Source organism: Hydra vulgaris, chromosome 07, assembly GCF_038396675.1.
Source record: "Hydra vulgaris chromosome 07, alternate assembly HydraT2T_AEP".
In the NCBI taxonomy this organism is placed as follows: Eukaryota; Metazoa; Cnidaria; class Hydrozoa; order Anthoathecata; family Hydridae; genus Hydra; species Hydra vulgaris.
In genome coordinates, this window is record NC_088926.1 from 10,747,075 (window position 1) to 10,819,163 (window position 72,089).

The 72,089-nt window shown below is 26.9% G+C and overlaps 1 protein-coding gene and 1 long non-coding RNA gene across 2 annotated transcripts; one reads left to right on the forward strand and one right to left on the reverse strand.

Moving 5' to 3' along the window:
* Positions 1-9,641: 9,641 nt before the first annotated feature.
* Positions 9,642-47,871, reverse strand: LOC100206972 (transportin-1). Its single transcript, XM_065801012.1, has 23 exons — positions 47,637-47,871; positions 47,282-47,363; positions 45,377-45,630; positions 34,219-34,352; positions 32,452-32,533; positions 31,865-31,987; positions 25,552-25,670; positions 24,281-24,341; positions 24,075-24,167; positions 23,068-23,125; positions 22,478-22,630; positions 22,317-22,390; positions 21,530-21,681; positions 21,259-21,355; positions 20,896-21,165; positions 15,649-15,807; positions 13,426-13,612; positions 13,252-13,347; positions 11,497-11,572; positions 10,994-11,093; positions 10,799-10,873; positions 10,593-10,710; positions 9,642-10,147 (listed from the first exon to the last, which is right to left on the reverse strand). The coding sequence occupies exons 1-22, from the start codon at positions 47,742-47,744 to the stop codon at positions 10,603-10,605; spliced, it is 2,661 nt and encodes an 886-aa protein (XP_065657084.1). The 5' UTR covers positions 47,745-47,871; the 3' UTR covers positions 9,642-10,147; positions 10,593-10,602.
* A 17,510-nt stretch (positions 47,872-65,381) lies between these two features.
* Positions 65,382-65,821, forward strand: LOC136082104 (uncharacterized). Its single transcript, XR_010639392.1, has 2 exons — positions 65,382-65,589; positions 65,661-65,821. It is a non-coding gene; the product is annotated as an uncharacterized LOC136082104 (long non-coding RNA).
* Positions 65,822-72,089: the final 6,268 nt, after the last annotated feature.

Sequence of the window (72,089 nt, forward strand, 5' to 3'; positions counted from 1 at the left end):
TGCAGGTTTTAAACTTCAAGTAGTGCTTTTTTAGAGTTCAACATGTTCACTCATAAGGGCAAATGAAATAAAAAGCATGAGCAAATTATTTCGGTGTTTTTATTTCCAGACTTTTTTGGTGCCACTTCACAAAACATTCTCATTTGAAATAAGCATAAACATAAACTTAAGTTTAGAATTGCAAATAGCTGAAGATATCATGTAAAACATTAAAAAAATTTTTTTGTGGGTGTTCATGGACAAATCTAATTCAAAACTCTAATTTTTACCTAATTTGCTTGTACGGTTGTACTTTTTAGTACGGTAAAAAGTACTTTTTCAAAGCAATAATGCATATATATATATATATATATATATATATATATATATATATATATATATATATATATATATATATACATATATATATATATATATATATATATATATATATATATATATATTATTAAAAAAAATTCCTCCTCTCCTCCTGAGAGCACCTGAGAGTAAATAACAAACATTATATATATAAACTACTTTCAACATTAGCAGATGGTATTGGTAAATATTTGAAAACTATTTGAAATTTACGTTAGATAAATAGATAATCCACGTAGCACTTAGATGTTCTTTAAAATATCGATTTTATATACAAACTACTTTCAACATCTGCAGACGGTTTTAAGACATAGTTGAAAGCTGTTTAAAATTTACGTTGGATCAATAGATAAACCACATAGCACAGAAATATTCTTTATTATATGGAATACATAGTTGTTTTTAATATTTCGTTTTATGTTATTTAATTGTATAGAGTAAAACCGGGTCAAACCGCACACCATACCATTCCTCACACTGATCAAAATTATCAAATAAAAACAAAACGGATGTGGGTATGAAAAAATTAAAAATAGATTCAAATACAGAATTATCTCCTCTATTCGAATTGATAAAATTATATGCCTATTCAACTCCATTTTTTTCTTTTTTTATACAACTTTAACGGGGAGTCAAAATTTTTTATAAATTTTTATCGTTGCGGACAAAATAGCGCTTCAACCGAAACTGATATAAAAGTAATTGTAGCACCATCTTGTTGGAAATTTAATTTTAATTCATTTAATTTTTATGCAGCTAGAACAAAAAGTTAAATCAAAAATCAAAAAAGTAAAAAAAAACATTTTTTTCTGATAAAACCGCACACTCGATTAATTACTTAGTTTAGTTTTGTGACTAAGCGCCTATCTTTATCTAATTAACTTAGTGTTAATTCCAATTCAATTAAAAATGAACTATAATGTTATTTGTTAATATAATCATCTTTTACTTATTAAAAATTAATTATTATATTATTTCTCAATATAATCATCACTCACTCAATTCAATTTAACTCACTCACTTTAACATGTCAACTAAAAAAACAAAAGCTTACAAGGAAAACGATATACTAACTGCATTAGCTGATATGAAAGAAAATAAAACATCACTGAGAAAAGCTGCAATCAAACATAGCGTTCCAGTCTCAACGCCTAAAAATCGCAAAAATAACAACAACAAAGACTTTAATTGCTCAGGAACAACAATGTTACTCTCAAATGAAACAGAAAGATTGATGGAGCATGCGTTCGAATTACTTGGTGATTGGGGTTACGGTTTAACCCGAAATGAAATCCTAGAATTTGTATGCGTCTACCTTAAACGCGAAGATCAATTGCATTTATTCAAAAATGGCAAGCCAGATAAAGACTAGTTTTATGCCTTTATGAAAATATATAGGTCAAAAAAATTTTTAACAAGAAAAGCATTTAACTTAGCATCTAAAAGAGCCGCTTCTTGTACGCCAGAAATAATTGATCGTTATTTTGAATGCATCGCCAAGCCAATATCAACAGACTGGTACAACTTCTGGGTCGCATATTTGGAATAGTGATAAAACAGGTTTTTTGGGTGATCAAGACAAAGCAACCGTAGTGTGTCGAAAAGGGACGAAACGTGCATTTAAACTTACTGGCAACAATGAAAAAACTCATTATACTGTAAACAATTGCTGCAACGCTGATGGCCATTTTGAACAACCATTTGTGATATGAAAAGTCAAATGAAACTTTCGTCCTGACTGAGCAAGAGGTGGTCTAGTTGGCACCAAATATTCAATTTCAAAATTAGGTTAGATGGAGCACAATACGTTTATTGAATGGCTGAAAGAAGTATTTATAACCAAAACTGAGCAAATTGGTGGTTTTCATATTTTGGTATTAGATGGGCAATACAACTCACATAGCTTTGGAAGCGGTATTGCTGTGCAAAAAATAGAATACAATCTTGATTTGTCGACCAGAGCATTCATATATTCTACAACCATTGGATAGAGGTGTCTATTGTCGTGTCAAACAAGCATGGAAAGAAATTCTTACAAAGTATTACAAAGACTCAAAATGTAAGAATTTAGATGAACAAAATTTTCCACCGTTGCTGAAACTGCTGTACGAGAGTGGCAAATGTCTCATATGCTTGCATGCAATCGCTGTTTTCCAGTACACTGGCTTATTTCCACTTAATAAAGACAACATAAACTATAAGGCGTTAGCAATCACACAAACCTTTAATTTACTTTCATTAACTTTAGCAACCTCCTCAGCACTTACACCATCTTGCTCAGATACAGCTTCATCATCTTCAACAGCCACCGCAGCACTTAATCCAACTACACACCAATTACCATCTTTCTCAACTACACCAGCTTCAAGTTTTGATAGGTATCAAGCATGTGTTGAGCGTTGGTAAAACAGTATCGAGATAGAGTTGAAGCAGTTTTTTCAGGCAAAGAAATCAATCGCATGTTAAGAAATCGAAGCGGTGCAACATGTCAAAACTTGGCAGAAAATGTATTACCGAAGAAAATGTGATCGAGTTCCTCAAATAAAAAGATAAAGAAAAAACAACAAAAGAAGCCGTGAAAGTTGCTAAACCTAACACAAAACGTAGACTCTCTATGCCAAGTATTCAAATACCTGAGCATAACAATGCTGAGCAACCTCAGCAAAACAATAATGAAGAACAAGTACCAGCAGCCAAACGATTAAAAGTTGCAAAATGTAAATAGTGTAAAGTACAGTTACACACAGAAATGTTGCAATGCGAAATTTCGATGTGTCGGGAACAGTTGTGCAAAGAAATCTTTTTTTTTTTTTTTTGCTTCCAACAATGCTGCAAGCAGCCACTAATTAAAGTTGGAAGTTACTGAAAGGAAACGATTGACAGACAACTTAAAGGATTGCAAATTATATGAATCAGGAAAGCAAGATGAAGGAAGCGAATTCCAAAGAGCTGGTGTTCGAGGAAAAAAACTGGGCGAATAAGCGCTTTTGGAGCACTTGGGAACAGTTACAGAAAAAGGATGACACTTAATTGAATGACAAGTAACACGAGAATGAATTTTAGTAGATGGCACAAGAAACGCTAGTTCTTTAGAGCAGTGCCCATTATAGTATTTGTAGAAAAGAGAAAGAGAAGCAACATTACGGCGATGTGATAATGGTTGGAGGTTGGCTGCTAGAGCAGGTCCAACCATGTTTACAATGCGTTTTTGCACCTTGTCTAAAAGAGAAAAGGCATCATTAGAAGATCCGCCCCAGATATGGCAACAGTATTCCATACAAGGCCGGATTTGAGATTTATAGATATAGAGAATAGAATCCAAAGTAAGAAAGTGGCGAGCTCGATAAAGAGATTCAACCTTAGCAGATGCTAATTTTGCAACTGATTTGATATATGTTTTCCAAGAAAGATTGGAAGTAAGAGTTAACCCTAGAAGATGAAGAGTGGATGACTCATCGAGTACATCACCGTTCATAAATATAGGAAGATCTAAATTATTGCGGTAACGATTGGCTGAAAAAAATTGAGTTTTATCTGAATTAAAGTTCACCAGCCACTCTGAGCCCCATGCTGTAGCAGAAGTGAGATCCTTTTCAAGCTCAAATGCAATCAGAGGGTGTTGGTTTCTTATCACAACAAGAATAAATGGTAGTATCATCAGCAAACAATGTCACCTTAGATGTGAGAATATCTGGAAGATCGTTAATGTAAATTAAAAAGAGTATAGGGCCAAGGATAGAACCTTGAGGAACCCCTGAAGTTACAGAATAAGAAGAAGAGTGTTGTTTACCAAAGAAATATGTAGTTGGAACTTAATTTTTTTATTGCAAAAAATGTAAAAACTTTGATATAGTTTCCTAAATATAAGTTGTGTGAAAAAAAATAATAAAAAAAAGTTAAAATTTAAAAATTTCAATGTTTTCTCAAATGTGCGGTTGTATCAGAATGTTACCTAAAACCGTACAATTTAATATTTTCAATAATTTTTTTTTGTTAACATATATTTATATTATCTTATGTAGTTTTTTATTACCTTTCTAATATATAAAAAAAAGGAGAAAGATAAAATGAAAAATAAAAAAGTTATTTATTGGGAGCAATATCTTTATAAATGAAGATTACAGTTTTACGACTCGAAATATACGGAAAGCACTTTTTGAGCAGGCCAAACTACATCGACAAAATGGTCATTACGCTAAAGTCGTGTACAATAAACTTATTGTTCACGAATATAAAGAAAACATCCACAAAGTAATTGTTAATTCGACGCACGGAAATGATGAAATTGATCACAGCGCAGCTGGTTGTTTGACACACAGAAACGAGTAAGATTTTTTTAAAGTTTTGATTTAATTCATTGTTTTTTTATCTATGGATATTTTATTTGATCTTTTTAATTATTCGTTAAAAATGGCTACGCATTTTGATAATTTAAAATCTTTTGAGGGTAACTTTTTAAATAACCTGTTTGAAGAAAATATAAATATTTTTCAAGGATCCCAAATGAACTTAATTGACATACCATATATTGACCCTTTTGATTTAAAAATAATAAACGATAATTGTTCTTTTTCAGTTTTACATATAAACATTAGAAGCATGCAGCAAAATTTTGAGAAAGTAAAAGAATTTTTAAAAATTATAAATTACACGTTCGACGTCATAGCTCTTTTAGAGACTTGGCATGATTTTGAAAATTCTCTTGAATTAAATTCTACTTTTAATTTGCCATCTTATAACTTATTGGTCAAACAAGAGGAAGTGGAAAAAAAGGTGGAGGGTTAGGGCTTTATGTCTCAAAAAAGCATGATTTTAAGGTAAAAAACATACTATGCTTCTCAAACGATAATTATGAAAGCCTTTTCATTGAGATTGTAAATAAAAAATTTCGAAATATTTTAATTGGATGCGTTTATCGTCCACTAAGTGGTAAAATCAAATCATTTCAAACTTTTATCAAAAATACGATTGAAAAAATAAATAAAGAAAATAAAACTTTATACGTTATTGGAGACATGAACCTTGAAAAAAAAGTCTCCGAAAACAAAATCCTTTTTTGATAGGCTTCTTAAACTTAATGTTTTGTCAGCAATTAATAAGCCAACACGAGTGTCAAAAACCTCGGCAACGGCAATAGACAATATTTTAATTAATAATTACCTGGAAATGGAATTTGAAACCGGGATATTTATGACTGATATTAGCGATCACTTTCCGATATTTATAAAAGTAAGAAATTTAAAAGCCATGTCTGATTGTGAACCAAAAGTTATAAATTTGAAAAAACAAGTAATACTAATAAATTATCATAAGACTAAAACAAGAAATGTGGCCCAACGTGTATAGATGTCATGACACTAACGAAACTTTTAATAATTTTTTAGATATATTCCAAGATTACTTTAATGAAATCTGTCCTCAAGAGAACATACAAATTAAGACAAAAGCAGTTGCCAATCCGTGGATGGATAAATCACTGATAAATGCTCAAAAAAGAAGCAAAAACTCTATAATAAATTTAAAAAAAATAAAAACACTAAAAATGAGATAAACTACAAAAATTATAAATATTTTTACCAAAATCTTATAAAAAAGGCTAAAAATAAATACTACAGTAATCAAATCATTAAATGCAAATCTGATATAAGAAAACGTGGTCCATCATTTATGAGATAATGGGAAGGAAAAAAATAAATTCAACTTCTTTACCAAAAAGAATTAATATTAACAACACTAACATATTCTGTAAAAAACAAATCTCGGAAGAATTTAACAAATATTTTATAAATATTGGTCCTAATCTCGCTAATAAAATAAGTTCAACATCTGATTCATTTATAAAACTACCTAAAACCCGCAAATAACGCTATCATGTATGATAATGAATTCAACTATGAAGAATTTGAAGAAGCCTTTTCCTCAAAAAAAAAGAAAAGAAAGCACCAGGGTTTGATGAAATAATTAGCGATTTAGTTATCTTCAATAAAATCAGTTTAAGCAGACCTCTGATCCATATACTTAAGTTCTCAATAACATCGGGGATTTTCCATGATGTACTTAAATTAGCAAAAGTAATTCCTATTTTTAAATGCAATGAACATTTAGACATAACCAATTGTAGACCTATGTCAATACTTTCTGTATTTTCAAAACTTTTTGAACGTGTAATTTATAATAGTATCTATAATCACTTCACTAAAAACAAATTATTTTACCCAAACCAGTTTGGATTTCAAAGAAACCTCTCAACAGAGCATGCAATCATTGAATTAGTTAATCAAATAACTGATGGTTTTAAACAAAACAAGTTTACTCTAGGAGTATTTATTGACTTACCAAAAGCTTTTGACACAGTAGACCATTCATCCTATTAGATAAGCTAAAGCACTATGGTATAATTAATAAAACTTACAATTGGATTAAAAGCTATCTTACCAATAGAAAACAATATGGGTGTAATATCAATCTGGAGTTTTAAACATTTTATGTGGAGTCCCCCAAGGATCTATCCTTGGCCCACTCCTATTTTTAATTTATATAAATGATTTTTGCAATGCATCTTTAAAACTTAATTTAGTCATGTTTGCTGATGATACAAATATATTTCTTACTAACAATGATATCAAGAAATTATACTTAGATATGTATATTCAACTAAATAAAATAAATAATTGGTTTAAGGCTAACAAACTCTCACTTAACTCAGAGAAAACAAACTATATATTATTCCATAAAAAAAACAAGAAGAAAACCTTTCTCTTAAGTTGCAATAATAATCTCTCTCCTGCAATTTTTAATAACAAGTTTGAAATAAACATAAATGAAAACTATTATCTAAGAGCAGATATTAGTAACCAGTGGCGGATCCAGCATTTTTTGGTCTTTGAGATAGCTAACTTCCAGACATGGAGCAAACTCCAAACATTTATATGTTTATACTTATGTCAAATAAGGATGCTTTGCAAAAATTGCGATGATTGGAGCTTAGGAACAGAATTGCCCCCAAAATTTAGCCCTACCTGCCCCAAAGGTGAGAGCAACAAGTTGATGAAATATTTTTTGTATTATTTTTAACTAGACTTATATTCATTGATAAATTTTAAATATCATAGTAAAATATTTTAGCGTTCAAAAATTATGACCTTATAAAGTTTAAAAATCCCCTCAATTTGAGGGGGTTGCAAATTTTATATTGTCATAATTTTTGAATTAAATATTTTAAATGCTTGAGCTACTTCTGCAATTTACTATATAGCATTTGAAACAATCAGCAGATTAGCGTCTTCGTTAGGGTTGCCAGATGTCCGGCTTTTACGTAAGAGAACACAGTAAAAAATATTTATTTTTACAGGTTTGGCGCGGCATTTTCCTCCGTAAAAGCCGGACGTCTGGCAACCCTAAACTTTTTTTCGAGAATCTTTTAACTCATCGAAAAGCTTAGCAATTAATGTAAAAACGTAATATTCAAATGACCGAATACAATACTCAAATATAAGAAAACTACCAGAGTCATATATAGTCATTCACAAATAACAATTTCTAATATTTTAAAACATCTATACTTCAAATATAGAGAAAAAGTCATAAAAAAATATTCTGAACTAAATCTTGAATAATATAGAAAATCCTGTCATCGAGTTTGTATTGTAAATTCAATACTATTGTCAGTTTGCCGAAGAGCATTTTAAACCTGATTTTTAAATTCTTAACTCAAATTTACATACAAAAATTTAGCATACAAAAATTGCCTGCCTTGTCAATGATCCGCCGAACATGCTATTGTTGTATTAAAAACGAAAAAAACTCAAAAATCTTAATGGCCTCGAAATATTCGAACAGGTATTTTACTAAAATTAATCAATCATTTCAAGTGTTTAATACTTGAGCTGTTTATTATATAATTTAGCACGAAATTTTTTTATATAAAACTATATGGGCATTTCCACGCTCAAGTGAGTTATTTCGATAAAAATAAAATTATACAAAAACTATGTAATCATTGGGTTGCCTCGTGTTATTTTTTCTGTTTTTAATTTCAAATTAAAGTCCTGCGTCATACTTTCTATGTAAATGGCAGCTCAACTAAATTTTGATAAAAGCGTAGAATCGTCCCCGTAAGTAACTATAACTAATTTGATTTATGTGTAAATAAATAGCCAAAACAATCTTTTGAACAATTTAACGAAGAATAATAACTAATTTAATAAGCCAGATTTTGTAAGTTAAATATTTGGCTTGAAATATTTAACTGAAAACAACAGGTTTAACGCAATGTTTTTTTGCGTCCCGTAAGTAACACTGCATATAATCAACTATAATTCCTTAACTTTTAATTGAACGAAATTTCAATATACAGGAAAAAGAATGATTTTGGGATGATTCATTAATAATAAATATCTAGTCTGGTAAGATAAAAAATATCTAAAAAATATGACATTACAAAAACCAAAATGTGCCATAAGTAACGGTGGAATTGCCCATATATATGTATTACAAAATTTTAAAAAAACTTTTTTTTAAACTACATTTTTAGGTAATTTTGACTACGATAATAATAATAAAAAGATATATATATATAACCACTGCGCCACGATAATAAATCACACGTATAAAGAAAAGGCTCAATGAATTTTCGGTTTTTGTGCTATATATTGTTCCTAGGTAAAATTAAAACATCGTAAGTATAAAACTAAAGCCGAAATAAAATAATCTTGTACTATTACATCAGTGTCGGGAAAACTAGATAAAAGTTCGAAACAATTACCCAGAATTTTTATAAACATTCAAAAAGCATTGAAAAATGTCTAGAATTTTAATGAGATTTACACACTTGAAATAACTCGTAAAACATTTATGTATAATCGATAAATAAAACTTGTCAAATAACATATTGGGAAAACAAAGAGTCATTCGCATTATAACTCGTATTTTTTGAAAAATTTACCGTATAATAATAATAATTTAAAAATAAACACTAAAGAAAAAAGTTCTTAAAAAATTCCAAAAAATATATTATATATATAGACATTGAATAAAAATAATAATCATATAATAAACTAAAGACGACATATAATCGACTGAAAACTGTATAATTTAGTACCAAGTACGTTAAAAATGTATATGTATACAACATATATATGTATATACATACATATATACACACACACACACATATATATATATACATACATACATATATATATATATATATACATATATATATATATATATATACATATATATTATGCTTATTTTAGTTTAACGTAGTAAATAACTAAAACATATAAGATTTGAAACATTTTTTCGTAGAAGAATTTAAGTTAATTCCTATATAAATAACCAAAAAAATTTACATAACACGAAACAATTACATTCATAAAAATGTCTCACAAATTTTCATTTGATATATACATACATAAGATGCGTCTGTGAAAATTATGCCACACCATTTGATATTTTTAGTAGCGGCAACTTATGCATTCAAAGCAATCTGCATTTCTTTTGAATAGTGGATTATGGAATAATACTACATAAATCCAGTAACCCCGAGGATTTAGAAGTATTAATAGTCGAGAGTGTCCGTTTAACTATTTTAGAAGTATTTTAAATTTCAGTATGATAATCATTATCAAATACCCAAGGGAGCCAACCCGCCCAACCGTTTTGTCAAAAAAACTTTGCAAGGTCCCATCCCCCCGACCCGAAGCGTAAGAGTTAGCATAAAGACCAACAGAATTTCTTTTAGCTCTTGTGTATCACTTGATTGACTACACATGCTTTCTCACACCATCTGAAATATAATATACTTTTATATTTTATGCTGTACAATACTGTTACTATAGATACACATAGTTACGTTAAATGTATTAAGCATCTGCATTCGAAAGTTTGATATTTGTTAAAAACCAACCAAAATAATTTTTAAAACAACTTTTTTAATAAAAACTGGTTGTTATTAACTCGATCGATTATGAAACATCGTATTAAAATTTTTAATATAAATCGATTATGCACAATTCTCTTAACAGAAATCTGATGGTACTATTTGTAAGAATGCAGACCCCTAGCATTTATTCACAAAAATACGCATAAAACAATACATAAAAATAATAATTGTATATATGATAAAAAACTTGACGTCATTATATAAATTCAAAAATAACATAAAAACTTTTAAATATGCAAAACAATGTTGCATTTTTAAAACATTGATATAGGTAACAAAAGAGACATACATATTGTGGATTAAATTTTGTATTGATGTGATAGCCTTTCTTTTAATGGAGGGGGGAACTGATCAGAAAAACGCATCCAGTTGTCTTCTCCAACCTGATTTTTAAATCCAATCAAAATCTGAAACAAAATGAAAAAACAAAAGAATTATTTTGTTTTTAGACAACTAAAAAACAAAACACATCAGAAATGATTAGGTGACACTTACACTGTTAAACATTTCTTTAAGATCTGCAGCAGGATTTACCCAAGATGCAACTGCATCACAAAAAAATATGAAATCCTAAATAAATTATCTATATAAAAAAATACTAAAAAAAAATTAAATAAATTGACATTTAATATTTTAAAATGAAATTAATATATTAAAACAATAATAAAATATTTTAAAACAAATAAAAACCTGAACAACACCACCAGGATTTTGTCCAATCAAAGAGCAAATTCCTCGGAATGCTGAGTCTTTTTCATCGTTGTCTCGAATGTTTCGCAAAGATGTACACCTTAAAAAAATCAAAACCTAGGAATTAAAAAAGCAATAAAAAACAAACAAACAAAAATGTATGATAAAGAAACATTTTAATATGATTTATTTAAAATGATAGAGACGATCGATTATTTGAATAATAGAATTATTTTTAACACACAAAAAAAAAAAAAAAAAAAAAAAAAAATGCATTTTGCAGAAAATGAATTCAATGCATCTTCTGCAAATTATATTGCCTATTTTTTTGTTATAAATTTTGACTCAACATTCAAAAAAAATCCTCATTATAATTGCAAAACAGTTTTATATCAACATCTTAAACATTTTAAAAAAACTTCCTAAGTTTTATGCCACTAAGAAAGCACTACAAAAAGTATAACATTTTAAAAAGCACGAAAACAAAACAACAAATAACAAACCATGGTCGTATGAATTGAGCCAATTGAGGGGCTACCTCACTTGGACATACTAGCCCCAACCTTCCGAGTGTGATGGCTGTACAGAACAACAAAAAACATAAAAAAACATACAATTATATTATATATATATATTTTAATAGATACTATATTTAATATTTTTAATATTAATTTAATTTAAATTTTAATGCACAGTTAAAAAAATAAGATTTTGAAAAACCTACACTTTTTTTAGAGATTCATGCCTGGGGCAACTACATATTCCTTCATTTTAATTTAAAAAAACAGATTTTGAAATAAAAATATTGAGCAACAAAGTGTGATAAATTTTAGGAAAAAAAACTTTACCTCACCATGGTCAAATCACTACAGGTAAAAAGGCTATAGGAAACAGTACATTTAAGTGTAAAAGAAATGATGAATATTATTGTTAAAGTAATCAATAGTTACAGCAAAATTAGAAATAATAAAAGAATAACATTTAAGAACTCTGAGAATTTTTGAGGTCCTCAATAATTAAGAAATTGATAAAAAAAAGAGGATAAAATTCAATGGGAAAGATATCAAAGTAAAAAGTTCAGGATGATTGGGTGTATGTCTAGTTTATCAATAAAAAATAATGGTAAATGCAGTTAACTAACTATATCTGTTCAATGTACAATTAGTAAAATAAAATTTTTTGCTGCAATCAAATAAAAATCCATCAAAGCGTTATATTGGAAATAAAATATTGGAAATAAAAAAACAAGTTCATGGATGTTAATAGCTACATAAAAATTTAAGAACTGATACAATTATTGCCTCAACAGAGATTTCAAAATAATAATTATTTTAATAATAATTAAATTCATGCAAACCTTGCACATTAGGAACTGTAATCCATAAGTTCATAGACAAAAGGAAAACACTTTAATTATTTTGAACTGAACTGTTTATGTACTGAATGACCAGATTTGGTATTATAAGTTATACTAGTTGAGATTCTACAATTCTACAAGTAGTGCACATTTTATGTCTAGTGTATACTTGAAAAAATAGAATAAAAAAAAAAAAAAATTACAAATGATAGGTATAATATATGTGCATATATAAAGTGTGAGAAATATTAAATATATATTACATATTTATTACATATATTGTAATTTATATATAAATATATACAAAATAATATGGCTTAATAAAACAAAATCTTTTTATGGCTTATGACCATCACGCACAAAAAATTTATTATTTTTAACTGTATTTTAAATTCATTCACTTGTTGGTTTTTCTGAATCCCAAATTCAATGTTGTCTAAGCATAATTTAAAACTTGAAACATAATTTTAATCAAAAATAAAAAATAATTAGCGTGATCCTAAATAGGATAAGGGGTAAGAGTTCTTAAACAATATGGCAGCATCAAAGATAATCTTTGAATAATTATTGAAAAAATTTGATAGTGTATTGTATATATCTATGAAAAAAGACATAATGGATTTTGTGTAAAACTATAGAAGTGTATTGTTTAAAAGTAGGTTTATTATTTTCAGAAAAAATCTGATTTTTTATATATTTTAAATCTATAATTTTTATGTCAGTTAACTTAATATGTTAAACTAAAAATATTAAAACTTATTATAAAATAAATTTTTCTGAACTTTTTTTTTCCCCCAGCAAATTATCCAACTAATTCACTCTAAATAATTTCAAAAATTAATCAAAAAAAAAAAAAATCGATGGTCCTTGCTTTTGACATAAGATATTTAAAAAAACATACCAGTATTTTCAAGCAGTGTTTTTGGAGTTTTCTGACGGTTTATGATAACTATCAACTGTGATAAAACCACAGGAACAAATTCACTCATTTCTGCACCTGTAAGCAATTTGTACTTTTATTACATTTTTCTTACTTATAACAATATTATTTTGAGTAAAAATTTAATAAGCAAACCTAGCATTATTGCTATTTCACCTATAGCCCATGTTGCATTGTTACAAACAGATATGCATTCAGGATTTAGATTTTGTCCAAGTATTGGAATAATCTCTCGTATAGCTAACTTTACATGCTGAAAGCATGCTTTAGTAAGGTCACCAAGTAGAGCAAAAGAACTTTGTCGTACTTCAAGACCAGGATCCTAATAAAGAACAAATGTCAGTTTTTAAAGTAAACATTCAATAAATTCATCAATAATACATATTACAGGTCTTCAATAATTACCATTATCTTTTTCAATAATTATTATTTCCTTTAATACATTACATAGATAGTAATTTGTTTATATAATTAAACATTTATTATATTAATTATTGAATATAATGTATGAGTTAATAGTACATTTTTATATGTATTAATTCATACCTTAATAGTAAATATCAAAAGTTTATAAGATGTGTGTTAGATATGTAATTGTTTATATAATTTGTAGTTTTCCTTAAAAAATATAAAAACTTACTTTTATATTAAAAAGGTAGAGGGGATACTTCAGCCAATAGAGAAAGTAAAAAGTATAAATGAATATTCTATTTACATCTATACTTTATTTTCTGTTATCAAATTGTTAATACCATATTTCCAAAACACAAGTTTTGTAAAAAAAACTCAGTTGCGCAAAGAAATAAAGCAATTGGCATAATAGAAGTTGTACTATTAGTGAAGTTCTATGAGTATAACATATGTGATGTGGAATGATGCACTGTAAAGAAATTGTAGCAACAGTTGTACTAGCTGTACTGGTCTTGAATGAGATATTCATATATGATGACCAGTTGTACTACCTGTGATGGCCTTCAGCGAAATGTATGACCTCACTAAAGACTTTTTGTCTTTAGTGAGAATGTAAAGCTTTCTATACAAATTTTTAATAATTTTAATAATCTAAAATACAACTTTTAAAAATATTTTTGAGATAAAATAGATTCAAAAGTTTATACTTTTTTAAATATATATAATAGATCTAAAAATGTATTAATTAATTTTTTTGCCATTAAAGGGATCCCAAACCTCCGAGACATGTTGTGTTCAAATTAAAGAGAATGATACAAAAAAATGTATATTTACAGAACGCAAATACATAACGAATTACATAAAATATTACGAGCCTAAACTTTATCTTATAATTATAACTATCCTTTTTACTTTAGGATAGTTACTAACTAGACAAGCTTTTCTACATTGTTGTTGTAAGATTGGTTTTGATTCAAGTGACAATCTGGCCAGCTGCAGAGAAGACTCTTTCTGAAAAAGATGATGAGCCTGATGGAATAGGATACATTTTCCTAACAATGAATGTTAGCTTTGGATATTGTGTGCCATGCTCTTCTACTACTGTAAATCATCAGTTTCTTTTGCTACCAATAAAAAAAAAGATATTTTTCCGCTTATGCTTGTATGCCAGAATTGTCTTTGCTCAGCAGATGCATCTAGATCATGTTAAATTTGGATGCTTTGATGTTGGATTGATTTTGATCAGTCATTTCATATCTGTCAGGATTTGTTTAAATGAGTTTGCATAACAAATCTATTTTAAATGCCCCCTATTCCCTTGATTTTATGTTCACAAGGGTCACTTTAGTCAAGAAGACTACTCTTTTTCTTTTTTTTAAATAGATTTCACAAACCTCTCTCAACTCTTTAACTCCAAAACACGAACCTTGACATACAAGACGTTGCACAGAGAAACAGGTTCATATATATAAAAAATGTAATATACTTTAATATTCAAATTTAACTAAAAATTAAATCAAATTTTGCAATTGTTACTGAATTTAATTGAAAGCATAATTTCTATTTCAAATTCAGCACCAAATTGGACGCTGAAGTCAAATTTGTCTTTTGGTAAACTTTGTTATCCAAATTTTAACAAACATTAGCCTTAATTTGTCATAAAACCATTTAAACTTAACAACATGCACTTACATTAAAGTTAAAAATGCCATAAAAATTTTCATGATTCTTTTATATGTTTTATAAAAATAAAAACAACAATTTTAAGTAATTAATGTTTGGTTTTGATTCATTAATTTTGTTTAGTTATGTCATGCAGTTGTATTAAAACATGATAAAAATGGCATCATCAAGTTATTATTAGTGTGGTAAAGATAACACAAGAACATATTTTTAAGTTATGTAAGTAACGCCTTTAATGTTTCTTGAAAATAGGAGAACATTTACCTGCATACATTGAAATAACAATGCCATAATATTGCTGCGTGCTACGAAGCGCTCTATTTGATCTTCTAATCCTTCAGCTAAACCACTTAATAAATCTAGTGCAACAACCATAAAGTCCTTATCAGGCATTTCAAACTGACCTGGGTTCATCTGAGCAGCCTATACAATACAAAACAAAAATGAATGAAGCTCATGAGTATAATTAATCTATAGAGTAATTGTAAATTGAAAACAATATGTTAAAAAATCAAAACAAAAAATATAATTATACATATATTAATGAGAAAACAGAAATTTTAGACTTGTTTTATGTTAATAACAAACGTTATCCTGTCAAGTATTATTCTTTTTATTTTAAAAATGCCAATTCAAAAGTAAATAAAAAAATACAAAGTACGCATTTTGAACCCTTTTTGTATTAACTTGTTACTAAAGTTATTAAAATTGTAAAGTTATTAAAAATAGTTTAATACAAAAAAAGCTAAAACATGAAGAAAAAAAGAGTATTGCCTAATATAGTTTTCATTTTATAATAAACAACTAATAACCTATCATATGTATCATATATTTAATAAACAATAAAAAAATTTTAAATTAATGTCATGATATATAAACAGACTTTATATTAAAACAACAGAGAAAGATGCAACAAAAATGTCTGGTTTGAAGCTCATGCTTTTAGATAACTATATACAGTAAATATATGCAACAATGATGTGCAAAACAGTTTTTAATATGAACAATGCCAAGATGTATGTGTATATATCTATATCAATAAATGTGTGTGTGTTTTAAATATAGGATTGTCAAAAGATTACCAGAATCGCTATTCTGTTACAAATTAATTTGAAGATATTGGATTATGAGTTTGGATAAAGAATCTATATCAATTCTTTTGTGGTGTGTCGTGGTGAAACGAAATATTTTCCATTTTTAAGGACGCCTACCTCATCATGTAAAAACCTAAGTAAAGAAAGATTTGTGATAATATCAGAATTTACTGTAGCCATTGGATAATTTCCTAATTTTCTTTTCATGAATTAAAAGATTTTTCTTTTTCTTCTTTAATGCTAATTAAAATAAAACAGAATAACAATAGAAGATAAATAAACTTTAAAACCATTTAAAAAACCCTCTTTAGAAAACTTCTCTGTTGCGTTAGATTTTGCACTTCGAAATAATTTTTTTTAAATTAAACAAGAATCCAATTTAGGAATTTCAAGAAAAATTAAAACAAACTTTCATTTGTTTTAGTTTACCAAATTACTGCAACTATTTAAAAAATGTAAAAATGTATCCTACTTAATATTAGGTGTAATTTTTCAAGTCAATTTTAGAAAATGTATTTGCGTGCCATATTTATTAAACTTCTAAAGTTTTATTTAAATAGTAGTATGTAAATATTCTAATAAATACGACTACTATTTTTAAATTTGTTAAACCCATTTAATTTTTAGCCTTTTGTTATTTCTTTTTGAATTTTTATGAGGCTTGTAAGGTTTTTAAATACTTTATTGAATTACAAGGATTTTGGAATCCAATATATGATCTCTATTGTTTTAAATACCAACTTTTTTACTTAAATCTTAGATAAGGATGATTTACAACCAGCGTGGAAAATAAGAAATCAAATCAGTCATTTCGACCATTCAATGCAAGGAATTGACGGTCAATTTTTTTTTTGGATGGCCAATTTTTTTTGTTAAAGTTTTTACATTAATAATAGTTCATCATGAACTTTATAAATACAAAAATAAGTTAATGCTTGAAAATTAACGAATTCGTATTATTTTAATGATAATTTTTAACTTATTTACAAATAATTCATTTCATTGCAATGACTTTGCAAATAGTAGGAAAAGCTATAAGAAAAATAATTGAAAAGATCAAATGAAAAAAAAAAAACTAAGTACAGTTGAGATGTTCTTAATTACATAAAATTTTTTTGAATAATAATAAAATAAGTACTTCAATCTCTGAAGCTAAAAAAGAAAAACTAGCGCACATTTTATATCATTTGCTGATTAAAATTATTTCAAAAACCGCTAACGTTATATGTCATTCACACTTATAGTAAAACAAATTTTACTTTAAACATGCTTTATACTTTTAATGTTATAAACTGTAAAAAACACCAATAAAATAACGTGGCAAGGTTGTTTTATATTAAAACAAGCTTTTTATATTGGCAAAACAACTTTGCAGTATTGTTTTATTGTTTTATTTATACAACTTTTTATAATGACATTTTAATAGGTATTTCAAATAAAACGTGTCTTATCAGTATGAACAGGGTATTAATAAGTTAATAATATTATTATCTCTAACTTATTTATTAACTCTCGTTCGCAGATAAAACTTAAACTGAATATTTAATACTAAGAAGATGAGTGTTTAATGAAACAATACTATAAAAATTACTGTTACATAAAATAAGGTTATATATATATATATATATATATATATATATATATATATATATATATATATATATATATATATATATATATATATTTATATATATAAAATAATCCTATTATAGAAAAAGAAGCGCAAATGCGCAATTAGTAATTTTAAGTTTATTTATAAATCATTTATTTATTTATTTGCAATTTAGGTCAAAACATTTGAGAAAATAAATAAATAAAAATAAAACAAATGTACTGAGTATAGTTGAAAGAAAAAATGTTCTTAGTTAATTACAGAAATTATTAAATATTAAATATTTTAAAATATTATTAAAATAAGAACTTCAATCATTTATGAAAAAAAAGGATTCTCACCATCAATAAAATGAAAGTTATTTAAATAAGTGAAGCAAAAAGCCTAATAGATATAGTTTACATCATGTATAATATATTCATCAACAGAGCAAATTAATGGATTCAGTGATGTTAAAGGGAAAAATTCAACGGGTTTAATATGCAATAATTACTCAATAAAATTTTTAACAACTGCAACATGCAATAATAATTAAATAAAATTTGTAACAACCATAAATTAAATACGAATATATCAAATATATTTTAAGTAGTAGAATTAATAATATAAAAAAAATTATTAACTTTAATTATGACAATTATTAAACAATAACTAAAATTATTAATTTTTAATCATTGAACTTTTGATATAAAATTAATTTAATGCAACATTTTTTTTTAAAGGTAAATTTACCTCCCAAGGCCAAGAAGACCACTACAGATGTGGAAGCTTCTTAATTGTGTTTATAACCCTCTCTCAACTCTAAAGCGCAAACCTTGACAAATAAGGCCGCTGCGTGGAGAAACAAGTTGAGCGCGGTACTACCAGGGACATGGTGGGGATTGAATTTGGAACCTCACGCTTATGAAGCTAACGCTCCACCACTACTGCATTTAAAAAAAGAAGATTAAAACTAGGCAGTATTAAAAAAAAAAATTTCGCTTTAAAATTTTTTGTTTTTGAAACCTTTTACTTTATTGACATGCAATAAAGTGTTATCATGCATGCAAATAAAGTAGCATTAACAGGCCGCAGCAGGAAGCGAGAGCTTTAGCTTTCGCTCTCACCTATACTTCCCTAAAGTGGTCTATGGGAGCAATTTATGACTCTCGCAAAAGTATAATTTTTTCATAAATACGAACTTTTTTTTCTTAAAAAAAATATTTATTAGAAAAATTAAAAAAAACTTATGCAAACTTTATAGAAAAAAAAAAAAGACAAAAACTTGAGTGTCAGAATGACTTTTTCTGCCTACAAAATGATTGTTTGTTTATTTAAATATATAATACCGCATATTATCATTATAGCATTACTGACAATATGGTCAAAATTGTTTATAAAAGAGAAGCACTATCATTGTAACTAAGACGAAAAAGTTTAAAAATTAACTAATAATTTCATAATAAACTGCTATGCTTTATTAAAGCACATTTATTGCATTAAAAAAAAATACTAATAAAAAAGAGCGCCAATTAAAATACAATGTTTTTAATTAGGTTAGATTAACTGATTGGTTTTTTAAATAAAAAATTTGTTTCTTTAAAAAATTCTTATAAAAAAATAAATTGTAACAAGTATAAAATTAAATTTTGTATTTAATAAGCAATTTATTTAATGAATAAACAACAAAATCTCTCTTAAAAAACCAAAATCTCTCTTAAAAAGCTGTTTAGAGGAACAACTCGCATGGCTTGTCATGTTCGTTTTAGGAAAGCTTTTTATTTTCTTGTATGCTTTTACCGCAGAATTCAATTAAAGAATGAATAATTTTTTGCAGATTTTTCTGCTTTTGTAAAGTCATTGCAATGAATTGAATAAATTAAAAATTATTAATTGAACATTGGCACTTCTTTTTTTTTTCTATATTGAATTGTAATAAAATCAACCCATCAAAATGTTGCAACTAAAATAAGACACACAAAACTTTTATTTTTAACAGGATCTGAATTAAAACTACTTGACAAAAAGAAACTCTATAATTAAAATTCTATATAAATTTATATTCTATTTTAAAAACTTTGTTTTATGTAACATAACTTAACATTTTGAGTAGCATTTCATAAGACAATTTCTTTTAATATTAGATACTCAACTTCTTTTAAAATATTTTGAAAAATTGTTTCGATATTTAAAAAAAAATAATTAAGCAATAAATTTTTTATAACTAATGTTATTAAACTTTCTTTTTTAATTAGAAAAAAACCTATGTGCAAGAGTTTTTTTTTAACTATTAACAGCAGGTAGTTAAAAAGTTATTTGCAAATTTTTCATTTTAAAAATGCATCATTTTTATTTAAAATCTTTATTTAAAATAGCAATAACAAATTTTTTAACTTTCAAGCATCAAGTTATTTTTGCATTTTTTCAGTCTTGAAGAACTTATACTAAGACAAAAATTTCAAGTAAAAAATAAAAAATTTGAATGAAAAAAAAAAAAGCAAAAAAACAATCGACCATCAATTCCATGTGTTAGCCGCTCAAATTGACCACTCGCAAATATTGCTACTAAATTCAATTAGAGATTAGTGAAAATAAAAAAAAAAAAATGTTTTCAAAACTCTTTCCGTAAGATCAATACATTCATTAACGCTTAAGCCAATTTACTACCATCAGTTGCAAAGGATACGTCATTGCTACCTTTATATTATGCTAGTTATGTTATAGTTTAATTACTATTTATTATTTAGTTACTATATAACATTGAATTATTAGCTACTATTTTTATTATTAATAAGTTACTATATAATATAATATTACAATACTTACATAGCATTGAGCTAGAGTTTGCTCAACTAATGATACACATCTATTATAAACAGGTTCAGCATAAGGAAGAAACCCTGATTGAAGAGCAGTAGCCACAGATGACAGACATTCAAGTAATGGAAACAAATCTTTATCTTCATCCTTAAGTTGATTCCATTTAGCTATTAGTGGAGGCATTAGCATATTGATATACTCAGCTTTGTTTAAGTGAGGACCAACGGAATCAGCAAGAGTGCCTATCGCATCATACAGTATAAGAAGGTTTTTGTGCTAAAAAGATTGTATTTAAATTAAAAATCATACAAACATAAAATTAAAAAAATAACAAAAAAACAAAAAAAAAAAAAACATTTATTGACTTACTTGATACTTTCCAAATGCAAATACTAATGTTTCTAATATAAACCCTAAATACGGAACAAGTTCTGTGCAAGCTTCTTCTTCCAATGTAGCAAAAGCACTAAAAAAAATTAATGAAGTTCATAATGTAAAAATAGATAATAAGAACAAAATAAAAATTAAAAAACTAAGTGAAAACTTAAATGTCATTTAAATAAAACCAATTTAAAAAAATAAAATGAACGAACCAGTAATTTGATTTTGATTTTAAGATGATCAAGTATAAAAAAAATACCTGCAAGCAGCTTCTTGAACTCGTTTATTTTTGTCAAGAATCCTTTTTAAAAGTTCAGTCATTAGTTTTTGCAAATACATTTGATGAGGTTGACTAACAATCCAATGTGAATAACGACTTAAGGTCCAACAGGTTATAGAACGCACTAAGGCCTGTATACATTTAAAAAAAAAAAAAACTATTTGTTAAATATTTCTTAGTAGACAATATTTTAATTTTGACAGTTTAACAACTCAGATCATATTAAAAAAAATTAAAAATTTCTAAAACTTTTTAAATTTTTTTTATTATCATTTAATTTATTAAAAATCAACTGAAAGTGTTGTTCTTTATTGTGACACTCCTAACTATCTTATAATATTTAAAATAATCCAACAATATGAAACTTAACACATCTACTATTATTTGGTTTATCTTTTTTTGTTGCATAGATTTAATAAATGAAAAGTCATTGTTTTGAAACCAAAAGTTTCAAGTTTTGAGACAAAACTTCACTTAACAGTTAAACAAACATTCACATGTATCAAAAAGTAGCTCACAATATTTTTAATTTTTATTTCCATAGTAAATCAATTACATGTTATTTTTACTGAGTTAACCATTCAATAGTATATTAATTACACAATAATTTAATCTATGGTAAACCAATTACAAGTAAAAAAAATTAAAAAAAAAATTTGCAAAGAACAATCCACTAAACTTTTATATTTATGATTTATTTATTTTATTATTTGCATAGCTTCTAGTACTTATAATTAAAAAACAAAAAATTAAAAACAAAAACAACCTTTTTGTCTCCGAGAGAAGTGATAAGAAAAGGAACCAATTCAGGTAGATGTGGATTAATACCAGCAACACAGCCTTAATAAATTTCATTTTTTATTATGATATACTAAGAACAAGTTGTTCAATAAAAAGTTTTTTTTTGTTGAAAAGCTAATAAAATACCTTCTGCAATTGCTCCGAGTACAAGTATGCCGGACTCCTTTGTTACCCAGTCAGGATGAAAAAGTATGTCTTTAAGAATGGGAAGTAAAACAGGAAGCAGATCATCTTTAAATACTGTTGCAAGTACATCAAGTGCAGCAGCTGAACACTTTCCTAAAAAGTCAATTAATATAAATAGAGAATATATAACGTATATTATACAATAATATATGTTAACTTTATCTTTTGCAAAGTTTGCTATTATTTTGTAGGTTGAACTACAGTAAAGTTTTTTGATCAAGGTGAAAATGCAATTGTTTATGATTGAGAGATTTAGGGGCATTACCCACCCCCCTCAAGAAAAAAAAAACTTCAGCTTACTTAAACTGACTTACTTTTACTACTTAAACTGACTTACTTTTGCTACTCAAACTGACTAAAGTCCTAATGAATACACTAGGAACAACTGGAATAGCAGTGAGTAATAAATAGTAAAGAACCTTTTTTTGTAAAACTTTCCATTAATTTCTTGCTGTTTGTTGTTAAAACATTTGTAATAAAAAGTTTAATGCTTTGAGTAAGCATTAAAAGCAAATTAAAATAAAACTTACTTAAGTTCCAATCAGACAAAGAATCATCATCCAGCTCACCATCTTCTTCACTATCTTCCTATCAAAAAATAAAAAAATAAAAAAATAAAATTTTGAAATAATAACTGGTAATTAATTTTTCAACCAATATTTGCTTTGTATATCAATTATATTTTTGTATAAAATTTTTAATGTATTTGGGTGAGTTTAGGGGTGTCACTAAAATTCAGAAGTTTAGGACTTTATTTATCAGGAAATAATAAAATGTTTTAAGGGGGAATGCTTTTATATGGTAATATTTCTTCATATCAAATCACTTATATCATTTTATTTTGCAGCAAGGACATCTTCAATTTTAGGTTATGAGATGTCTGACTACCCATAGGCTTTGTTAGTAACTATGGGTCTAATATTTTATATTTTTATTATTTCTTAATATAAAAATTTACTAGAGCTTTTTTATTCAAATTTATCAACTTCAAAAATACTGGCAACATTTAGAGTTAAGAATTACCTAGGGGCTATTCTAAAAAAATTATTTTGGTGGTGATACCCACAAGCCATACGAAAACAATGATGAAAGCATTGCCAAATAAAAGCATTCCCCCAAAAAACAATATTTGTCAATAAATAAAAAGCCCTAAACTACTGAATTTGAGTGACACATAAAACTCACCCAAATACATTAAAATGCTGTTGAAAAGGATCTAGAAAAGCTCTAGAGTATATCATTATTTCCTTATCTATACTTTACTTTTTATAAAATATATAAATATTTACATTATACTTTTATAAAATAAAATTTTCAGAACTGCTTTGTTTCAATTAGTTTTACTGTATGTAGTACTATATGCAAAAAAAAGAAGCTAATATATTATTTTGTAAAATTTTACATATTTAAAAAAATTACCCCTCCTTCTGTGTTATGAGATTTGAATTTATAAAATCGAGATCAAATATCTCGTTATTATGAAAAAAAAAAAGCTAATATATTTTTTTGTAAAAATTTACATATTTTAAAAAAATACCCCTCCTTCTGTGTTATGAGATTTAGATTTATGAAATCGAGGTCGAATATCTTGTTCATTATCAGGAACTGTTTCATCTTCTTCAACATCCCCCTAAAATATTATTTAAAAATAGAATAACGTAGCAATATACATATTTTTAAATACTCTTTTAAAATATTTTCAAACCAATTTATTGAAAGCTACTATAAAATAATTTACCTTACCTTAAGTAACATGATATCCATTCCAGAGTATTTCATACCATTCACCAATATTGGCACTAATCTAAGAAAAGAATGTTCAGACTTGTAAAAAAATAATATTTTTATTTATTTATGCATTCATTTATTCATTTAACTGAATGCAATGTTGATATTTGGACCATATACTTAATAAAACACATTTTTATTTGACTTTATTTGACTGAAATTATTTTGAATTTAAATCTTAAATTCACAAATGTTCAAGTCTTTAACAGGTTGCAGGCTACAACCAGTCAATAAAACAAACATAAAATAGAAAGTAACTTTGATCATTGGCAATTGTTTGCTTTTAAATCTTGATTTTAAATAACAAAAATAAAGTTTTTTTAATATTCACAAACTTTTAATAAAATTTGACAATGTAAAAAGTTACCCAGATAGTTGAACTTGTTAAAACCTTTATATAGAAGTTAAGTTTAAAAAACTGATTTTTTAAATCTTTTGTACCAAAATAAACTGGCAATGGCACTACCTCCCTATTAAATCAGTCACAGATTCAATAGGGAGATAGTAAACATTAGTTAAGTTAAACAACAGTGAATAATATATAACATAAAAAACTTTCTAACTATTTAATGTTCACAGTGAGAATAGTGATTACTAACATTTAACCAAAAATAATTTGAATTAAATACTACTTTTTAACCAATGTTCAGTAACAAATTAAGCTGTTCTGAAATATAATTTAAATTAATAAAAACCTTATTAAAATTAAATTTGACTTAAAATCTCAAACATCTTACATTTAAATAAAGTTTGATAACTTTTGGGCGACAACTACAATTTATTTTAAAAATAAAAACAATAGATATGTTTTAAGATCAAAAATAATGCAGTAAACATAAAAAAATTAAATCTTTATAACTGAATTATTGTGCTTTATTTTTAAAAGTTTTATTAGTTCAGGCAAGACAGAAGAAATTAAAAAAAGAAAAGAAAAGAGTAAAACAATTAAAGATTGATAGAAGAGTTTTTTGTTCTGATTTACTGTAAAAACAGTTTCATGTTTTCTTTTCGTTATTTTTTGGAAACAAAGAACTAAAACATTTAATATAAATAATCATTAATTTATTAAGGCGAGTTTAGTTAATTTTTTATAAATGTAGAAAATTGTATCACAAAAATGGCCAGGATTTTATAATCATAAAAAGGTTTGAACCATTGACTGTAAAATGTAAAACAATTAAATTTAATCATAAAATAACAACAACATTAACAACATGGTAACAAACCTTGGCAAAAATGGATGAAGTACTTGTTTACAGATCGGTTGTTCTGCAAGCGCCAGCCAAAATTCACACGCTTCAAGGGCTACAGAGTCTTCACTATCTTGTGTTCGTACAAGCATGTACTGAAAATAAAAACAACTGTAAAAAGCAACTAATAAGTTTTTTTTAATTGAAAGTTATTATAAAACTATTTATGAAATTATGAACACTCAAAGCAAAGCACTTAACATACACACAGATATATATATATATATATATATATATATATATATATATATATATATATATATATATATATATATATCTGTGTGTAACATACTTATTTAAGTAAAAATTAGAATCTAATAAAACATGAAACTAATTTTTATTCAGTATATGTAAAATATTTCCAGTTGAACTACATTTTTAAATATCTTTTTCCGCAAAAAACAAAAAACAAAACAAAAAAAAACAACATAATTTTTAGAAAAATAAATGAATTTAAGATTTAGTTTAACTCTGGTTAATTTAAAATTTATTTAATTGTTTAATTAAAGATAGGGTTGAAGAGAGTTGTAATTAATGGAGTTTTTAATAAGAACTTAGGAAACTGTTAAATGTAATTTAGTTATTGCAAACAGTTGACTTTTAAACAACGCATCTTTATTATGCGTGGGTTAACTTTATCTGAGATAAAAAAGCATTAAGGCAAATGTAATTTTTTAGCTATTCTATGTTTTCAATTAAATACTTTGAAGGTGAAGTCGAATCTAATTATTAATAATTTAGATATACATTTTGTGCTTCAGAAAACAGAATAAAATTTTTTTGATTGGATAGAATGAGGATTTGATGAGCGTACTGATTAAAATTTATATTGTACTGAATAAACCAATCTTTTTTGCGACGCAAGCATTTATTGAGTTTCAGCTTACTTAAACAGCTTTCTCAAAATTATGTTTCAGAGTGAATATTGAATTAGATATAAAAAAATAATATCAAACATTAGCTTTGAAAAACAAATAAATTTAGGTAATGAGTTACATAGTTTTATTTTAATCTCTTTTTGAAATATCATAAATATTATAATAAAAGTATTATTATTATTATTATTATTATACATATATATATAATAAAAAGTATATATTATAAAAAGTTAAAGATTTCTTCAACATATTTAATTTTTTGCAGTAGACTTTCTGTTTGTTTTGTAGCTAGATAAGTTGTTTTAACCTATAATCAATATCATTAGTTTGTCATATACTATTTTATATCAGTAATTTGTTATATAATATTAATTACATATCAATGTATAACTTTTATATATTTAGATAAAAAGCATTCTTTGTATCTTCTCTTTGTATTTGTTTCCTAATGTTAGGTTATCAGGCTCAAGTATCTATAGTTAAGTTACTTTAAAGTGTCATTACCAAAATTCTTAGTAAACATAGCCTCAAACCAATGTCTAGGATTCCTAAAGTAATAAAAAATGTTTTATGCCAAATATCTGTAACTTTTCACATTTTTAGCAACTCTATTTAAATGATTAATGATGTAAAATAATAAAATTACATTTTATTATATGCATATTTTTTATATTCAAGTTTTTTATACAATATAACACCTTAGTTATTTCTTATAAAATAACTACGCATAATCTTATGCATTATGAGACACCAAACAGCAACAGCAGTAAAAGGTGGTTGGGATCCTAATAACACAATCCAAGCAGTTGAAAATGTTTTGAAAAAAAACTCTCCCCAAAAGAAAAGCTGCTGAGATATTTTGAGTCATTTTAATTAACGAATTAAAGAAGCTCAGCACCGGATGGATTAAATAAATTGCTATGTATTCCATAAAGTTCTATGAAAGTGTTTTCAGTATCAGTATTGGAAGGAACTGGTTCAATGTTGCTTAAATTCTTAAAAACAGGATACGATTGAGTCCTTTAAAGCATAGAGTTTTTAACATAATGCAGCCATGGCATAGTGGTTAGACTTCTGGCTCAGAAACAAGAGGTCTAAGGTTTGACGCTAGCTATACCCCATCATTAAGGGACATAGGTGAGGAAATCTTCTGTGGTGCTGTCATAGCTGTTTTCATGTATAGTGTGCATTTTTTTTTTTTTAACTCTTTAGCAGACATGTGTACAAAATTAAAGACAAAGGAGTTTGAACATATATAAAAACTAAGTTTTTGAATTTATTTTAAAACAAAACAAAAAAACTCTTACAACTTATTTTAGAATATATCATTTTTATTATAAATTAATTTTTAACTTAAAACATTTAAATTAAAAAAAAGAACTCCCTATAAACAAAAATTGATTTTAATTTTTCATAGAATGTGCAAATAGCTTTAGTATAATTTTTTATTGGTTGATTTTGGAATTATCACCAGTGACACATCAAGAAATTTTTGAGCACACCAGTCTATGTTTAAAAGCCATCTTAAAAAAAAAAGAAAAAAAAAAAGGGGAAAGACAAAGTTAAAAATATATACCTCGGCTTACTATCTAGCAATTGCGTAAATTGAATTAAATTATGTTTCTTGAAATAAAACTACAAATAATTAAGCAAAATAGTTATTATTTTTTCCTTATTCTAAGAGTACCCTTTATTGCAATTACAGGCAAGTGAAGCTATATAATTATAACATTTAATAAACAATATATTTTTATAAATAATTTATGTAAAATATTTATATATTTATATTATTAATAAACAATATACTGATATTTTAAATAGACTAAAAAGATTTATTACATAGCATATTTATTACATAGCAAGGTCATTAATTTATTTAATGGTTATTAACTTTTTGTTGTTCTTCTCTCACTTTTTGAATTAATTTTTTTGGATTGATTATGTTATAATTGCGCTTTAAAATTTTTTAAACCGTTTTTTATTATTTTAAACTGTTTATTTACATTTTTGCTGCAATTTTAGTATTTAAAATGAGGAAGATTAAAAAGCTTAAAGAGTTTAATTGCAAGTGTGAGGAGAAGAAACTCAAATACACTTAGTATTTTAAAACAAGTTAATGTTTTTATTCAAGGAATTATAAAATATGCTAAGTGTTTCATATTTTAATATAATCAAAGTGTGCGCTTTACATTTTAATTCGATTGTATTCATATTATAATACATACTCCAATTTCATCCACATGAATTCAAAATAAGCATTCTGATTGACTTAAAATACATTTATAATTAGTTTTAAAAACTGTTTGCTTTTTCTAAACATTAAAAACAATTTTGTAATGACCATGACAGGTTTTATCATTACAAAACAGCAAGACAAAAAGTAATAAAGAACTATTTTAATTTTAACTTTTATGACAAACTAGGTAATTTAAAATTGTTTTAAATTTAGTTTGGCCAGAAATTTGGGGGCCCATACTGGTTTACTGGTATCAAAATTGGCCTGGATACTAGTAAGTGACCAGAGCCCCATCCCTGGCTAAAAATGAGACTTTTTTCAAACCCGACTCTGGCAAAACTATAAAATTTAGCAGGGGTTGATAGCTAGGAAAAAAATTTATAATACTTTATATGAATCGGTGAATGTTAAAAGGGCAAAAGTCCAACAGTGTAAACATTTGGGAAACTAAAAAAAACTGCATTTCCCCTCGTAATAAAGTTTAGTTAATGGTTTAATAATTTTTTTTTGAAGGTGAAAAACATCCTCTTACGAAAAAAAATTATTAAACCATTAACAAAAATTTACTATGGGGGAAAATGCAGTTTTTCTTTAATTTAAAAAAGTTTACATTGTTGGACTTCTACCCTTTTAACATTCACCAATTCATATATTATAATTTTATGCTTACATTTACTATTTATTAAATACTGGCATATATTTATATATTTTCAAACTCTAATTTACTTCCAACAAGGTTGCAAGCAACCACTATTAAGTTATGATTTACTTTAAAATAGAGAATAAGTAAAAATACTAGGAAGTATTTAACTGAAGACTTGAAAAGTTGTAGGTTGTATATAAAAGAAAAACATGGAGATGGCTAAGAGTTTTCAGATTTTTTTGACGTTCAAGGAAAAAAACTGGATTAATAAAAATTTTTATAGCATGAAGCGACAGATACAGCAAAAGGATGCAACTTGTTGAATAAGAACCCAAGCAAGAATGAGTTTTGGTTTATCATAATAGAGATGATAGCTTGTTTGAGCATTGACCATGACGATATTTGTGGAAAAAAGAAAGAAATGTAACCTTACAACAATTGGGGAGTGGCTCAAACTTGGCAGATAAAGCAGGTCTAATTTCATACACAATGTGCTTTTAGACTTAGTTGAAGAGTAAAAGGATTGCTATTCATCAATAAAGGAATGCCAAAATTGTTGCAATATTTTTTTGCAGTATATAAATGAGTTTTTTTGTCTAACAAAAATTGTGGATTTTAAGTCTAGAATGTAAATCCATAAGCCACTGCAAGGCTGTTACAGTGACGATGATGATTATGATGATCATAATGATATTTATATGTGCATATATATATATATATATATATATATATATATATATATATATATATATATATATATATATATATATATATATATATATATATATATATATATATATATATATATATATATATATATATATGTACACAATTATTTTATGGGACTTAAAGTTTCATGACATAATTTTTTTTATATTTGTTTAAACAAACAATTAAAAATATGTAAGTTTTGATTGTTATTATTATTTCAGTAGTAAACTTGTTTTGTTTCTTTTGTTTATTTTTGCAATAAGATCATTATATAAAGAAGTGTTCACTGTTTTTAATGATCAGAAATATTTCCAGATTTTACAATTTGCGATCACTTAATTCGAACCTTGTATTGAGTTTTGTTTCCAACTTAAACTTTCTTCCTTGAAGTATAAGTCAAAAATATAAAGTTACCAAAAAAGTAACAAAGTAACATGTGTACAAGGCTCGAACTAAGTGGTCATGAATTGTGATATGTAGAAATGCTTGCAGTCTTTAATATTTTAGATATTAAAAAACCATTAACTTTGTTTTTATCACTTAACTCAATAGTCGTTATTCAATAAAAATATTTATATTGATCTTGAATTATGATACAAAATTTTATTATAAAACCATATTACTATTACTTTATTCATTACTAAAAATCAAGATTTAAACTTAAGTATTTTAATTCATTTTACAAATCATCAGATAAAACTAGAAAAATAAAGCATATATTACAATGTAATATTAATAAACAACCACAAATCACAACAGTCTAAAAGAACTTAGCAGTGATCAAATATTTTAAATAAAAGTAATTGGGAAATAAGATACTTTTATATCTAATTTAAATCTTATTATTTTCTCATAAATTAAATTTCTCTTTAGCAGATATGTATAGAGGAGACAGACAGAGCAGTTTAAAAACATATAAAAACTAATTTCAATTTTTTATAAATATTATAAAATAAAATAAAAAACTCTAATAACTTATTTTTTTATTAGTATTTTTATTATCAACTATTTAATTTCTTATTTAAAACATTAAAAAATTTTAAATAAATAGTTTCTTATAGTTTCCGCCGAAAAAAAAATCAATTTCAATGTTTCACACAATGCCTAAGTAAATTTAGTATAATTTTTTATTGATTAATTTTTAAATTACTGTGCAAATTATTTTGGCCCTTGAGTAATTATTATTTTTTTTACTATAACTTTTGTTTAACTCATAATTTATTATAATAAATTATAATAATAATTATATAAAAGTTGCCTGGTGCTCAAACAAATAATTAAATATGTAAGCTTTGACTGTTATTATTTTTGCAATATGATAAATTGATCGTTTCATAAAATCAGTGTTTATAGTTTTTAATTAACTGAGAATTTGAGATCAGACATACTTCCAGATATAGCAATTTATCATCATTTGCAATCACATTAGCCTTATTGTACAACATACCTAATATTTGAAATCTGATGTCATTAGACATATTAGAACATAAGAATTTCAAAAATTATGTTTTATGAGCCACACTAATATACATTCACAACTACTAAAAAGTTAATAATTATTAATATTTATCATATATTTTCAATTATTCATTGTGAATAAAACTAAATAATTGAAAATGCTTATTACAAGTAGCAACCAATATTTTTTGAATTTTAATAAACTTTAGATTATTTTAACAATAAATAAAAATAAAAATAATTTAATATTTCCTTTAACAAAAATGGTGCAAAAAAAAAAAAAAAAAAAAAAAAACATTTAAGTTTATAATAATAATAAATAATAAAACATTGTCTGGCTAAAAAAAATAAATAACAGTTTACCTCTACAAGGTTGTTTATATTAGGAATGAGCTGCTCAACGCGAACCTCAAGCAACATTACAATTGCGCGACATACATTTTTCCTTACTTCTGAATCATCATCATTTGAAAGAGAGAACAAACCCTAAATAAATTTTTTTATTTTGTATAAAAACTATATTTAACTTGACTCAACAAAAACTTCTCAACAACTATACTTGAAAATTTTTTTGTCATTTGAACTTAGCTTGATTTACTAATTATTTTTTTTTAATAATTAAAGCTATTCATTTAAAAAATAAGGAAAAAAAAACAATTAAAATTTTAAATATTGATAAGAATATGTACACAAATTTTATTACAGTATGATTGCTAAAAATTTTATTACAGTATTTTAGCGTGATTGCTAAAAATTATTGTCTTTATTGATTTCTTGTAGGAAAAAGGTATATAAAAGAATGTTTTTGTTTGTTTTAAATTAAATAAACCTCCTTTGTTCAAATGTGTTTTGATGGCCACAATAGGTAAGGCTACTCAATTTTTGTTTACTATCAACTGTAAAATAAATAAGTAATAATATGAATAAAAACATAAAACTAAAATTTTTACCTCCATGAACTGATCAATGCTGTTCATCAAAACTTGACTACGACAATTTATAAACTGATTGACACAGGCTAAAGCATGAGCTCTAAAATATTTATACTTAAAGATTTTTTTTTTGCATTTAATTTACTTTGCCTTATGTATTTAATGATTAATAAAATTTTTAGTAAGTTTTTGAAACATTTTATTAAACTTTATGTAGTTAATGATATCAGAATAATTAAAAAAAAAAAGAATTCTTTTTCTAAAAAAAAGAATATTTTTTTAAAAATATTTAAAACAAAAAAAGCAATTTAATACATACATATTTTCATTTATCTTCTATGGAAAAAATAAAATACACTTTAAAGTCAAATTAATATTTGTATTATTATTTAGTTTTAGAAACAAATAGCTTATCTCAAATTTTCAAATGTTATTGTTATTATCACTCACACTTTCACAAAAAATACTGATTACGTAAAAAATTTAATGAGTATGGTTTATTCAAATTTTAAATATCAATTACCACTATTTCTTGCAAAAAGTGTACACTACTACTTCTTATGAAAATTATATAAAATTGAATATTTATTGTAAAATATTTTTTGTACATACACACTCACACACATATAAATATATATATATATGCACACAGAGGTGTACGCTTGGACTTTTGGTTGGTTGCCAGAAGAGCAATTAGTAACCAAAAGTAACCAATTTGTTAATGTTGGTTGCCCACTGACGTTTAGAGTTGCCTGACTATTTTATATAAAAAAATTTTGCATTCGACAAAGTTCTTGCATATTCTAGCTCCTTTTTCTTTAAAGGGCTAAGACTAAAAATAATTTTAAATACTAGAATTAATAAAAAATTGCTGTTTTTTAGAACACCTAATTATACATACATACATAAATATATAATATTTTATGTAGGATAATGTTATAAATGATAATCTTTTAAATAAAATGCATAGGCAACAGTTCTATTGAAAATATTTTATTTGTTTTATGAAATTTTTTGTATATCTTGATAATTTTGTTTAATAATTTTTAAAAAGTCAACTTTATAAACTTTATATACACAACTATTTGCTCTAGATGGAAAGTTAATTAAATATAAAACATAATTTGATGGCATCCAGCACATCTTGTAAAACAGGAGATGTGAAAACCAACTACATAGTTTTTCAGAAGGCATGAAAAATTATCAGCCTAATTTTAATATAGATGTAAAAAACTTCAGTTCAAATTCGCCAAAATATTTAGATTTTCACATGCACATCATTTTGTCTAATCATGACACTGCAATTAAGCAAATTTTCTTGGCTATAATTTCAAACCACCAAATTTTTACAATTGTGATCTACATAATCCATATAGAGATCATTACGAGATCCTTACGAGATCATTATGATCCTTTTGCTGATTGGACTCTAGAGCAGTTGGCAAATAACTCGTTGTTTTATTGCCAAATAGTTTTCAGCAATGAGGCTCATTTTTACATTTTGTGTGGTTTCTATAGGATGGTGCATTCTTGATGTTCAAAATTGGATGTCAAGAATGCTCTTCCTGAAGAACAGCTTTGGTGCCCAAAATCATTTTCAAATGTTAATGTCACGTATTGAACTTTCAAATAAAAAAGTATTTGACTACTTTTTTTACTACTTTAAGTTTTATTGGGCTTAAAAAAACATCCTTTTTTATTACATATTGAATTATTATTATTATTTAATATTATAACATAATGTAATAATATAAATTCAAATTAAAATACAATAAATAGGAATACCTTAATTTAGGACTATTATGTTTGAAAAAATACAAAAATTTAGGTATCATTATGTTTAATATTTGGACATTTCCTTCACCATCCAGTTGACCAGAAAGATCTTCGCATATTTTTTGCAAAGCACCAAATGCACCCTTGAAACAAAATCATGATTAAAAAGCTGAAATAATTTGCATATTTACCAGGCCATACAAACTTTTAGATTTAAAGAATATATATTTGTCTATGTTAGAATATATTTATATCAAATTAATTTTGACAATTTATATTATATTTTATATCTTTGAAGTTTTTTAGGTGACAAAATTGATATTACACACATTGTTTTGCAACAAAGGTAGCGTAAAATATATTAGGACAGTGACTATATATTAAGTACAAGCCTTCCCAGAAAGCGCGTGCGGTCGCACACCTTGATTGTCCATGTTTAAAAATTTTTTTAGACAATTTGAATTTACGCCAAAATAAAGCTAAAAAAACTACTGAGAATAAAGTAGCAATACTCAAAGAAAGGAAACGAATACTATACGAAATAGAAAACCTAAATAAAGTAAAAAAGAAAACTTAAAAAAGAAAAATTTTGTCAAAAAAGTAATTGGCCTAAATATTTTACTGTTTTTGTTTTCTATTTTTTTTTTAGGGTGTTTGTTATTTTCCACTACCAAAATTGATACAAGTTGAGGAAAAAAGCAGAATATAACAAAATAAAAATATTTTTTTATATACAACTTATTTGCGATTTTTCAGTCAGCATATTAAGTACTTTATTATCTGCACATGAAACATGGACAACAATAAAATTTGTTTTTCAAATGTTTTTGTTAAACTTTACCGTTTTAACAATGCACAGGAAAAAGACAACTATTTGCTATTTATTTGTAAAAAAATTGTAATTTTTAACAAATTTTTTATGTAAAAAAAAATAAAGTCATAAATACTAATATTCAAAAATAAAATAGTTAGTAGTTTTCACTATCCTATTGAAAGTCTGCATCTTTGTTGAATTCTAAAAATTGTGCATTTAAACATGATAGTTTATTTCCTGATGAACTATTGTTATTGAAGATGCTCTAAAAGCTTGTGGGCTAGTGCATTGTTAATTTACTGAACTTTTTGAATGAAATTTTTAGATGCCTATTTAAAATTTTTTTAATACATTTTTTCAAACAGAGCAATCATTATGTTCATTTTCTCAAGTAATTCGTATTAATGTTGGAAATTAGGCAATATAAAGGAGACTATTTCAGACAGGCATTAAATGTGGTAAATATATTTATAAAAGAAACCATGTTATTCTTTTATTTAGTTATTACGAAATTTATTAATCAATAATATATTTTACAAATATATAGCAATTTATTTTCTTATTATATAAGTATTGAGAAAAAACATCAAATATAGCAAAAAGATTTTTAATAGCAAAAAGACGTTAAAAGGAATAAACAAAAGAAAAAAAAAAAAGTAAAAGCTTCTCATAGTTCTAACCAGGGATGCGGAGTCCTAAAAAGACTCTGGCTTTATATCTCTACTTATTCCAAGTATGTAGTGTCAAGAAGCTCTAAACATGTTTGTTGACTTATGATCTGCTATAAGAAAAAATTCATGAGATTTAATAACTTGAAACTTATTTTTTCTAAACCTGGAGCCCTTGCCGCCATTATACATACAGACTCCGGGTTCAAAAAATGATTGTTCCTCTAACCTAAAAGTCTTTAATTTTTTCCTATCAGAAGTCCATAAACTTATTTATATTTTTAGAGCTCCTGGATACCAAAAACTAGGATGAAGTAATCTTTTTGTGATTTTCAAATCTGGAGTATTTTTTGGGACTCCACATCTCTGGTTCTAACGTACATAGCAAATTAGTTTCTTAATTATACGGACTGATAAAAATCATAAATAAACTGCATACCAAAACTTTCAATTGTTGTTAAATTTTTATAAAAGATGTTTTTTTTTAAATCAACTTGTATCAAATTCGCTAGCTAAAAACAACAACCACTCTAAAAAGAAGAATGCAAAAAATGTAAAAATTAAAAAAAAAATTTTTTTTTTATTAATTAAATTTTCTAATTAAAACTTGATATTTTGTCACAATTTTGTTTCCATTTTTTAGGATTGTTGTTTTTTCCTCAGTAGATAAGTTGTTTCATCAACTTGTTTCTCCACGTAGCGGCCTTGTTCGTCAAGGTTCGTGTTTCAGAGTTATAGAGTTGAGAGAGGATTATAACCACAAGTAGCCTCCTCATCTGTAGTGGCCTTCTCGGCCTTGGGGAGGTGAATTACAAAAAAAAAAAAAAAAAAAAAAAAAAAAAAAGTTTAGCTTTTCCCTGTGAATTATTGAAATGCTTTAAAAGTTAAAAGATGCGAACTATCTTGGTCCGTGTGCCTAAAAAAATTACTTTTATCATGGACAAACAAGGCGTGCAACCGCACACGCTACCTGGGAAGGCTTGAGGTACCAACATTTTTTGGCATCAAGTTGTTTCAAGCTGGAGTAGATAGTTTATAGCAAAATAATAGTTAACTCAAAAATAAAAACAATTTATAGTTAACTAGTTTATCTATTTGAAAAATAAATTAAAAAAACTAACATAAACAAACCGCTTTATAGAGGCTGTTTTTTTGTATAATTATAAAGAAATGTGTCATTAAAAATGTAATCAAAACTAAAACCTCCCGGAAAAATTTTTTGCATTAGGTTTAAGTTTTTAAGCTATAAAAATTGTGTTTTTTTTTAAAAACTTAAAAACAAAAATATAACAATTTCTTTTTTTGTTAACTGATTCTCTAAACCCAAATAAGTTGCAACATTTGAAACCATGTTGCTTTTATAAATTTTTTATTTGCATAAGTTAATCATCATAATATGGTTTTTATGTAAAACGACCCTAAAAATTAAAAAAAATTAAAAAATAAATTATTATGTTTCATTATATATGAAAATACGCAGGAAAATGTTTTACACCAACAATTGCTTTAAAAATTCATTAACTATAGGTCACCCTAGTTTATACTTCTTCATAAATTTATATATATATAAATTTAAATTAAAATAAACTTTCATATTTTTGCACATTCAGTTTTATGGTTTAACTAAGGTACTCCCACTTGAAACAATTAATTTTTCTGAAAAAAATTGGTGGTGTGTGTATATATATATGTGTATATATATCTTGTACTGCTGATTTAGGTGAGCACTCACATAATTATGCTATAGTATGTATATATATATATATATATATATATATATATATATATATATATATATATATATATATATCAGGCCTTGTTATGAGATTTCGCTGTATAACAAAAACGCGGAGATTGCAACAGACGTATGATTAAAAATCATACGGTCTATATAATTAAAAATCACACAGCAAGTTTTTTTCTCTCACTATAACAGGCTTGGTCGGGAAAGGCGTGCGATCGCACTCTGATCTTGACCACGCATACAATATTTAGTTGCGACAACTTACCCACGGCTTCATAGATGTTTTGAGAACATTCAAGTATGTTTCCATGTTTGTCCGCATAACAATAAGTTTTAAAAACACACGCAAAAAAATTAACTTCATAACTTTAATCTTTACTAATTAAATGATTTAATATTGGCGAATGCTTTAAAAAGATTCGTTAATATAAATTTGTTTTATTTTAATACGTTGACTTATTGTTGGAGCCACACACACACAGATATTTAAAAGATTTAATAAAATGGCAGCGTATAAACATTTTAATAACATATTTTGATCTATATTATTAAAAAGTTTTATATATACAGCATATAATATATACATATATTAGCTTATACGCTGCCTATTTATTAAATTCAACTTATTTATGCAATCTTATAAGAAGAATATGACAATCAAAGATATCATATATATAATGCTATATATATTTTTGTCCTTCAGGACTCTTTAGTAATGTACATAAATATAAAATTATGTGGGATAAAAATTATATAATAAATTGTTTATCCGTCCGATCTAGATATAGAACTTATATCTTCACTGTTGCAGCTTTCTTCACTACTATAATCAGTGGCAATGCTAGCATTAGCTGAATCAAGGCAAAAAACTCTTCGCTTATCTAAGAAAATATCCACAGCGCGACTTAAAATATCATCGCGTTCTTGTTGAGTGAAATTCCTGTCATTCCCTGCTATGATTATTAAGTCTTCCCTTGTTGAGTGGTTCATCTTTAAACGCCTATCAGTCAAAATCACAGTCAAAATACTGAAAACGCGTTCGACAGCTGAATTAGAACCAGCAATACACATCAGAAGTTCAACTAAAAGACTCAAGTTTGGAAACTTAATTTTATGATAAAGAAAAATATTCTGCCATATTTGCAATGGTGTGAGTGCAATGGAGTACTGCGCATTTATTACTAGTTTTGCAGCTCTCCATTCCGAAAGAACTATTTTAAAATCCATTCCTAATTTTTCTAGAGGGTAAAAAAATTCGTTTAGTAATAAAGATATGCTGGCATCACCATACATGCTGTCTGCTGTCCATACTTGCGGATCTAACCAATTCATTAAATTGAATATGGGATTTAACAGCGGACTAAATCTATCATTTATCAATGGCAGAATGCTTTTAACTGCTAATTTTCTTACTTTAATGGCAGAATGAATACATTCAAAGTTAAAATTAGCCATATTGTTGAGTTCAATCTCAACAAACACTGGGTTTGATTTTTTTAATTTGTTACCTTCTTTGAGATACGAAGAAACAAGATTGGTTGAACCATCTTTTTCATTGATTATAAACTTGAGTAAATATGAATCAATAATATTATCAATATCTTTATTGCTTAATTCCGCTAAGCAAGCCTTTGTTATATCCACCGCTGGTTTTAACTCATTCACCATTAACATTCGTTTTTCAAAAACCAATGATAATGGTGATAACTTTTCTAAGATGTCCAAATAACTACAAATTATACATAATAGTCTGTAGTCATGCAACCGTTTTGACAATCCAGAAAGTTTAACACGCATATCTGCTTTAGTGTCGCGATCAGCAAGAGCATTATCGAAACCCACAATAAGCAAAGGCAAATTATGTAAAAGTTTTGTAAAGCCGCGTCTCCTGTGACTTATAAAGCGCGTTCCAAATATTTTAGGCAAGGTGGAAATATCTTTCACAGCATCTTTTATTGCTTTTTCTAAACAATGGTTTACACAGTGAATTTTTATCAGCCACATTCTATCTTTTTTTAATTGTGTTAACACGCCATTATAAATTCCAAAATTAACGCAAGCTCCGTCGGCTGCAGCGCTTACAAGTTTGTATTTGTAAGCTGACGCAGTTAAAGGAATACTACCGGTTTCAATAAAAATGCTATCAATAGCCTTTTTTATGGAATTGGCACTCATACCACCCAAACTGTTCATATCAAGTAAAGAAACTACAAAACAGGCAGGGGTCCCCTTTCGTTCAACGCGCACAAGAATCAACTCTTTTTCATCCTTTGTTTTTCTAGCCTGAGACCATCGGAAAGAATGGAGAAAATGTTTGTTTCATTGACAATTTTAGCAACTTTTTCTTTAATGGCACTGGCAATGCATGAGATATATTCACGTGCTAAAAAAGAAATTAAAAAACAATTAAAAAAAAATAAATAATAATAACTAATATTTTTCAAATTAAAAAATCAAATGGATAAATCAAAAGGATAAGACCATTCTTGATTAAAAGCTTGAGAAAAAAAAAATTAATTTTTCATTATAATAGTAACATAACTTTAATTTGATTTTTTCATTTGAATTGCTTTATCAAATTACAAAAAAGAAACTGAACCTAAAAATCGATAACTTGCTTTATTGTTATCTTTTCCTTCTAAAAGGAGTACACCATTAAGTCTTTGGCATTGATCAGTGTCTTGAAATGGCTATGTGGCATGCTCGGTCTTAAAGCCATTTTATAGGCTGCTCTAATCATCTTTAATAACGCTTCGCGGTTGTCTTGTGTAATAGGTAACAAATTTTCCATATCGAGGTTAGCAACACAACTACTTCCAGGATCTTCCGAGTTACCATTATCAATCAACACCGCTAATCTATGGCTTTGCCCTCTAAGATGGCGATCAACCTTTATTATTATCAAAGAAAAAATCACGGTTCAAATTAAGCAGTTCTCTAAAAAATTTATTCACTTAGTAATATAGTAAATTATAAGATAACTACAGTTATTAGTTATATAATGGTAGAAAAATTATGTTTCAATTAATTCCTAGAGTCACAAATTAAGAACAAGCTAATTATTTTAATTTTACCTGATACTTTGTCACCACACAAGTTCCTCTGTAGACGCTGTCAAAGAATTATTCGATACTCCTTTAACTAAAGCATCCGTTAAAATTTCAGTTTTGTTCCTAGCACAAATCTTACACCATATTTTAACAACTAAGCCATTTTCTTCCGTGTATCCAATAACTGATTCTTTCCCCCACGAAAGAAAAGTTTTTAAGTTCTTAGATATTGGTTAACTATCTTTAATTTTTTTTGCTTCAGATGTCATTCTTACAAATTTGTTATACTAAAACTTAAATTTACTTATTTCTGTTTTAAATACTTATTAAAAAAAAAAAAAAAAAAGCCCACTCACTATTCATAATCAGTGGTAAAGCAGTTCCGCTTCCTCCTCGTAATTTATTTTTACCTTTTGAGTTTAATCATAAAAAAATGCTTTCATATAGTTTGACGTATTTAAAATTTGATTTTGGTTAGTAAAATAAAAAATAAAAATATAATTTATTTGGAATGTAATTTGTTTGGATACTGATCATTATAGACCGCTAATTCAGGGGTCTAGCACATTGCGGAATTGTTTTTAACATTTTTAAAGATACTGCTAAAAACAACGTTCTAACATTGTCATAGTAACTGAATGATTTAATTGTTTCTTTTGTTCATCGTACTACAAAGAACTGTATGTAATTTGTAAAAACAAAACTCAGGCCAACTACGCAAAGCGCAAAATGGTTAAAAAAAGATTGACTTTTTTATTTATTAAATAAATCAACAAACGTTTGTTTATTAGAATTTTGTTGAAATAAATCAGAAGTACTCAAATAAAAGAAATTATACTAAACTCTTTGATAAATTGAATAACAATTGTTTCTTTATTAAACAATTATTAATAGTAAGTTTTTACTTTATATAAAAAAAGTGTCACTTAATTATAAAAGACGAAGGTTATTAATTATTCTAAACTTATTTTATAACAATTTAATCAGGCAGCTTTTAATTTTTGTAATTGTCTCTCATCGGTCTAGTTGAACTTTTTTGCGCTTGATTATTTTTTGAAATGTTCTCAAAACATCTATGAAGCCGAGGGCAAGTTGTTGCAACTAAATATTGTATGCGTGGTCAAGATCAGAGTGCAATCGCGCGCCTTTCCCGACCAAGCCTGCTATAACAAAAGTTACAAATAAAATCCTTAGTTCTTATTTGAAAAATCATTTTTATAACTTTTTTCAAATATGAACTAAATTTTGTGAACTCTTTTTAATACTGTTTTTAAACAATAAAGAGGTTTATCAGTTACCGATAACATATCCGTGATCATAGTTTATTTTCATAAATTAAACGAAGGTCATTAAAACTTTACGTTATTGAATTGACAATAAACTTAAAATAAAATATCTTATTAATAAAATATTTACATCAAAACAAATCGTGCATTTTTTAAACTATTATGACAAAAAATAATTTATATATTTAAAAGGAATTTATATATTTAATTCCTTAAGATAAAACTTAAAACACTTTATTTTCTTTAACTAATTTTTAACAACAACAAAAAAATTATCAAACAAACTGTTTCCTTAACAAAAAAAAACTATTAGTTTACAATTGCGGTTAAATGCTTTTACTTACGACTTTATTTCTTCTAAAAAGATAAAAGTTTTTGTGTAATGGAAAACTGCTGAACGCGTAGGCAAACCGCCTTTTCGCAAGCAAAATGCGAGCTGCGTAACGCTTGTTAATAAGGCTTGATATATATACACACACGCACACACATATATATACATATACAGGCCTTGGTGGGAAGCGAGAGTTAAAGCTCTCGCTTCCCGTCGAGCCCTACACTCCTTTAAATAGGTTTACGGGAGCAATTTATGGCTCCTGTATTATGGGAGCAATTTATGGCTAATTTATTTATATGCACAAGTATAATTTTTTCTCTCTAAAGTATAATTATCATTGTAACTAAAATAAAAAACCAGCCATTTAATAACTATTTTTAATAATTCCATTCTACTTACATTTTGCCAGCATTCTACTACGATAAAAAAATATAAAACTTTTTTTATAAGCAGTAAAAACAATGATTGTTTAAAGAATTTTTTCATGCTGCAATAATGATACTTGTTATGTATATATTTTTGTAATATTAATGTAACAAACATATGCTTGACATGGCGCGACAAATCTACGAAAGTGCAAACTTTTGTAGATTTATCGCGCCATTTCAAAACACTTTTAAATTGTTTGAAAAGAAAATTTAAGTTTTGCTGAAATATATACAATCTAATAGAATTAATATATTTATTATATTTTTTATTGTTTAACAACACCAATAATATATTTTTATTAACTTATTATTAGATACTTAATATGAAATTATTTCAAAAGGTTTTGAAATTTGTCAAAACAACTTTTATTTTAATTTTAGCTCTTTTTATTTCTATTTTTTAAAGTTTGAACATTTTTAATTTAGTAAACTAAATTGAGAAAAATTCATTATTTAGCATCAATGGATAATAATTTACTATCATTAGGTCAATGCATATTATCACTAATTTGCGCACACTTTGCAAATGCGTATAAAATTGTTTTGAAGAAATGAAAATTAATTAAATTCAATAAGCATCATTGATAAATCTAATAACTTATTAATTAGAAAAAAAAAAAATTTAAAAATAACACTTCCTCATATTATATATCTCTCAAGTTAATTTAAAAAAATAATAATTTGTTGCGCCCTGGGCTTGTATAAGTATAAAACCAAAATTTTGTAATTATTGAGCAATTTTTTTAATGAATAAACAGATAGCTCTCGCAAAAACCAAAAGCTCTCCTCAGAAGATGTTTAGAGGAGCAGCTTGCATAGCTTGCCATGTTCATTTTAGGAGAGCTTTTTGCCACTCTCGCACTTATTTCTTCCTGTCGAGGCCTATATATATATATATATATATATATATATATATATATATATATATATATATATATAAACATATATTCTAGGGTTGAATTAAGCCATCGCAATTTGAGGTATCTGGAAAAATATCTGGTCTTCAAAATTTCAGTTAATGCAAAATCATGTACTTTTTTTTTAAGGGGTAAATAGTTTAAGTGCGGCAAAAAATTGCCGACCTATTAAATACAAAATTCGGTTTTATACTTGTTGTAAGCATATTATTGTATCGTATATGTTACAAGAATATATACATAACAAGTATTATATATTTCACTGTGAAAAAATCTATAGACCAGCATTGTTTTTGTGTTTCCACACTAGCTATCCATTTATTTATTAACATTACTTATTTGATAAAAAATTTGACAAAAAGCTATAAAAGTTTTAACTGCTAATAAAAATAATTTATATTTTTTTATTGTAATAGAATATAGCCATTTTAAGAATTATAACAACAATTAAAAACTCTACAATAAAAGTTAATAATATATTAAAGTAATTAATATATAAAATATATATTTCATTACATAAAATAAAAATTATTATACAATAATTTAAAGTGTAATACTTTTATATTTTATTAATACAATTTTATATTTTACTAATATAATTTAGAGTGTCATAATTTTATATTTATCAGTTTGTGAATCTAATTTTATCAATACAATTTAGAGTGTAATAATCTTATATTTATAAGTTAGTCCAATCTAATCAAAATATTAGCATTTCAATTGGCTCTCTTTTTTAATATATTTTTCTTGCTGCAACCGTGCTTTTGAAAAAGTATTGCAGTATATTATGTAATTATTATTTTTTTCTTCATAAAATGACTTTGCGTATTTCATTTTAGTTATATTAATAGTTATACTTTTGAGAGAAAAAATTATACCTTCGAGAACCATAAATTGCACGCATAAATCATTTTAGGGAAGTGAGGCGAGTGCTAAAGCTCACACCTCTTCTCGAGGCCTGTGTAAGATATAAATAGGAACATTTGTATGGCTAAATTTTGCGAGTTTTTGAATATATTGAGTAATTTACTGTAGTAACTTAACTGGTTGTTTTGGTTTATTTTATAGGTAAATTTACTGTGATATACTTTATCCACTCAGTAAATCAAACTAAATACAACTTTAAAAAACTATTGGCTTTAACACAGAGATTTAAAAGTGAATTAAATTCAAAAGAGCTTTATGTTGAATAAAAATTACCGTGCAAGAGAGCTAACAAATATACTTCTATTCAAAAGATAAATTTAGCGTGACAAACATTACTTTTAAAAAAGGCTAAAAAAAATCGCTAAATTAGAAAAGAAAAAAAATCAATAAACAAACACACAAAAAAAAATCTCAAAAATATTTTTTTAAAGACAAAACTAATCAAGGTATGAAATGCAATCACAATTTGCGATACAATTAATTCAAGCCCGGGAGATTCAGGTCCGCAGTTGTATGTTGTCATAAAGCAAAGATGTCCACCTGAATTTCACAGGCTTTGTATATACATTTATCATCATGCAAATTTTGGCCAAAACAGTACCAACAGTCTAACTTTAATTTTTAAATTAATGCAGACACTTTTTTAGATAAATTAGAAAAGAAAGAACACATGTTGTTTTTTTCTCTCCAATAAACATAACACTTATAAGCATAGCTAGGCTCAGAGTTTTTCCTAATCATATTAGCATATGTATGAAAATACCTGAGCCTATTTCAAAAATTTCATGTGCTTATAAAAAAAAGGAATGAAAAATTACCTTAAATTAAAAGAAAAAAATTTAACATAAGGTAAATTATCATAACATAGGTAAATTTTTTATGTTAAAAAGATTTTAACATAAAGGTTTTACCACAACAACATAGAAATGAGAATAGACAGAAACTCCTAACTACTAATGTTGTACTAGCATAACAAACAAAACTAATTTAAAACATTACCTCACAAACATTATAATCACCACTATCAAGTAATTGCAAAAGCATAGGTAATAACTCTGGCCAAGTACCAAACTCTTTCTGGGCAATAGTTGTTATTAGAATACCAATAGTAGCTCTAATAAGTGGAGATGGATCACCAATTGCAGATAAACATTCTGCTTTAACAAACTGACGGCATTCAATTGGAAACTTGTGGTAGTTTCCTTTAACATTGTTTTTGAGTATTAGCCCAGCAAGTGAACGAGTTGGCTCATCTAGAAAATTAAAATGATTGATGATTAAGATGTAAAAATCCATAAAATGGGTCATGTGAGCTAGATATGTTAAGTATGCTACCTTTATATATTAAACTGTTAGACTTGCAACTATTTTCTATATTATCTTGCAAATATTTTCTATATTAACTAACAAAATAAGCAGCACATCCATAAAATAAAGTAATCTACAATAAATTATCAACAAAAAAAAATCCATATGTGAAATTCTGTTTGTATATATATTTATGAAAAAGGAACACATCAGTCTTTTAATCATTTAGGCATTCCGTTGACCCTAATAATATTATTAGGTTACGTACACCAGGAGAAATTTGTTGAACATATATGATAGATATACTTATGTTAATAATGTGCTTAAGTAATTAGTCCTAATAAGCTGCAGATGGTTTGAAAGAAAATTATGGTCTGAAACTTCATAAGCTTGTCCTGCTACTCCAGAAGGTGCTGCTGTAGAGGCTAAAAAAAAATTACTTTTAGCTAGAAATAACATAAAAATTTATTTTAACAATTTAAGTATTTTTTGCTATGTTTATTTTTTTGCTATATATACAGCCAAATTGAAAATATTGAAATTGTGTTGTGATGAAGGGCAGATTTGAACACTCGCCAAAAGACCCCAATTACAGCGCATTCAACCACTAGGCTATCGAAGCTATGCATGTAATTGAAAAAAAAACTATTTTATAAATCTTTTATCCAGATTACAATTACAAAATAAATGCAGCTTTATTGCATCAAAATAGTTGCACTTGTATAATAAAGTGCATCAATGCATAAATAAAAGCGTAAAGTCGAGCGTACAAAAATCAAGTAACTTAAATAGGGATAGGCACACTGGTGTGTATATGTGACTGAGGCTTTATGCTTTTGCAGGCATTCATTAATTAAAAGATTGTTTTAAAAAGAGTTTATAAATTAATTTAATTCAAAAAAATTATTACATTTTATTAGATTTTTAGGTGAAATAGTCTAAGTAATTAATAATAAATACACATGTACAAATACAAAAAAATTAGTTGTACACGTGTACAAATAATTGGATGAAATATACCTTTACTAAATATATAGAAAACATAGTTTTCAATAATATTTATTTTGTGTTAGACTCGTTTTTTGCAGACATATTGAATGAGGTGCCTGAGATTTATGTCCGACCCCATATATGCTTTAGCAAAGCTACAGTTAAGCAGCTTAAAATAATTTTATTTTTTTGGCTTGTTGCGCTCTTGTGTGGAGACTTACTAAAAGTGGTAACTTTTAAATGTAAACAAAATTAATATTTTTTACCTTCAGTACATACATCGACTATCTTATAGCCTACTTCTACAAGGGAGTGCTGCTAAATCGAATATCTTACAGCCTGCTGCTACAAGGGAGTGTTGCTACATTGACTGTCTTATAGACTGCTGCTACAAGGAAGTGCTGCTACATCGATTGAGGGTTTAGCATGGGGCAGCAATCTTTTTTCTTTTATTATTTCAATTAATATTCCTGTTTAAAAAGTCTCCACTGACAAGAGCACAACAGGAAAAAAAATAAAATTATTTTAAATCGCTTAACTGTAGCTTTACCTATACTTTATGTTTTATAAAATTGTAAATGCTTAATTAACAGTTGTTTTTTTTACCTATTCCTCCATTTTTCAGCTTCGTGAGAACAAATATAAGATAATTGTTGAAATCTGGAAATTGGTTTAACGATTCGAGTTTCTAAGAAACGTAGTTAATGAATTTTCAGTTATAATTGAAAAAAATTAAAAATAACTAATATAAAACTTCTGCCAACTAAATTAGTATTTTGAAAATTTAAAAAATTTGAAAATAAGCAAATTTTGTACTAAACAAATAAAATCCATGAACTTCAATGTATGAATAATAATATAGTATTTAGCATAAGACTTTTTAAATTTTGTTATGTCAATTATGTAGTCCATATAGCCTAATTACAGTTGAGCAACTAAGACTAATTTGTGAAAAAGATACTTGTTGAACAGCTCTCTGCGTTTCCGTATTTGGACTCTGACTTTCTTTAAGTAGTTGAAGGATTTGCTTTAATCCTTGATGATCAGGTTGCCAGTTCAAGCATTCCATCTTCAGATTATATAATCGTCGGAGCAGTTTAAGCGACAATCGAAATAAACTGCTAAGTAAGGCAAAGCATGGTTTGCTTCGATTATCAACTGTTATTAATCTATTAATATAAAAACTATTTATTTAAAGGCTGTTTCCAATGAATTCGTTTAAAAATTTACGTTTGCATTACGTTAACATTATATGTCACAAAGCCGTAATTTACTTAAATTTTTAAGAGATTAGTGCAATTGTATCTGAGTGAATTAACTTTTTGCAGTCCGAGTTTTGTATAATTTTGAGAATTGTTGCACACTGAATTCAGTGTGCAACAATTCTCAAAATTCAAAAATGAAAAAAAAGTTTAATCAATTTGAAAAGAAAAAAAAAAGTTGTTTATTACTAAGTATAAAAATTTTTGGTCAAAAATTTAGAATGTATATATCTCCTACAACTAGGTACTTTTTGAAGTTTTTCTACCACATCCCCCCCCCCCCCAATCACTCCTCTTTATTTTATTCCAAAAATCGCTGAAGAGCTTCCTAATGATATATAAAATTTTAACATTTGATTAATTTAAAAGTTCACGTCTCCTTCCTTGCAATGTTGTATTTATGGTCAGAGCCTCGGACCTCCAGTTTTGAGGCCAAAAATATAAACACTACATCTTGCCCTGTAATTTTTAGTTATTTAGGTGCTCCAAAACTAAAATTCACCCGACTGAAATGTGTCAAATACCCGATTACTGTTCCTCAAAAAACCAATTATATATGTAACTGATATATAAAAACTGGTTTATATATATATATATATATATATATATATATATATATATATATATATATATATATATATATATATATATATATATATATATATATATATATATATATATATATATATATATATATATATATATATATAGATGTATAAAATTTTATATATGTAGGAAGTTTGTATATAAAATTGAAAATACATCATTTACGGTGACATACTGAGCAGGCCCGTAACTAGGGAGGGGGGATGAATAGGGTGGCTACCACCCTCGTTCTGAAAAAATGTACCGGTTTCAAAATTTTAAAATTCTTAGTACCGCCAACTATGACAATACAGTAATTTGTAAAAACGCAAATTAATTTTCGATCAAATAGATGGGCGAATGTTAAATGGGCATGCTATTCTGTTGTGCAGCAAGATTTGTTTTGCAACCCATTCTAACACCAGCATTTGCTAAGTCCAAAAATAAAAATGCTCGTTTTATTTAAACAAAGGTTTAAAATGAGATTATCTCGGTTTTTTGGAAAAGGCATGTTACAAGTTTTTTTTAAATAAAAAAAATAAAGAAAGCAAAACATTTTTATCACAGCAGGTTTGTTATCAGATGAACAAGCCCAATTTCTGAGCATTTAACCAGAAGCAATATACACCCACTACGCGTGTTATAGAACAAAATTGGTTATTTGTAATTCTTGAAAGATACCTGTAATAAGAAATGTGTTAGATATAATGAAGGAGTTTACAAAATGGATGAAAAATAGCGCAAAACGAACAGAACTTCTTAACTTGGTGTACCAAAACGAAAACCAATTTGACACATTGAATAGACCAAAGGTTCTTATACTCTGATATTTATGTTACAATATGGGTTAAAAATTAAGATGGTTAGTAAAAACTTCCTTTAGCTCATTCGTTTCTGATAATATTTTGCGAGGTCATTTCAAAGAACCGATGTGGCAATAATAATGAGTATGCCGATTGGCTGCATGGGTGGACTGCTGAAGGTAAACGTCAAGCACTTTCTTTTCTGAAAGTGTTTGGCAGTTTTGATTTTAATGATATCACTACAGCAAACTATGTGGTTTCTTCGTGAGCATATAGTTAAGTTGCAGGAAAAATCTAGTGACATTATATATTCCTTTACGTGTATTAAAATTGTCATCTCAGAAATAGTAATTATGAGAATAGACATAAGTATGTTTGCCGAACGAATATATAGTCATGTATCAATTCTTGCCGAAATATCAAATGTAAAACAAGTAAAACCACGAGTACACACACGCCAACAACATCATCTAGCAAATCCGCCCATTGAAACGTTTGAACAATATTTCAAAAGATCTTTCATCATTCCATATATAGATCATGTGATAGTTTAATCGAAAGATAAATTTAAGTTATCAGATACGATTCTTAAGTTTTGTACCTTTTATTATCTGCGTAAAAACTAAAAAGTACAAAAAGGTACAATGCATTATAAAAGTCATCTCCCTAACTCTAGTTTCCTTAGTGAAGAAATAATTATATAGCAAAAATGTGGCTTAGATGTCAATCAGATAATCGACCCTCGGGTGGTGCTATTGCTCTTAAAGAATGTAAGCCGGATAAGTTTCTGATTATTTACGTTGTTCTTTCCTATGTAATTGTATTTCCTATCACTACCGCAGAACGTGTACCTTCATTTGTACACAAGAGTAACACGAGGACAGGAACTACTTTCTGAGTTGGCTTTAATGCACACTCACTATAATTATAACTTTGATTTAGATATGGCCGTTAAAATGTTTGCAAAATTACATCTGAAAAGATTCGAACTTGTCTCCTTTCTTTTAGACAATTATTATTTGTTGTAATTAATTTGAGACCAAATGTTTGTTGTTTTTTTATTTTCATCAGTTACATTATATTCAAAATTGTGGAAAATTAGTTGTTTAGTTACAATATTTTTAAAAAATGACTTTTTTATAAAAACAGTCGGCCGCAGTAAGAAGTTTGTCACCTTCCTAAAAAAAAGTCTGGTTACGAGCCTGAATACTATTTACTAAACCTATTAAAAATTATACACCTAATATATATATATATATATATATATATATATATATATATATATATATATATATATATATATATATATATATATATATATATATATATATATTAGGGTGTCCCTTATATTAGCGAAATTTGTTTTTTGATTTTTAAAATGCACACCCCCTATTTCTTTAACTATCTAGACTTACTTAAATCCAAAAATTTATCCACACTTAAGGAAAAAAATTTTCTTTTTGCCTCTATATAGGCAACATCTTCATCCCACGTTGAAACGGGTCTCAGAAGGAAGTTCTCATTAATTTTTAATCAAGAAAATAAATTTATGCTCTTAACAGACACAAAATCAAAGTGCTAGTTTATACCTGGCGCTAATTTTGATCTGGGGTTGCAAGAAACATATCCTTAAAGAGTAAATAGCTTTAGCCATCCACCTCGCTTAATGCATTGCTTCAAGAGGTCTGATTTTTTTTTTTTTTTAAATTATTAACTTCTAAGAAATTAACAATTAATTCCCGATAATCATCACGTACAATAGTTTTTTGCAGTTCTTGATTATAAAATGTCAACAATTCTTCAAATGTTGTATTATTAAATGTTTTTTGACCATATCAGTGTATGTTTTAATACCAGTCAGATTAATATTTTTCAAGTTGTCTCTAAACTTTCTAAACATTGGGACATCAGGGCTACTTGTGACTTGGTGAATTTTTGTTTTAAATACACATTTTAAAACCAGTTCGTACACGTGATGGCGGTAAGCAAAAAGCAGTAATTCCCTGTCTAGTTTTTGTTTCAAAAATACACTAGCTTCTTTTAATGGCCCTTTTATAATCTTTTTTGCCTAAAATGTGAGAAAGTTCATTCTTCTTCTTTTTGTTATAGTTTCAGAACTTACTATTTAAGAGGTTGACGGTAACGGTTCCTTAGGGCTTTTATTGGTGCTGTTGTGTGATCGTGATGTTCCTGAGTTTGTAAACTCTTGTGTAGTAAGAAGTGGCGAAAAACTTACTAGACACGTTTGCTAAAGTCTTTTTTTTCTTTTTTTAATTCTCTCTGTCTTGTCCTTTCTTCTATTTCGGCTTTTTTGTCTATAAAAAATTAATCGAAAATAAATCCTGGGCGCCTTGGTTCTCTTTGCTTATGTATTTTTATCCGTTTCAAAGCATCAGCATGTGCTATATTAAATAACATCTAAATTGTTTCGAAAGTTCTCCTCACAGTGTTTGTAAATATCTTGTTTATTTTTTGCAACTCTCTCCAAACACGGTGAAGATCTACAAGTTTTTTTACACAGTTAGCTATAGCTCTGGTAGGGACTCTAGCTTTTCCCAAAAATTTTTTTAGGTGCCTCAAGAAGTTCTTACGGTCTTATCACAGAGCACCGCGGAAGAGCATTTAATAGGAAGTTCACGCCTCTTTCTCAACCGATGTCGCAAAACTTGCCCAGAGGTGGGGTTTGAACCACGGATATACCACTGGGCCACGGCTGCTCATACATACAATACACTCTTGATTTTAACTCTTTTTTTAACACGCGCTAATGTTAAAAAAAAGTACTGCATGAACTTGACGGTTAGATGGTAACTTTGCGCCTGTTATTTGATAATTCATGTCACCAACTGTGATAATTTTTTTTTATTGCTTTCGAATTTTACAACCATTTAAACCTTAAAAATAAAACAATATGTATTAGTCATGAGAATAACTGAGTTTTTCTAAAATTGCGGATTTTCTTAAAGCGGTTTTTACAATGTCGCAAAATTTATAATAACTATTTGCAATTACTGTAAGTAGATAACTATTATCTATTTACTATTATCAATTGGTATCGAATTATCAAGAAAATAATTATCTATTAAGTACTAACTTTAAAGTTATCAAAAAATGTTAAACATTCTGTGAATATGATGGCGTGATCTGTGATCTCAGCCGAGGGTAAGAATTACCTCATACTCTCGTATGAGATATTACATTGCAAAAAGGACAATGAGGCAGTAACAGAACAAACGAGTATTTGAAGATAGGCTTCTGCATTAGGCCCACGAATAGTTTTCTACTAATGAAGAGTATATGTTTACGCACGAATCGACATAGTGCCACAAAGCGAGGATAACATTCTTAGGTGAAAAAAACGTGCATGTTTCACTTTGGCAAGGATATTTACCTGATATGAACTCTTTATAAAATCTAAGGGAGTTCACGAAACGGGAAATTCCTATAGATACCCTCACTAGCAAGCAGCAATTCATAGAAACCCTTTTTAGAAAGAGGTATAACAACCCTAGTCTTTAGCAAAAGTCTACATTTAAAGCATGCCCCGACACCTAAAATCCGTTATTGTAGCAAAGGGTGGTAATACTTTTAATTAGATAAACAATAACAAGCAGTTTAAAAAAGTATTTAAAATAAAGAGGAAAATGTAAAAAAAAAAAAGTGATGCAACTATAAATAATATAAACAAAAAGAAATATACAAATACACTTACTTTAAAGGTGAAAAAAAAACATGAAATAACAAAATATACTAAAAACGATAAAAAATAAGCATTAATCTGATTCATTTTTACTAGATGCCTTCTCTTCATATAGTTGTAATTCGTTCAATGTTTCTGGTAGCAAAAACTCAAATGCCTCACTTGAAATTTCTTTTATTATTGAGCCTCTTTCTGGCACTGCTCAACAAAGGATATTCCTATTTCAAATTTCTTTTGAAAACTTACTCGAGAAATTCTGTCTATAATCACGGAAGTGCTTGTTAGAACATGTATTTTATATCCACTTGACAAGGTTTCCAAAATAATAATACAATTTTTAAATAGTCTAATGTCTACTCCTGTGATGCAGGATGAGGTTTGAGGATCTGAAAAAAATCTTTTTAATGTACTGCCATCACTAGTATTCCGAAACCTGCCTTTGGAATATTCACCAGCAACCCCATTTTTTCTTTGAATTTGTTTTGTATGTTTTTTTTTGGTTCCGGCTCAATTATTTTATAATCTTATGTTCCTGCTTGCCTTTTTTTTTTATGGGAATGCGGTATGATAAATGTAGTAAAGATTCGAAAAATCGAATCCTTGCATGTAATGCTGATAAACCAAATTTAAAAGCATCTGAATTTTCTATGTCTTTTATACTTAACTTTTTAAAGTATTTTGACGTTAGTCCACATATATTGCACCTCATAGTAGATGCGGTGTTGATTGCAGCATTGCATACTTTAGCATCAACCATTGTAAATGCCAAGGTATACTGTAATGCATAATACCACCAAAATGTTTTGGAATTTCAGTTTTTTTAAGTTTTTTATTTGATCAGATTTTAGCAGATTTTAGCAGATTTCTTCATTTGTTATATCTTTAGTTTCATGGATAAAACGAGTTCGTATTGGGCGACAATTTTAGACAAATAATCTTTTGCCCACCAATATGGCAAAAATGAACTTTGAAAGATATTAGAGTTGCTATCTGAACAATTTTTGAACTTTTATTTAAATGTTTTCTGCTGTGAGCCATTACAACCCCATTTTGATAACATCTCTAAATTGCTTCTTTCTTCTTCGTATAAGGTTTCCAAAACTTCACCTAAATATTAACACAAGCGTCTAGATGTGTGGTCTAGAATATTTTGTAGTTTAATTTCACAACACGTTTTTGAAATGATATTGACTCTTGTGGCGGATAACATTGTTTTTTTGGTTCTTTTAAAAGCGAATAACATGAATAAAAAATTTTGTTAGCTGCATAAATTATTTCATATTGTCTCCTTGTCATATTGACTTAAACAAAAATTGATAATGCTTTCGATGGTGTGTGTTTTTTTATAACATTAGTTTGAATGGAATCAAAGTTTTCTCAATATTTTTTTACCTTTTCTGGTAAACAGCTAATTCCTTTCATTATTCTAAACGCGCGACAATGCCTTGCATCACGCTGACTCATTTGGGCAGCATAGGTTAGTTGTTTAAAAGATATTTGCTCTCTCAAAGCTTTTGTTCTACGTAGAACAAAAAGCTTTGAGAGAGCAAATATCTTTTTAAACAACTAACCTATGCTTGACCAAGATTTTTATTATTAAGATGGTTGACCAAGCCTTTTTATTATACAGGTGGGTAGACTTATAATAGCACTGAGCCATAGTTCATTTTTCTTCAAAATGCTTTCTTCTGTGTTGTTAGAAGCTATCCATTTTTGTTTAAAATGAAACTTGAAAGTTTTTAATGCGTTTTTTAGTGAACATTATTCATTTTCAGTACATTTTGTAATAGTTTTCAGGTGAATTAAATTTTAAAAAACGGAAGATTTATGTGGGACTTTTTTTTTCAAAAACATTAACTAGAATAATGTTTAAGTCACAATCAAAATCTTAGCTAAACTCGGCTTAACTTATTTACGAAAACAATTTTGATTATTTAATATTTACAAAGAAAAAGCTAACATTTTTAGTCTCGAATATATATGAACAAAAATGTCACTTTATCAAGTAAAATGAAGATCTATACATTTATTTTGTATGTACGTACATTCTTCTTCAACCTTCATTGTGATTTATTAAAGATTTTACTGCATAAAAACTCAAATAATACTTTTAAAAGATGTGTTTGACTGGAAAACAAATACAAACAGCTCACGCCAAGCCCGAATTTTAACTACTATTATACCTAGAAGAGGGAGTGGGCAAAAACTACTTTTATACCTGGAAGGGGGAGAGGGCTAGATCACTAAAATTGTTATTTAGTGATCTAGCCTTCATAAAGCTTTCATAATTTATAGTTAATAGTATACTTTTATAAAATTCTCGCATTCGACTTTTGATCGACTTTTAACTTGAAATACTCCACTCTGCGCCGGGCACGGCTTTAATTTTTTTTAAATGTGTAATTTTACTTTCACGCGTGAAACGTATTTTACGCATTTAAAAAAACACTTAAAAAGTACAAAATTAACAAAAGAACTATTTATATACATGTAATTCGTTACTTTCCATCTCTGCATAAATATATATATATATATATATATATATATATATATATATATATATATATATATATATATATATATATATATATATATATATATATATATATATATATATATATATATATATATATATATATATATTATTAAGTTATTGCAAAACTATCAGTATGAAGTAGTAAAAGTAGAAGTATTGCAAAAGTATCAGTATGAAGTAGTAAGACTTTGTTCATGTTATCATAATGATTCACTGTCTGCATGAAGTTTTAGTTTGCAAGTAGAAAAATTTGAAATAAGAATTACAACAAAAAGTTTATAAATATATCATCTAGTCACGTGGTTGGGGCATAATGACTTTTTATACAACTTCTGACTCCAATTTTATAAAACTTTAAAAACTACCAACTAATCTAACTAAAGAAATACAAAATAAACCCGCGTCGCAAAAAAATATTCTTAAAAAAGTTACACCCGAAGGACACCATTTATTATGAATAACCGAAAGCAAGGTATTTTATTTTAAGCGAAAATAGTAAACTTATGCGTATAAATATGCGTTAATAATATTTAGAAAAACCAATTGGCATTTTAAAATACAACACGTAAATGCAATTTCGTTATCACCCATTTTTAAGTTTTTTGATGAGTTGCTATATGAAAAGGCATCTTGTCCCGTTCGCCATTTTACCCCGTTTTTCCCTATATATATATATATATATATATATATATATATATATATATATATATATATATATATATATATATATATATATATATATATATATATATATATATATAAAATATATTCTGATGAGAAAAAAAGATCATTAATTTATAAATGTCAAATTGAGGTAGCAGAACCCATTTAAAAAAAGTTGCTTAAATTAATGCTATTAAACATCAGTTGCATTCAAATTTCATTTGATATCAATTAAAAAAAATTTTTTTAATTAAAAATTTCAAAAAATAAAGTAATTAAGACTAACTAGATATTTAAGCAGTCATTTTAAGAAATTTTCAAACGTGATAATACAAGTTTCAAAAATGCTATTGACTTTAAATTTTCAGGATATGTTAGGAGTTCTGAAGAATGTCCCAAAATTAACGCAAGATTTGAATTAAACAGAAAACACAGTTTTTAGTCTTTTGATTGTTATTTTTTTATTGAATCATAAAGTACATATAATAGGGTTATTTATGGAATAACACATCGGGCATATGGCCACCACGGCTTTGCATGCACATACGCACGGCTTTGCATGCACATACGCACATATTGTCGAAATTTTCCATGACCATTTTGCATTGAATCTCCTCCTTTAATGCAAGGGTGATTGTGGGCTTGTTGACATAGACCTGTGATTTCAAATAACCCCATAAAAAGAAATCTAATGGTGTCAAATCACACAATCTAGGGGGCCAATTCTGATTACCAAAACATGAAAGTACACGACCTGGAAATGTCTCATGCAGTAATTGAATTGTTTCACGGGCTGTGTGGCATGTGGCACCGTCTTGTTGAAATCACATATTGGCAACATCAATATCATCCAATTTCGGCAGAAAGAACTGTGTATCATGTCGCGATATCGAGCGCCAGTAACAGTCACTGCTTGATCAGTCTCCTCATTTTCAAAAAAGTATGGTCCAATTATGCCTCCAGCCCAAAATCCACACCAAACAATAACACGTTGTGGATGCATTTGTTTTTCGATAATCACATGTGGGTTCTTGGAACCCTGAAAACGCCAATTTTGGCGATTAACAAAGTCATAAAGGTGAAAATGTACTTCATCGCTTAGAATAATTTTACTCGAAAAATCAGTATCCATTTGTTAATGTTCAATAATCCATTCAACGAACTCTCTTCGATGTGCATGGTCATTAGGCTTCAGTTGTTGTGTTAATTGAATTTTATAAAAATTGAGACACAGATCTTGAGTGAGTATACGCTGCAGAGAACTTCTTGAAATTTGAAATTTTTGTCCACGACGCCGAATTGAGGTTCCTTGATTGTCACCGATACTCTCACGCACTGCTTCGAAATTGACATTTGAACGGCTTGTTTTTGGACGACCAGCGTGTTTGGCGTCTCAAACGGATCCAGTCTCCCTGAATTTTTCAATTAATCTCTTCACAGTTGACGAAGTTAAAACACTCTTTCAACCATATTTTGTAAGAAATTTTCGAACTGCGGCCGCCAAGCTTTCATTACTTTTAAAATATTATTCAATAATGAAGACACGTTGTTCTATCGTGTAACGCTCCATTTTTACTAACCATAAACTGTTAGCTGTCGAAGTGTTTTTTTTTTTTTAGGGTTGCCAACACTTTACTGCATAAATAGCAACAAATTCAAATCTTGCGTTAATTTTGGGACACCATTTATTAACAAGGGTTTCTACCCCTTTTGTGTAAAAATGATAAATACTTTAAAAGATAATCAATTTGTTAAAAATAATATTAAAAAGAAGTACCCGAAAAAAAAAATTCTTAAAATGAAAATTGAACTTTCAGTGAGGTACAAACCCTAGACAACATTACAAGAAACATTTACAGAAAATTTCAAATCAAAATCTTTATTAGAAGTTGAGAAAACGCGTTTTATGTGTCGCAAAGTATTAAAAAAATTAAGCACAAGAAAAATGCTCTAAAAGATTTTGTAATTAAAAAATAATAAATTTGTTAACATTTTAAAAACCACCAGCAGAGTACGATGCTCGTTCTTCATTTTCTTTATCTAAGAGTCCTTTTTTCATAGCTCTTAGCAACTTTCTTCTGCAGATACCTGCTATTGAGGACTTTTTTGCCAAATAACCTATTCGAGTCAAATTTTTTTTAATGGTCCCTATGTCCATAAATTAGCCGGTTTTTATCTGCAGTTTTTGATAAACTTTATATATCGTACTAGCTCCATTATTAAACTCTAAAACAGCAGATGATACAGCTATTTCAATTCCTCGAAACATAAATAGCACCAGTTATTAATGTTTTGAGGGCAAAATTTATGTCGTTCTGTTTCATTAAAGGGATTCCAAATCTGCGAGACATGTTGTGTTCATACTACTGTGATCAAAAAGTAAGGTCAATTTTTTTATAAAATGAAAAACCTTTATTTATTCTTCCAAATCTGTATCGTCCCCCTCAAAATAATCCCGTCCGGCCACAATGCACTTTTGCCAACGTTTTTTCCAGTCTTCGAAGCATGCCAAAAAGTCCTCGGTAGGGATAGCCTTCAATGCGCGTGCCGATTCACGTTGGATCTCTTCAATGGACTCAAAACAATTTCCCCGGAGTGGTCTCTTGAGCTTTGGGAACAGCCAGAAGTCACACGGTGCTAAGTCGGGCGAATACGGTGGTTGTGGAGCAACATGGGTAGAGTTTTTGGCGAAAAACTCACAAAGAACCAGTGCTGTGTGCGAAGGCGCATTATCGTGGTGCAAAATCCAAGAGTAATTGGCCCATAATTCCGGTCTCTTTTTGCGAATAGCTTCACGCAAACGTCGCATAACGCTTAAATAATGTTCCTTGTTGACAGTTTGGCCAGTTGGAAGGAATTCGTAGTGCACGACACCACAATAATCAAAGAAAACAGTCAGCATGACCTTGATTTTTGAGCGACTTTGACGTGGTTGCTTCGGTCTCGGCTCGCCTTTTTCACGGTATTCACTCGATTGGTCGGTTGTTTTAGGGTCGTATGCGTAGACCCAAGTCTCATCGCCAGTAATAATTTGTTTGTAGACGTCTTGATAGTCAGAAAGCATTGCTTCACACGTTTTAACGCGACGCTCTTTTTCAAAGAAATTGAGAAATTTCGGCACCAAACGTGATTTGAGTCTTCTGAGGCCCAAATGATCCTTCAAAATCGCTTGCACCAACCCAAATGATATTCCAACCATGTCAACAAGGTCTCGAATGGTTACCCGACGATTTGCAAGCACAAATTCTTTGATTTTGTTGATGTGGCGATCATCAATCGAAGACGATTGTCGTTCGGAGCGTTCCAAGTCATCAACACGTTCTCGGCCTTCTTTGAAGTCTTTGTACCATTTGTAAACATTTTTTTGAGACATAGTCTCTTCACCGATGGCCTTTTGGAACATTCGATACGTTTCAGCAGCAGAAATATCATTCCGCAAACAAAATTTAATAGCACTTCTTTGCTCAACAAAATTAGACATTGTGAAAATCGCCGAATGCACTTTTGGTACTTCAGAAACAAGCGTAAACAAAAAATAATAATTATGAGTTTGACATGTAATTTGGCGCAAATGTTAATGACATTCCTACCAACTTAAAAATAAAAAAGATTGGACGATTCGAATAAGGCCGGAAGTTTAAATTAAAAATTCACCTTACTTTTTGATCACAGTAGTATTAAAGAGAACGATAAAATAAATGTTTTGGCTAAATGTTTTTGATTAAAACAAAAGAATAAATGAACTCCAAGAAAAATTAACTTTTTTTTTTAATGGTAATTAAAAAAAAAGTTAATTAGTAATGGCTTCTTTTCTGTAAACTTTAAACTAGTTAACGATTTAACCATAATAAGTAACAACAAAGAAAAATACTTATTTTTCTTTGTTGCTAGGATTCTAAACACAATATTTAAAGGTTACGTTCACAGAGGTTATTCTATATGCAATAATTTATATTTACAAGATGAGATTAATTTCCTTATTCAAATGTTTAACGTAAATGGGTACAACATATCGTCCCCTCAGTATTATCTTGTTCTATCTACAAATGTAATAAATAAAATGTTCTATCTTATATATAAAATAAATACAAAATAAATATATATAAATAAATACATTGTTCTACCTGATATAATTTTAGGTCAAGAGGAGGATTTACTGCTATTGCAATTTTGAAAGCGTTTTGTTCATGATGTTGTAAAAATAATTCTGCAAGTACGACTATGAATGAAAGACCTAGAGGACCAGAATTCTCAAGTTCATTGATTTTTGTTGTTCCACAAGAAATAACAACGGTGTAAACAAAGTTCAATGAGTTGTCTTGTTTCAAATATAGTAAGTTTGGTGGAAAATTTGTAAGAGTCATCTTTATTTAATTGGTCTATAAGAATTAAAGTGCCTTCTTTTAGAGGCATTTATGGATACAAGTTTATTAAAGCTAACTTTGATATCGACAAATAATCAAAAATGTGTTGATTATTTTGTTATATCAAAACAAGTTAAAGGTTGTGAATATTGGAATAAAAAAAAGAATAAATCTGGTTATAATAGCTGGCAAAATAATCACATTTGTCTAATTAACCATGTAAAATCCTCATGATCAATGGAATCTATGGGTGCTATTAAAATATTTGGGTGATCTGTGAAGAAGTATAAGGTATTTATATAAATATATATATATATATATATATATATATATATATATATATATATATATATATATATATACACTGCCGCTCACGGAAGTTAGGACAGTGGAGATTTTTTCGAAAAAGCAAAATTAATATATAATTACGTTATAGAATTTTTAATTTATATTAATAAAAATTATATTTTTTATACATTTTCGATATAAAATATATTATTAGTCAGTTTTATGTAATAAAAATGTACAAAAACCATTATAATAATTAAATTTTTTTCTTCGTCAAATAAACCACCCTTTGATTTAATAACTGCTTTAACTATTCTCGGCATTCTTTCAATTAATTTTCTAATTGTTTCTTTTTGAATATTATTCCATTTCTGTTCTATAATGTTCCATAAATGAGATTTTGATGTTGGACATACAGTTCTAATTTTTCTATCCAGTTCATCCCATAGTAACTCATTGGGGTTGAGGTCTGGGCTTTGGGGAGGCCAGGTCATTACACGTAATACATTTTCAGCTTTTTTTGATTCTAAATAATTTCTACATAATAATGCAGTATGTTTAGGGTCATTATCATGCATCAAAATAAAATTATCTCCGATTAATCGAAGTCCCGAAGGGATTGCACTTGTTTCCAGGATATCTCTATAATGTTCTGCTCTCATTATACCATCAATTTTATGCAAATATCCCACTCCATCCAGAGAAAAACAACCCCAAAGAAAAACTTTACTAAAATTTTTTTTACTAAAGTACTGTATTAATGCACGAAATGTCTATTGCAGTGTTTATTAAATACCATCAAATTTAAATAAAATATTTTGAAAAATGAATAAAGTACAATATTTTTCAGAATAATGAGTTGAAATTATTTAAAACCACAAAAGAACATTTATTATTATTATTATTATATAATATTATTTATTAATATTATTATTATTTTTAATATTATTAATTATATATAAATAAATTCATATATATAAATAATATATATAAAATAATATATATAAATAAATCTAAATATTAATACGCTAATGAATAGTGCGCATAGTAACGCCTAATGTTCGTGTTGTTAATGACGGTTCAGTATTCTGTAAAATACACCATTTCTTAGTTTTTAAGTAGTTTCTAAACTTTTGAATGCGCGGTTATATATTCCATGCGGTCTTTCGAGTAAGGTCAGCAAGCAAATTAGAGCTGATATATTATTATTTTCGAAAAGAATTGATGTTGTTCATTGTTAAAAATAGAAAATTTAAATAATCGTTTGTTTGTTGTTGGTTGTTTTTATTTTTCTAATTTTATAGCCTGTTTTAATTTTTTAGAAGAAGTTAGAAATAAAATGTCTTGTAAAATAGTTTTTTTAGTACTATCTTAACATGAATACTGTAATTTATCTAATCTTCTAAATATGAATACTGTTATTTAATAGTGTTCGTGTCGTTTCACTTTCTTTTTTAATAAAGAACTTTCTAGGCTTTTCTAAAAGCGTTTCTTTACTCAACGCGGTCTTTCAAGCAAGGTCTTCCAGCCGATTAGAGCTGATAAATTTTTAGTTTCAAGAGGAACTGATGTTGTTCATTGTTTAAAAACTAAAATTTGTTTGTTGTTCGTTGTTTTTATTTTTCTGTTTTTTTTTTAGAAGAAGTTAAAACTAAAATGACTGGTAAAAAAATTTTTTTTAGTACAATGTTTCTTTTTTAGTAAAGTGTTTCAGTTTTGTCTTCGATCTTTTTAGATCAATTTAAGCAAGTATTTTTCATTTTTTAGAGCAGTTAAAAGGAGCTGAATGTCTTTTTAATAAGTATATAGTGTATAGTAGTTTACTTATAGTTTATATTAGTAACATAGTTATATTAGTTTATTTATAGTTTATATTAGTTATATAATATATATTAGTTTATTTATAGTTTATATTAGCTCAAGTTTATTTATCGTTTATATTAGTAAGTTTATTTATAGATTATAGATTAGGATTAATGAGAATACAACTTTTTTTTAAACAGGCTAGCTGACAGCGACTTAAGTAAGTTTTATCATTTAGATTTTATTTGAGTACAAATGTAGCATTTTATAATTTATTACAAATCTAGCATTATAATTTTATCTCAATTTTTATTTTTAGACAGACCTGTAGAACTCGGTAAGGACTTAGATTTTGTAGATTTAAAAACTTCTTTTGAATATTCTTTTAAAGCATTGAATATGTATGAAATATTTTAATAAATTTTGTAATTTAGGTGTGGGAGCATCATCAGTTGGTGCAAATAGTAATGTCTTTTATTCTATTTTACAGCAAATAGTAATGTCTTTTTATTTATTTTAAAAAGAATCAATAAATATTGTTTATTTAAAGTCATCAGGATAAAATAGATAAGATAGATAAAATAGCTTTTTTATTTAATATTTTTTTATTTATTTATAACTTCAGTTGCACCAGCCACAACAGATAACTTCGTACATTTATTTTAATACACTTGAATTACATTTGTTACTTAACTTTTCAATCAATAAATATTGTTTATTTCAACATTATCGTCAAGATTATATGAATAAACTTTTTATTTGATAATTTATTTTAGTTGCTTCTGGATCAACTTTAAATAATGGTAACTCATTAATTCATATTTTATTATAGATAAATGTAGATAACAAAATGTAAGTTGGAAATTTTTGTAGATTTAAAAGCAGTAAGCTTTTTTCTAAAGGTTCTTTCTATTTTTGGATTAAATCCACTATCACTACATTTGTTCTATGTTTATATAACGTACTTTAATATTTTTTGTCATTTGAAAAAATATATCTATGTTAAATTACACCAGGTTGTAGAAAATAGTTATAGTTTAATGATAAGGTTGTAGACTGTTAGAGCAGATTATAGATCTTTGATCTATTTAATCTATTTAATAACCTACTACCAAAGGGAAAATTTACTATCAGTTGTTTGTTTGTTTTTCTGTTTAGTTGACAACAATGAAGAGAGAGGTAGTATGTTTAAAAGGATTTTTATTTTTTTATAAAGTAACTAAAATGTTTTTTAAAATATTGTTGTTGACTTAAAAGTGAAACAGTAGGTTTTTATAATTTTATACAATAAGCCCAAGAAGTTAGGTAATACTTAAAATTATATTGTCAATAATAGAGAAGAAATTTAAAATTCTCAGTAAGACAGCTTCTTATTATTTTACATCAAGTTAGTTTAATTAAAATTTATTTTCTATAGTTGATCAAGAGAGAGCTAATAAAGGTATTACTTATATTAGTTTAGTGAATTTATTTTTAAAAAGTTAAGTAGATATTTTAACGTCTATACATTTAAGTGGTTTTATTTTGCTATTAGATAATTGTTAATAGGAATTTGTTTATTTGTACTGTAACTGGAATTTTAAAACTTCAAGTACTAAAGCTTTATTTTCTTTTAGGAGAGTTGGAAAAAAAACTAAGTATAATTTATGTGATTAGTATAGTTAAATAAAGCATTTATATCTGTACACTCAGTAGTCCAAGTCAGTTGTCACATTTTAGAAATTGTCCAGGAGAGAGTAAATAGTAAAATAATTAGTCTTTATTGGCTTTTTTATTCTTGATGGTTAAAATTATGTTTTATTTAATTTGTCTTATTTAATTTGTTTTGAGGCACATGAAATATAATTTTGACAAAGATAAAAAGTTAGATAAAAAAAGTGAAAAGTCATTTCTGAACTACAGACGTTTTTCCTTTGAACATTGTGGGGACACCAGACCCTTTATATTGATCAAACTTTGTTTCACATTGTTGCAGGAAAACCGTCTTTATACCTATGTAGATACTGAAAAACTAAAAAGGTCTCATACATAACTCATTTTCACAAAAAACTGGATAACCGACCTTTGTCTTCTGAGGTACAGATATTAAAACTTAAAGTTTATTTTAGTTTTTTGGTTTAGTTTATAGTTAATTTTAATTTAGTTTTTATTAGTTTTAGCTTCAGTTATCTTTTTTCTTAGATAACTTCATGGAAGAAATGAGGGGAATAGGTAAAAAAAAAATTATAGTTAAATATTTATTTATATGTAAATATAATTCTATCAATTATTCTGAGGTATATTTTGTCTTTAGTGTCTGATAGAAGCATAACTGGTAGGGCTGTGTTTTAAATTTTATATATTTTTTTCGGAGAAATATGTGCAATAGGTGAAAGAATTATTTAATATAAATATGACATTTTTAAACTGTTTGCATTTTACTCATATTTTTATTAAAATTAAATTTCTCACAAGTTTAACTCTTTTTAATTTACTTTTTCTAAATTTATTTTTAGCATCCTCTTCATCCTGTGAAAATGGTGAGGTTATGCTTTATATTTTGATTAAAAAAAATTGTAAATATTTTTAAATTTTATCATATCCTTCAATTTGTAATTTTAGAGTCATTAACATTTGAGGAATACCAAAGATATCGCTCCCAACACCCAATAAGTGGCAAAGTAATGGCGGTATGGATGAGCCATTAAAGATAAAAAATCTATTTGATTTTTTATCTTTAATGTTTTTAGTTTATCTGTTTGAAGCATTTTTTGTTTTGCTTTTTAATTAAAATATTTTAAATCTATTGTTATGTCTTTTAAATTTAACTAAAGTTTACTAAAAGCCAACGTGAAATAACGTCGTAAAACAACACCGACAAGTTGAATCATGACAGCAGTTTAAGTATGACAACAGGCTACCGAAAAGCAGGTAAATTGTATTCCAGTTGTTTGTTTTGTTTTTCTTTTATGTCTACTTATCTGTTACAATTTTTATTTTAGGTTTGTCATACGACGCATTAATGCAATATAAAAGATCAAAGTTTACATATTTTTTTACAATTTGTTACACACATGTTTGATTGTAAATCAACTTTTTTTTGTTTGAAACGTATTTATACTCAATTGCTTAGTTATTTATAATAAATTTATTTAGTTGTGTGCATTTATCGTTTTAAAGACAATTTCCTTTTTTAAAGAAACATGTATCAAGGGAATACCAAAAAATTAATAACTCATAAATAATTTACGTTCACTTCATATTAATCTTATTAATTAAAGTTCATGTTATAAACAATATAACCAGAATTTAGCTTTAATCTTTCGTCAATTTAAGGCATGATGAAGTGTTATTATTTTGTGTCAGTAACTAAAAACGTATTGTGTTGAACTTAGTAATGTCTAGGAAAATAGTTCTGCCATACACTGATATGACCTATGTCGGTTGTAAATTACTCAAATAACGTTAAATAATTGGTAAATTAATTTATTTTAATTTTACAGATGGTTTAATTTTTTAATTTGAAGGCGTTTTTCTTACAGGGTATTAGTTAAGGTTTCGCACAGGGTTGTTATCTGTCAAATATGTCTGAGACATATTTTCTGCCGACATAAAATATGTCCCACATATTTTCTATCAACATATTTTGACATAATTTTATGTCTGAATTATTTTCTGCTGACATAAAATATGTCAGACATATTTTCTGTCAACATATTTTAACATAATTTTATGTCTGAATTATTTTCTGCTGACATAAAATATGTCAGACATATTTTCTATCGACATATTTTGACATAATTTTATGTCTGAATTATTTTATGCTGACATAAAATATGTCAGACATATTTTCTGTCGACATATTTTGACATAATTTTATGTCTGAATTATTTTCTGCTGACATAAAATATGTCAGACATATTTTCTGTCAACATATTTTAACATAATTTTATGTCTGAATTATTTTCTGCTGACATAAAATATGTCAGACATATTTTCTATCGACATATTTTGACATAATTTTATGTCTGAATTATTTTCTGCTGACATAAAATATGTCAGACATATTTTCTATCGACATATTTTGACATAATTTTATGTCTGAATTATTTTCTGCTGACATGAAATATGTCAGACATATTTTCTGTCAACATATTTTAACATAATTTTATGTCTGAATTATTTTCTGCTGACATAAAATATGTCAGACATATTTTCTATCGACATATTTTGACATAATTTTATGTCTGAATTATTTTCTGCTGACATAAAATATGTCAGACATATTTTCTATCGACATATTTTGACATAATTTTATGTCTGAATTATTTTCTGCTGACATAAAATATGTCAGACATATTTTCTGTCGACATATTTTTACATAATTTTATGTCTTTGCAATCAATTATGCTTCATAAAACTATTACTTTAAACCCTATAAACAAACATCCGATGTTTCATAAAGGTCTTTTTCTGCCCTTTTTAGCGATGTATCATTTGATAGTATTGACTAATATTGGCATTTATTGACTTATTTATTGATTATGACTTATTTATTGATTATGACTAATATTGACATTGATAGTATTGACTAATATTGACTAGTATTGAGGCATCATTTGATAGTATTTGATAGTATTGATTAGTATTGGCGCTTTCCCTTATTAGAATGTAAAAACCATCTCAAGCTGAGTTTTTATTACTGAAAGTGGTTTTAATTAGTATGACTAAACTTAAAATATTTTTTTGATTAAAATAATAATAAAAAAAAAACTTTTACAGTTATTTTTAATTATTAGTTGATCCTGAAATAGATTTCATTATGAAAAACTGAATTCAAAAGATTTCAAAAAAATGGTTCACAGAATTTCAAAAAATTCGTGCCAAATTAAATTCATTTAAGCTGAAGAATTTGAAATGTTTCACATAAGTTATATTCAGCTCATTAAATTCATATTAAGAAGACTAACCGGTAATAATTTATAACTAATTACGAATAATATACTTTTAGTTATAATAGTTATGATTTATTTAACAAAAAAATAATTGACAATTGCATTATAACAGCATAATTAACTGCCATAAACTTGCATAAAATGTTTTGAGTGAAATATATATTGGAATAATTATTTTTTTTCGTTTTCCTTACGATTTAAAGTCAAAAATGGCGAATAATTTATTGAATGAATCAACTATTAGTTAAAAATAACTAAAAATGTTTTTTTTTAAATATTATTTTAATCAAGAGAATAATTTTAAGTTTAGTCATATTAATAAAAACCATTTTCAGTAATAAAAACTCAGCTTGAGATGGTTTTTACATTCTAATAAGGGAAATCGCCAATACTAATCCATACTAATTAATACTATCAAATACTATCAAATACTATTAAAATTAGGGGTATTTGGGGTAAAGTCCCTAATATTGTCGAAAAAAAAGTTGTTCAAAAGTATGTCAACCTGAGTCTCAATAGAAGCGTATTTTCATAGAGATTTTAAAGATGTTATTCGTTTGTAATAAAAATAAGTATTTTTTGTATTATTGCTGAAAAACATTTTGTTGACATTTTTTTAAGAGTCTTTAGCATTTTTTCAAATAATTTATTTGCCAAAAAATTTTAAGGAAAAATTTTTATATTTTCTAAAATCTCTATACTATCTTCTAAAATACGCTTTTTTTGAGACCCAAGTTGACATACTTTTGAACAACTTTTTTTTCGACAATATTAGGGACTTTACCCCAAATACCCCTAATTTTAATAGTATTTGATAGTATTTGATAGTATTAATTAGCAACAAATTTGTTAAACTATTTTTACTTAACTCTGTAAATTAAGTTGAAATGCGCAATAAATTTGTTAGATTGATTTTTTCTTCAAGAATATCAAACAGCAAATAATTCAGATATAAAATTATGTCAAAATATGTCCATAGAAAATATATCTTACATATTTTATGTCAGCAGAAAATAATTCAGACATAAAATTATGTCAAAATATGTCGACAAAAAATATGTCTGACATATTTTATGTCAGCAGAAAATAATTCAGACATAAAATTATGTCAAAATATGTCGACAGAAAATATGTCTGACATATTTTATGTCAGCAGAAAATAATTCAGACATAAAATTATGTCAAAATATGTCAATAGAAAATATGTCTGACATATTTTATGTCAGCAGAAAATAATTCAGGCATAAAATTATTTCAAAATATGTCGACAGAAAATATGTCTGACATATTTTATGTCAGCAGAAAATAATTCAGACATAAAATTATGTCAAAATATGTCGATAGAAAATATGTCTGACATATTTTATGTCACCAGAAAATAATTCAGACATAAAATTATGTCAAAATATGTCAATGGAAAATATGTCTGACATATTTTATGTCAGCAGAAAATAATTCAGACATAAAACTATGTCAAAATATGTCAATCGAAAATATGTGGGACATATTTTATGTCGGCAGAAAATATGTCTGAAAATATGTCGACAGATCTGCCAGACATATTATGTCGTAACAACTCTGGTTTCGCAACTTGAAATTGTGGAAAACAGTCACTATAAATTAAGTAACAGACCGACCGTAACCCGTATTACGGGTTGCTTTCTGCTAGTTATATATAAATAAATAATAAATTAATATTATATTATTATTAATATTATTATTACATTTATTATTATTATTATTATTATATAATATAATAATATAATCATATTATTAAAAGAACAATTATTTAAAATCACAAAAGAACAAACAAACTTTAAAATAATGCAAAGAAAAAAAGAATAAAACATCAAAATATACATCACGAAGAAAAGAAAAAAACATCAAAATATACATCAAATATACAAAAAAACATAAAAATATACAAAATATACAAATATGTTAAAATAAATGTACATAATAATTTTTCAATATTATACAGATAACTTTAAAACCTTCAATGCAGGTTCCTTAATGGACTTTGGTGAAAAAAGCAAACGAAAATTTTTAAGAAATATGTTTGATAATATTGTACCATGTTTCTTTAACATGATAAAGTTATAAATACCAGATATCATCAAAAAAGTATTACACAATTACTTTCTGCACATTTTGTTTTTCTCAATTTCAAAAATAATGAAACAAAAAAGTTCCCACTGCACACAGCAACCGAAAGGTATATTCAATCCACCACGGTCTATAGTTTTTGTATAGTTTCCATATAACTGAAAATAAAATGCAGTATCATTTAACAAATCATTTTCACTAACATCATCTTTTCTTGTAGCATAACCTGCAATATAAAACAAAGCCATTTTTGTACTCAGTGACAAAGATGATTCTAGTTCAGGTAATTGATTAATGATGATATGAGATTCTTCACTTATAAAATAGCCACATTTTTGACAAGAATGCTCAATGTAATTAGCATAATCTGTAACATCAACTTTTAATTGCAATAACAATTTAGCTTTCTCAATCTTTAACCTTCAACAACAATTCGAACTGTTATAAAGTATGTGCCGCCTGAACTTTGCCTAAACTTACTGAATGCTTTTTCAGTGCAATCTGTTGAAAACTCTCTAAACATAACATAATCAAATCTGTTTTTAACAAATATTTGCACATCTCCACAAATCCGTAACATCTATGCCAAATTGAAGTAACTGTATCTCTAGTTAAAAATTTTATTCTATGACTTTGTTCACCACTCATTTTAAACGGCATATCTCCAAAATCAAGTAAGTACTGCAAATTATGTCTAGTTCTTCAGAAATAACTCTCTTACGAGAATCTAAAAATCGAATACCAACATAAATTTCTTTTACACTTTCAATTTTCCAAAATTTAATAATTTTTTCTAAAAAACAAACGGTTTCATTCATATTGCAAGGGTGGATAACTTTTGAATAAGTTTTAAGAGCAGCTATAGTTTCATTGCAAAATACTCTTGAACAATGTGATACTTTTTGTCTTTCAATGGTTTTTGATGTATAGCTACAAAATTTAGTCTTGATAACTTAACTAGCTGATCTTTCTCAAAATCAAAGATACATTTTGGGTCACTCCACTTAGCAGTCAAATTTTGGTCCTTTTCAAATTGTAATTCCTGCACTTCTTCTGTAATCCAGTTATTCCTAATATTTTTAAGTAGATGAACATAATCAAAAAGTAGAAAAATTCCACATTTTGTTAATCACAGTTTTCCTTCAACCCTCTCAAATAATTTAAAAAAAGGCTTGATTTGTTCGATTGCTATCACAAATAACTGAAATAACTTTTCCATTGCTAAACTTAATTGAATTAATGACATAGCATACTTGTTCCAACAAAAAAGAAGTGTCCAAATGATAGACAGGTATCATTTTGCATAAAAAAGATGGTCTTTTAAATATTTAACCATAATACCCAAGACACTATTTGCTAACAATTCTGGATTATTTTTCGCTTTTCCAAAAAGATAACCTACATGATAAAGTAGAAGAGACTTTACATAAACTTTATCCACTAAAAGTATACAATTTCTATGATTCTCCTTTAAATTTGAAAAAATGGTACTAATAAAGTCAGTATCTGAAACTTTCTTTATCATTTATGTAATTTTTGTTAATGTTTTTACACTTGGCAGTTTAAAATCTTTTCGTAACTGATTGTATAAGCTTCGAGACATTGAAAAATAACAATACAATCTGATTATAGTGTCTACATTATAATTTTTTTTACCTACTTCTGATGCATTCACAGATGTAATAAAATCTTGTAATATCAACTTTTGATGATCAATTTCAAGTTCAGGAAGTGAATTATTTCTTCAAATCTTGACCAGCAATCAAGATATGTAATATGATTTTTTGATAGTGAAGAAATAAAACAATGAACACCAGCATGAAAACTTTTTAAATTTAAAATTGCTTGAGATATGAACAGCAAACCCTATGTTTGCTACGGTTAACACAAAAGGAATTTGATTGGATGTGCAAAACATCATTTATAACAAAAGTTCTTACAGGACAAACAAATTTATTATTTTAAATATCTTAACATTAAAAAATGAATGTAAACAAATCTTTTTTTAAATGTTGTGACAACTCATCACGCTTTTCAGTTCTGATAGAAGATGACACTTTAGTAGTGGACCTTGGTTTTAAACACATAAGTATGGCATAAGGTCAATCAAGTATCAATCAATTCACTGTAGGAACTCTCTTCCTGTTGAAACTAAAAAAATATTCTCCAAAATGACAAATAGAAATGCCTTCATAACCCATGTAAAAAAGTTTATGCTCAATAAAGGTAATCAATGAACTCTCAGTTATGCAATCACCCCCAAGCTATTCTCTAACTAAATTTTTAATATACTAAAAGTATAAAACTCATTAATAAAAATAGAAAATAACAATAGCAATATAAAACCAAAAAATAGAAAGAAAAATCTGA

Bases quoted from the DNA above. Each gene is read 5' to 3' on its own strand.
- LOC100206972 (XM_065801012.1), bottom strand. From the start codon at position 47,744: ATGGAATGCTTGAACTGGCAACCTGATCATCAAGGATTAAAGCAAATC. The intron at 22,391-22,477 runs GTATTTTATTAG...AAATTTATTAAG, and splicing joins ACTCGGAGCAATTGCAGAAG to GCTGTGTTGCTGGTATTAAT. The intron at 11,094-11,496 runs GTTTGTTATTTG...GATTTTTTTAAG, and splicing joins GCTCAATTCATACGACCATG to GTGTACATCTTTGCGAAACA.